The sequence below is a fragment of the Pinus tabuliformis genome, chromosome 5_2, assembly GCF_031772625.1.
Source record: "Pinus tabuliformis cultivar Carrire ecotype Pingquan chromosome 5_2, CPIR1, whole genome shotgun sequence".
NCBI classification, from domain to species: Eukaryota; Viridiplantae; Streptophyta; class Pinopsida; order Pinales; family Pinaceae; genus Pinus; species Pinus tabuliformis.
This window is the reverse complement of record NC_142306.1, coordinates 1020123042-1020195130: the sequence shown is the minus strand read 5'-3', so window position 1 is coordinate 1020195130 and position 72089 is coordinate 1020123042.

The following is a 72089-nucleotide window of genomic DNA, read 5'->3' as shown; positions in this document are numbered from 1 at the left end:
GGCATATGGAAAGAATGGGAAAAATGTTCACACTGAAGCACCTTCAATAGAAAATACCGCCCTTGACCGCATTCTGCCTTGTGTAGATGTGGCAACAGCTGAACAATCTTTAAATCAGAGCAAAATAGTGAAAATTTTGTAGAGCTTATGAGGAGGATGTTTTCTTCATTGCCAATGATTGGCATACATCTCTTCTTCCTTGTTACTTGAAGATTCTTTCACAAATGCCAAGGTTACATATTGCATACATACCTTGAAGAATGGAGTCTATATATATATACATATTCAGTTTGAAAAGCTTCAAGGCACATGAAAAGAGACATTTGAAGATAGAAAAAGGCTCAAAATGAAAAATTTTGGTTCAAAGCTGTGTTTTTGTAATTACAAAGCAGTTTCGTAGCGTGCTACGAAACTGCTGTAAGTGATGCCTAATGATCAGCAGTTTCGTAGCGTGTTACGAAACTGCTGTAGGAGCATATTATGAATTAGTGGACCAATTTTGAGAGACAAAGGGAAATATTTTCAAAGGGGAATCTCTGCAAAATATCAATTACAAAGTGTCAACATTCAGCAAGGGCAAAACAAGTAGAAGGAGGACATTTTTGTTGAATTCTAAGCTACATGTTATAAAAGTGGAAATTGTTTCATAGCTAGATGATGCTTCAGGCAGCATTAAAGGAGCTATTTGTCTTAATTCAAGTGTGGGATCAGATTTCATGGTTGATTTAATGCATTTCATATGATTAAAGAGACAACATGGTCAGCAGAAGGATTCGAAGAGGAGCATAAGAATGAAACTCTAAAAAGGAGGAGTTTTGTTTCCCTGTTTTTACTAGTCAACTTCTAGAAGCGTTTCTGAGCATTTGAAAGCTTATCTCTAAAATGTGAAAGAGGTTTTCATTCATAAGATACTGAAATACAAAAACCTCTTCCACTTTCTTCAAATCCATTATGATTTGAGAGAAATGAATGATCAAACTTGCGCTACGAAACTGCTGTAGGTGCAAGTTTTTCACAGGCATATTTCTCTGTTTGACACCTGTTTTTCAAAGAAATATTCTGGACGGTAGGAATGGTGTTTCAAAAAAACAAGAGAGGTTTTTGTTAAGAATGTATTGGTTCACAAAAGCCTCCTTCAGTTTTTCCAAATACATTGTTTATGAGACGTTATGAGCTCTGTCCCAAGACCTATTTTTCAGCCAGAACAGAGCAAGGGACAGTTTCCTAGTTTCTAGGAACAACAAAAGGATGAGTCATCAAGGGCCAACTGGAAGGTTATGGGCTTCATCAAATTCGACTTCATGGAGTTTTATGTGTCAAAAGGAGTGTTTAATGCTTAGATAAGGTTGTTGTAATCATGATAAGGAGTTACACTCCTAGTTGTATTAGGTCTCTACGACTGCTAGTTAGGTGTCATTTGCATTTAATAGTTAGTTTTGAGTGTCATTAGGTGTCAGGTTAGGTAGAATTCGAATTTTCCTCATCCTAGAAGAGGAATCTAAGTTGTTTAAAGAGCTCTATATATAGCAGAAGAGCTGATGTACAAGGGGTGGGAAAATTTTATGGAAAAGCTTGTATTTGGCCTATGTAAGACTCATTTTTCAGTAATACATGCTTGACTTTACTTCTTAGGATTCATGAAGGATTTTTTATGTTCAGAATATGTGATGTTTTCCTTTTCTTAATTCTTACAGTGGTATGGATGTATAATCACTCAGAATTCACTGAATGTGCTCTGACTTCCTGTATACATTTATAAACTGTGTGGTCCCATATGAGTTTATGTTCTGAATGTTTAAATGATGAATGCCCTGACTTCCATGTAGCGTTGATTTCATTGTTATATTGAGGTGTTGTTGACTCCATAAGCCCAATGGATAGTTTTGTTTAATGTGTTTCCACCATTCATATTTTTCACAGTTGTTCTATAAGAGTTAGCCATCTTATCTTTAATCAAAATCATTAATCCATCAAGAGAGAGCCCTCTCAGGTTGAGGAGGCTAAGCCTCAGCCTAAAGTAGGTTGAAATAGTTACTTAGAGTCAACCTGACCAGCAGCCTATCAGGATCTGATTTTGAGATAACATTTTGGTGCGTCTGCCGGGAGCCTGAAGTCTATTCATTCCCGAAATTAAGAGGTTGAACTTCTGAAGGTAGCAGGAGCTCAGACATCTATTTGAGGCTGCAAAACTACCTTGGCGACTCCACACATCGAATAAGAAATTGGAAGGTGACTCCACTGCTAGAAGATCAGTAGCTTGATGAAGTTTCAAGATGAATTCCATTGCAAGAATGAATGCCAGGTATGCTCCTATGAATCGGTCTCATATCACTGGTTTTCCAAATCCTATGCCAAAGGTTGATTGGTTAGAGGATCTTCCGATATTCAAAGATGAAAAGAAAGACAATGCTGCTCTTCATTTGGTTAGGTTTCATATGCATGTACGCAATCTTAAGGTTCACTTTCCTGAGGATTGTCTCATGAGGATGTTTATGACCACTTTAGAAGGAAAAGCATGGTCTTGGTATAAAAGTTTGGAAAATGGTTCATTATATTCTCTTGCTGATTTCCATGATGTGTTATATGACATGTATAAAGAGTGTCATCCCTCCTTATTGTTGGTCAAAGATTGTTGTAAACATTCTACGAGTTTTATTCAATATTTGGAGGATTGTTATGATGATGATGAATTTATGGATGAAGAAATTTTAGAGGCTCTTCATAACAATGCATTTCAACACCAAGAAGAAAGTATAACATCTCATGAAACGCAGCATGAAGATCAACAGGGGTTTACTTGTGAAAACCATGTTTCATCCTTTGATATGAATGAAAAGATGCAATAGATTTGTCATTCTTTTGATCATAAAGAATATGAAATTGATTGCAAACACCAAGAATAAATACTGGAAGAAATTTTTTATAATCCTCAAGCAGAAGAAAAGGTTGTTCATTTTTGTGATTCCTTGCAGCAACTTACATCAAAGAATGATCACAATAGTGAGGAAAATTACATTGTCTATGGGAATCATGCAGAAAGGCAGTTGGATAGCACATCAAAGGAATTTTGTGTGGCTAAGGATCAGTTGTCTAAAGAGATAGAATGTTATGATGATTATCAAAATAACCATGTTTTCTTTGACCCTATAAATGAATACATGGCAAAGTTTTGCACATCAGTGTTTCAATTTCATTTGCATTATGAAGATCATATACATTATAGGCTTATTTGGTCATCTCACTACCATGGTTATTTTGAGGTTGAATGCAGTCAAGAACCTCCAATATCAGAGAGGACAATTGATTGGCTTTATTAGAGATATCATGTTGCTTGAGCTACAAGTGGAGCTTGCAGCTGATAGGGTAGGTAGGTAGGAAAATGCAAATAAGCTCAAGGTTGACTGAGCATTTTTTTTCAGTAATGGTAGATTTGTTTCTCTCACAATGATCATCAAGTTTAAGCCCGAGGTGAAGGCCCAAGAAGTTGGAAAGGAATGCTCGTCAAGCAAATCTATGTTTTTCATAAAATGGACAAAGCACTGGACCTACGAGTTCTTAGTGTACTACAGGAGCACACTATCCCAAGTGGAGCCACTGTTATCACTTAAGAATACTAATGCCAAAATTTCTCAATTTAGTTTGATGCATTACACAGGGATTCATACAATTGCAGACAACAACACAGTGGCAATGGTTATTATCAATCCAAGCAACCCATGCGGCACTACTTTTACCCATGATCATTTGGCTAAGATTGCAGAGACAGCTAAAAGTAATTACTCTTGGGAGCATATCAAAGAAAAGGATGGTTCCTGATTGGCACAACAGATATTCCTGATTGGTGTTTTGTGGAGGCATATGGAAAGAATGGGAAAAATGTTCACACTGAAGCACCTTCAATAGAAAATACCGCCCTTGACCGCATTCTGCCTTGTGTAGATGTGGCAACAGCTGAACAATCTTTAAATCAGAGCAAAATAGTGAACATTTAGTAGACCTTATGAGGAGGATGTTGTCTTCATTTCCAATGATTGGCATACATATCTTCTTCCTTGTTACTTGAAGATTCTTTCACAAATGCCAAGGTTACATATTGCATACATACCTTGAAGAATGGGGTATATATATATATATATATATATATATATATATATATATATATATATATATATATATATTCAGTTTGAAAAGCTTCAAGGCACATGAAAAGAGACATTTGAAGATAGCAAAAGGCTCAGAATGAAAAATTTTGGTTCAAAGCTGTGTTTTTGTAATTACAAAGCAGTTTCGTAGCGTGCTACGAAACTGCTGTAAGTGATGCCTAATGATCAGCAGTTTCGTAGCGCGCTACGAAACTGCTGTAGGAGCATATTATGAATTAGTGGACCAATTTTGAGAGACAAAGGGAAATATTTTCAAAGGGGAATCTCTGCAAAAGATCAATTACAAAGTGTCAACATTCAACAAGGGCAAAACAAGTAGAAGGAGGACATTTTTGTTGAATTCTAAGCTACATGTTATAAAAGTGGAAATTGTTTCATAGCTAGATGATGCTTCAGGAAGCATTAAAGGAGCTATTTGTCTTAATTCAAGTGTGGGATCAGATTTCATGGTTGATTTAATGCATTTCATATGATTAAAGAGACAGCATGGTCAGCAGAAGGATTCGAAGAGGAGCATAAGAATGAAACTCTAAAAAGGAGGAGTTTTGTTTCCCTGTTTTTACTAGTCAACTTCTAGAAGCGTTTCTGAGCATTTGAAAGCTTATCTCTAAAATGTGAAAGAGGTTTTCATTCATAAGATATTGAAATACAAAAACATCTTCCACTTTCTTCAAATCCATTATGATTTGAGAGAAATGAATGATCAAACTTGCGCTACGAAACTGCTGTAGGTGCAAGTTTTTCACAGGCATATTTCTCTGTTTGACACCTGTTTTTCAAAGAAATATTCTGGACGGTAGGAAAGGTGTTTCAAAAAACCAAGAGAGGTTTTTGTTAAGAATGTATTGGTTCACAAAAGCCTCCTTCAGTTTTTCCAAATACATTGTTTATGAGAAGTTATGAGCTCTGTCCCAAGACCTATTTTTCAGCCAGAACAGAGCAAGGGACAGTTTCCTAGTTTCTAGGAACAACAAAAGGATGAGTCATCAAGGGCCAACTGGAAGGTTATGGGCTTCATCAAATTCGACTTCATGGAGTTTTATGTGTCAAAAGGAGTGTTTAATGCTTAGATAAGGTTGTTGTAATCATGATAAGGAGTTACACTCCTAGTTGTATTAGGTCTCTACGACTGCTAGTTAGGTGTCATTTGCATTTAATAGTTAGTTTTGAGTGTCATTAGGTGTCAGGTCAGGTAGAATTCGAATTTTCCTCATCCTAGAAGAGGAATCTAAGTTGTTTAAAGAGCTCTATATATAGCAGAAGAGCTGATGTACAAGGGGTGGGAAAATTTTATGGAAAAGCTTGTATTTGGCCTATGTAAGACTCATTTTTCATTAATACATGCTTGACTTTACTTCTCAGGATTCATGAAGGATTTTTTATGTTCAGAATATGTGATGTTGTCCTTTTCTTAATTCTTACAGTGGTATGGATGTATAATCACTCAGAATTCACTGAATGTGCTCTGACTTCCTGTATACATTTATAAATTGTGTGGTCCCATATGAGTTTATGTTCTGAATGTTTAAATGCTGAATGCCCTGACTTCCATGTAGCGTTGAGTTCATTGTTATATTGAGGTGTTGTTGACTCCATAAGCCCAATGGATATTTTTTTTTAATGTGTTTCCACCATTCATATTTTTCACAGTTGTTCTATAAGAGTTAGCCATCTTATCTTTAATCAAAATCATTAATCCATCAAGAGAGAGCCCTCTCAGGTTGAGGAGGCTAAGCCTTAGCCTAAAGTAGGTTGAAATAGTTACTTAGAGTCAACCTGTCCAGCAGCCTATCAGGATCTGATTTTGAGATAACATTTTGGTGCGTCTGCCGGGAGCCTGAAGTCTATTCATTCCCGAAATTAAAAGGTTGAACTTCTGAAGGTAGCAGGAGCTCAGACATCTATTTGAGGTTGCAAAACTACCTTGGCGACTCCACACATCGAATAAGAAATTGGAAGGTGACTCCACTGCTAGAAGATCAGTAGCTTGATGAAGTTTCAAGATGAATTCCATTGCAAGAATGAATGCCAGGTATGCTCCTATGAATCGGCCTCATATCCCTGGTTTTCCAAATCCTATGCCAAAGGTTGATTGGTTAGAGGATCTTCCGATATTCAAAGATGAAAAGAAAGACAATGCTGCTCTTCATTTGGTTAGGTTTCATATGCATGTACGCAATCTTAAGGTTCACTTTCCTGAGGATTGTCTCATGAGGATGTTTATGACCACTTTAGAAGGAAACGCATGGTCTTGGTATAAAAGTTTGGAAAATGGTTCATTATATTCTCTTGCTGATTTCCATGATGTGTTCTATGACATGTATAAAGAGTGTCATCCCTCCTTATTGTTGGTCAAAGATTGTTGTAAACATTCTACGAGTTTTATTCAATATTTGGAGGATTGTTATGATGATGATGAATTTATGGATGAAGAAATTTTAGAGGCTCTTCATAACAATGCATTTCAACACCAAGAAGAAAGTATAACATCTCATGAAACGCAGCATGAAGATCAGCAGGGGTTTACTTGTGAAAACCATGTTTCATCCTTTGATATGAATGAAAAGATGCAACAGATTTGTCATTCTTTTGATCATAAAGAATATGAAATTGATTGCAAACACCAAGAAGAAATACTGGAAGAAATTTTTTATAATCCTCAGGCAGAAGAAAAGGTTGTTCATTTTTGTGATTCCTTGCAGCAGCTTACATCAAAGAATGATCACAATAGTGAGGAAAATTACATTGTCTATGGGAATCATGCAGAAAGGTAGTTGGATATCACATCAAAGGAATTTTGTGTGGCTAAGGATCAGTTGCCTAAAGAGATAGAATGTTATGATGATTATCAAAATAACCATGTTTTCTTTGACCCTATAAATGAATACATGGCAAAGTTTTGCGCATCAGTATTTCAATTTCATTTGCATTATGAAGATCATATACATTATAGGTTGATTTGGTCATCTCACTACCATGGTTGTTTTGAGGTTGAATGCAGTCAAGAACCTCCAATATCAGAGAGGACAATTGATTGGCTTTATTGGAAATATCATGTTGCTTGAGCTACAAGTGGAGCTTGCAGCTGATAGGGTAGGTAGGTAGGAAAATGCAAATAAGCTCAAGGTTGACTGAGCATTTTTTTTCAGTAGTGGTAGATTTCTTTCTCTCACAATGATCATCAAGTTTAAGCCCGAGGTGAAGGCCCAAGAAGTTGGAAAGGAATGCTCGTCAAGCAAATCTATGTTTTTCATAAAATGGACAAAGCACTGGACCTACGAGTTCTTAGTGTACTACAGGAGCACACTATCCCAAGTGGAGCCACTGTTATCACTTAAGAATACTAATGCCAAAATTTCTCAATTTAGTTTGATGCATTACACAGGGATTCATACAATTGCAGACAACAACACAGTGGCAATGGTTATTATCAATCCAAGCAACCCATGCGGCACTACTTTTACCCATGATCATTTGGCTAAGATTGCAGAGACAGCTAAAAGTAATTACTCTTGGGAGCATATCAAAGAAAAGGATGGTTCCTGATTGGCACAACAAATATTCCTGATTGGTGTTTTGTGGAGGCATATGGAAAGAATGGGAAAAATGTTCACACTGAAGCACCTTCAATAGAAAATACCGCCCTTGACCGCATTCTGCCTTGTGTAGATGTGGCAACAGCTGAACAATCTTTAAATCAGAGCAAAATAGTGAACATTTAGTAGACCTTATGAGGAGGATGTTGTCTTCATTTCCAATGATTGGCATACATCTCTTCTTCCTTGTTACTTGAAGATTCTTTCACAAATGCCAAGGTTACATATTGCATACATACCTTGAAGAATGGGGTCTATATATATATATATATATATATATATATATATTCAGTTTGAAAAGCTTCAAGGCACATGAAAAGAGACATTTGAAGATAGCAAAAGGCTCAGAATGAAAAATTTTGTTCAAAGCTGTGTTTTTGTCAGCAGAAGGATTCGAAGAGGAGCATAAGAATGAAACTCTAAAAAGGAGGAGTTTTGTTTCCCTGTTTTTACTAGTCAACGTCTAGAAGCATTTCTGAGCATTTGAAAGCTTATCTCTAAAATGTGAAAGAGGTTTTCATTCATAAGATACTGAAATACAAAAACCTCTTCCACTTTCTTCAAATCCATTATGATTTGAGACAAATGAATGATCAAACTTGCGCTACGAAACTGCTGTAGGTGCAAGTTTTTCACAGGCATATTTCTCTGTTTGACACCTTTTTTTCAAAGAAATATTCTGGATGGTAGGAAAGGTGTTTCAAAACACAAAGAGAGGTTTTTGTTAAGAATGTATTGGTTCACAAAAGCCTCCTTCATTTTTTCCAAATACATTGTTTATGAGAAGTTATGAGCTCTGTCCCAAGACATATTTTTCAGCCAGAACAGAGCAAGGGACAGTTTCCTAGTTTCTAGGAACAACAAAAGGATGAGTCATCAAGGGCCAACTGGAAGGTTATGGGCTTCATCAAATTCAACTTCATGGAGTTTTATGTGTCAAAAAGAGTGTTTAATGCTTAGATAAGGTTGTTGTAATCATGATAAGGAGTTACACTCCTAGTTGTATTAGGTCTCTACGACTGCTAGTTAGGTGTCATTTGCATTTAATAGTTAGTTTTGAGTGTCATTAGGTGTCAGGTTAGGTAGAATTCGTATTTTCCTCATCCTAGAAGAGGAATCTAAGTTGTTTAAAGAGCTCTATATATAGCAGAAGAGCTGATGTACAAGGGGTGGAAATTTTTTATGGAAAAGCTTGTATTTGGCCTATGTAAGACTCATTTTTCAGTAATACATGATTGACTTTACTTCTCAGGATTCATGAAGGATTTTTTATGTTCAGAATATGTGATGTTGTCCTTTTCTTAATTCTTACAGTGGTATGGATGTATAATCACTCAGAATTCATTGAATGTGCTCTGACTTCCTGTATACATTTATAAACTGTGTGGTCCCATATGAGTTTATGTTCTGAATGTTTAAATGCTGAATGCCCTGACTTCCATGTAGCGTTGAGTTCATTGTTATATTGAGGTGTTGTTGACTCCATAAGCCCAATGGATAGTTTTGTTTAATGTGTTTCCACCATTCATATTTTTCACAGTTGTTCTATAAGAGTTAGCCATCTTATCTTTAATCAAAATCATTAATCCATCAAGAGAGAGCCCTCTCAGGTTGAGGAGGCTAAGCCTCAGCCTAAAGTAGGTTGAAATAGTTACTTAGAGTCAACCTGACCAGCAGCCTATCAGGATCTGATTTTGAGATAACATTTTGGTGCGTCTGCCGGGAGCCTGAAGTCTATTCATTCCCGAAATTAAGAGGTTGAACTTCTGAAGGTAGCAGGAGCTTAGACATCTATTTGAGGCTGCAAAACTACCTTGGCGACTCCACACATCGAATAAGAAATTGGAAGGTGACTCCACTGCTAGAAGATCAGTAGCTTGATGAAGTTTCAAGATGAATTCCATTGCAAGAATGAATGCCAGGTATGCTCCTATGAATCGGTCTCATATCCCTGGTTTTCCAAATCCTATGCCAAAGGTTGATTGGTTAGAGGATCTTCCGATATTCAAAGATGAAAAGAAAGACAATGCTGCTCTTCATTTGGTTAGGTTTCATATGCATGTACGCAATCTTAAGGTTCACTTTCCTGAGGATTGTCTCATGAGGATGTTTATGACCACTTTAGAAGGAAAAGCATGGTCTTGGTATAAAAGTTTGGAAAATGGTTCATTATATTCTCTTGCTGATTTCCATGATGTGTTCTATGACATGTATAAAGAGTGTCATCCCTCCTTATTGTTGGTCAAAGATTGTTGTAAACATTCTACGAGTTTTATTCAATATTTGGAGGATTTTTATGATGATGATGAATTTATGGATGAAGAAATTTTAGAGGCTCTTCATAACAATGCATTTCAACACCAAGAAGAAAGTATAACATCTCATGAAATGCAGCATGAAGATCAGCAGGGGTTTACTTGTGAAAACCATGTTTCATCCTTTGATATGAATGAAAAGATGCAGCAGATTTGTCATTCTTTTGATCATAAAGAATATGAAATTGATTGCAAACACCAAGAAGAAATACTGGAAGAAATTTTTTATAATCCTCAGGCAGAAGAAAAGGTTGTTCATTTTTGTGATTCCTTGCAGCAGCTTACATCAAAGAATGATCACAATAGTGAGGAAAATTACATTGTCTATGGGAATCATGCAGAAAGGCAGTTGGATAGCACATCAAAGGAATTTTGTGTGGCTAAGGATCAGTTGTCTAAAGAGATAGAATGTTATGATGATTATCAAAATAACCATGTTTTCTTTGACCCTATAAATGAATACATGGCAAAGTTTTGCACATCAGTATTTCAATTTCATTTGCATTATGAAGATCATATACATTATAGGTTGATTTGGTCATCTCACTACCATGGTTATTTTGAGGTTGAATGCAGTCAAGAGCCTCCAATATCAGAGAGGACAATTGATTGGCTTTATTGGAAATATCATGTTGCTTGAGCTACAAGTGGAGCTTGCAGCTGATAGGGTAGGTAGGTAGGAAAATGCAAATAAGCTCAAGGTTGACTGAGCATTTTTTTTCAGTAGTGGTAGATTTCTTTCTCTCACAATGATCATCAAGTTTAAGCCCGAGGTGAAGGCCCAAGAAGTTGGAAAGGAATGCTCGTCAAGCAAATCTATGTTTTTCATAAAATGGACAAAGCACTGGACCTACGAGTTCTTAGTGTACTACAGGAGCACACTATCCCAAGTGGAGCCACTGTTATCACTTAAGAATACTAATGCCAAAATTTCTCAATCTAGTTTGATGCATTACACAGGGATTCATACAATTGCAGACAGCAACACAGTGGCAATGGTTATTATCAATCCAAGCAACCCATGCGGCACTACTTTTACCCATGATCATTTGGCTAAGATTGCAGAGACAGCTAAAAGTAATTACTCTTGGGAGCATATCAAAGAAAAGGATGGTTCCTGATTGGCACAACAGATATTCCTGATTGGTGTTTTGTGGAGGCATATGGAAAGAATGGGAAAAATGTTCACACTAAAGCACCTTCAATGGAAAATACCGCCCTTGACCACATTATGCCTTGTGTAGATGTGGCAACAGCTGAACAATCTTTAAATCAGAGCAAAATAGTGAACATTTAGTAGACCTTATGAGGAGGATGTTGTCTTCATTGCCAATGATTGGCATACATCTCTTCTTCCTTGTTACTTGAAGATTCTTTCACAAATGCCAAGGTTACATATTGCATACATACCTTGAAGAATGGGGTCTATATATATATATATATATATATATATATATATATATATATATATATATATATATATATATATATATATATATATATATATTCAGTTTGAAAAGCTTCAAGGCACATGAAAAGAGACATTTGAAGATAGCAAAAGGCTCAAAATGAAAAATTTTGGTTCAAAGCTGTGTTTTTGTAATTACACAGCAGTTTCGTAGCGTGCTACGAAACTGCTGTAAGTGATGCCTAATGATCAGCAGTTTCGTAGCGCGCTACGAAACTGCTGTAGGAGCATATTATGAATTAGTGGACCAATTTTGAGAGACAAAGGGAAATATTTTCAAAGGGGAATCTCTGCAAAATATCAATTACAAAGTGTCAACATTTAGCAAGGGAAAAACAAGTAGAAGGAGGACATTTTTGTTGAATTCTAAGCTACATGTTATAAAAGTGGAAAATGTTTCATAGCTAGATGATGCTTCAGGCAGCATTAAAGGAGCTATTTGTCTTAATTAAAGTGTGGGATCAGATTTCATGGTTGATTTAATGCATTTCATATGATTAAAGAGACAGCATGGTCAGCAGAAGGATTCGAAGAGGAGCATAAGAATGAAACTCTAAAAGGAGGAGTTTTGTTTCCCTGTTTTTACTAGTCAACTTCTAGAAGCGTTTCTGAGCATTTGAAAGTTTATCTCTAAAATGTGAAAGAGGTTTTCATTCATAATATACTAAAATACAAAAACCTCTTCCACTTTCTTCAAATCCATTATGATTTGAGAGAAATGAATGATCAAACTTGCGCTACGAAACTGTTGTAGGTGCAAGTTTTTCACAGGCATATTTCTCTGTTTGACACCTGTTTTTCAAAGAAATATTCTGGACGGTAGGAAAGGTGTTTCAAAACAACAAGAGAGGTTTTTGTTAAGCATGTATTGGTTCATAAAATCCTCCTTCAGTTTTTCCAAATACATTGTTTATGAGAAGTTATGAGCTCTGTCCCAAGACATATTTTTCAGCCAGAACAGAGCAAGGGACAGTTTCCTAGTTTCTAGGAACAACAAAAGGATGAGTCATCAAGGGCCAACTGGAAGGTTATGGGCTTCATCAAATTAGAATTCATGGAGTTTTATGTGTCAAAAGGAGTGTTTAATGCTTAGATAAGGTTTTTTTAATCATGATAAGGAGTTACACTCCTAGTTGTATTAGGTCTCTACGACTGCTAGTTAGGTGTCATTTGCATTTAATAGTTAGTTTTGAGTGTCATTAGGTGTCAGGTCAGGTAGAATTCGAATTTTCCTCATCCTAGAAGAGGAATCTAAGTTGTGTAAAGAGCTCTATATATAGCAGAAGAGCTGATGTACAAGGGGTGGGAAATGTTTATGGAAAAGCTTGTATTTGGCCTATGTAAGACCCATTTTTCAGTAATACATGCTTGACTTTACTTCTCAGGATTCATGAAGGATTTTTTATGTTCAGAATATGTGATGTTGTCCTTTTCTTAATTCTTACAGTGGTATGGATGTATAATCACTCAGAATTCACTGAATGTGCTCTGACTTCCTGTATACATTTATAAACTGTGTGGTCCCATATGAGTTTATGTTCTGAATGTTTAAATGCTGAATGCCCTGACTTCCATGTAGCGTTGAGTTCATTGTTATATTGAGGTGTTGTTGACTCCATAAGCCCAATGGATAGTTTTGTTTAATGTGTTTCCACCATTCATATTTTTCACAGTTGTTCTATAAGAGTTAGCCATCTTATCTTTAATCAAAATCATTAATCCATGAAGAGAGAGCCCTCTCAGGTTGAGGAGGCTAAGCCTCAGCCTAAAGTAGGCTGAAATAGTTACTTAGAGTCAACCTGACCAGCAGCCTATCAGGATCTGATTTTGAGATAACAGGCCCAATATTTGCATAAGCACATGAGTTTTGATTAGTCTTGATGAACATTTGAAAAAAAAGAACATTATAAAAACAATAAACAGAGATATGGCCAGAGATTTTTACCTATGACACCCCACTGCTCGCCAGCCGGCAGCACCAAATCTGGGTCACCTCGGAAATCCATCCCAGCATATGGATACTCAGCATAAGTCATCTGCTGACAGTTGAACCACTCGAAGAAAGCATCAGAGAATGAAACCTGCGATTGACCAACATGTCTGGCCATAAGGTCAACCCATCTCTGCATCCGTGGCTCAGTCGGTGGCGGTAGGCCAAGGGAGATGTACTGGGGCTACATCAATGGGATCCTCTCCAAGGCGAAAGCGATCAGAATAGAACCATAGCCAAAGTTCTTAGATCTTCCGGTTTTCACCTTGGTGAGCTATTCTTTGATCACTGGAAGTATTGCATCACACCAGTTGAATACCTTGGGTTCGAGACATTCCAAGGCGTACTACATATAGGACCTGTTGGCCAAGTGAAGGGCTGCGCTACCAGCCAGTCTAGAAAATGTGAACAAAATAGTCCTCAAGGACCGGTCTGTGGCATATTGGATACTGATCTTGCCATCCCTGCTCGGCTGAGATCATTCTCTACGGTATCGGCGAATATAATCCCTCGTGGATTCACCCCGTGCCTCGATAAATCGGTCAAGAAATAGATGTCCTAAACAATCATGGGGATGGATTTTCCTCTTATCTAGAACACTTGGTTGGTAGGATCCCATGCGTCGAGAAAATATTGCAACAAGTTGATTTGTTGCCTCATGCTAGACATGCGGAAGAACTTGAGCAAGCCACAGTTCCGCAATGCAATTACCGTACCCAGATCATGTAGGGAAACTATGTCCTCTTCTTCATGCTCATGTTCATGCCATGTAACAACCATTTTTTCTCTGATGAATCTCTGAAAAGCAAACAAGAGAAGAATTAGGATCCTAATTTGGCAAAAAAAAGGCAAAATTTCCATGAAAAATCAGTGCAAAAGTTTTCCTCCTTGCGCCCATCGCACCCTAGCTGTGTACTAGGTGAGATGCATCCTAAATGGCCAGTGGCGAGCCTAGGATGCATCACACCTTTCAATATATACTAGGTGCGATGGGGGTAGAGTGAAATGTTCAAACCCTAGGGGCCTAGAAAAGCAGGAAAACATGCTTAGAATTCAAAAAGGAAAGAATGCAATTGAAGAGCTCAGGTTTAGCTCCTACCTGGTCTAGACGGCGCTGAAAATCATCTAGTGAATCTCCCAGATTCAACTGATGAAAATCAAGGGGGAAAAATCTCCAAAGCTCCAACAGTCACAACTCCAAATGAAATGGTAAAATGAGGGGTAAAAAAAAACTATTTTTAAGTTACCTTTCACGTAATTTAAGTAGGGTATTAGTTTTTTAACTCATTTTTCAAGCATATGTCTTCATTTCTAATCATTTTGATGGAGAAATTGAACAGGTAGTGCGACCGTTAAAAGAACATAGTGTTAACGGTGAATCGAATATCAAGGACCATTATCACGAGCAGTTTTACACGAAGTTCAAGCTCGTTAAAAATTAAACCTAGCAATGAGCATATGTTCCACCAGAGTTTAAGCTCATTAAAAAATGAACCCACATTCGGTAAATAACCATTGTGAATGATTATCATTAGCTTTTGAGCCTTGGTCGTGTTCTTACCATCACCTCCACTCTGTTTTAGTCGATCATTCACCTCCATTTGATTGTTTACCCCTTTTGAGGAACAGCTGCGACGAGTGATCCTATTAGCCACCTTCTTTACATTACCGTGATTGAGAAAGTTCCAAACCTTACTTGGAACCAGATGTTATCTGAAAACATCACTCATTCCTCAAAAAACGAGTCTCCTTTAAGCTCTTTTCATATGACTCGTAAAATATGAAAAGATTGCCGAGCAATTGGCCTCTCCAGCTCGTTAAAGTGATCGGAAGTGCTATCCCTCCTCTAGATTTTAATCTTTTTGGACCTGAGGTATCATTACACAAAAATATCGAGCGTTTGTCTTGTTCGGCTCGTTAAAACTATCGAAAAGTCATCCTTTTCGTGTTGTTTTATACTTTTTCAGACTTAAGGGATTATATTACGAAAAAATAATATTGGAGTTTCCTTTCCGTCTCCTTTTAGACTCTCTAAAATTGAAAAGGATCGAGTTATCCTTGTCGTTAAACTCGTTAAAACAATAGCGACAAACTTGTTCATTTAGACAAGAGTGAGTTTCACTGTCGCTAGACTCGTTAAAACATAGCGACGGGTCTGCCCGAAGGGCAGATTATAGAACAAGCATATGTTATCCTCCTCAAGCTTGACAAAAATAAAGAGGTACTGGTCAGAAACGACTGGGGAAAATTGGGTAGAAAACTTGAAGAAACTTTATTGGTAGCAGGTAGCTCTTGAACATGACACTTTCACTCCATCACCTTGATTGAGTCGGGTTGGGTTATTCCCTTCACCGGTCATATCACCATTGGTCCACCATACCATCCACTTTTGGGGTTAACACTACCAATCCATTTCAGTGTCGCTGATATGTTCAAGAGAAGTCACTCAGAGAATTCACCTACCTAGATTGTGTCTCATCCGCTACAATACCCTCACGCTTCATTCTTTCATGGCTGCCACCCTGAACCTTGTATCATTAGATCGTTTTCACCTCTACAAAATCATTTGCTCCGTTCCATGTCGTAGATTTGGGATCCATTAATTCCTTCCTATGATGGGTCACTTCTTGTTGACATCAGCTCATTATCCAAGAAGCCGACCTAGGGACAACCCTTCCAGTACCTTGAAGCTTGCATGCCTCAATGGCAAGTTTCTCACTTCCAGCGACAGGTTTACATTAATGGCCTTCGACCAAAAGATTTTGCGTGGTGTTCAACATCGACTCATGTATTCACACCACGTGATTTGTACTGCAGTACCTTGAGGGTCATCATCATCATCAGTGATTCCTCTCGCATCTGTTAACAACTTACATCATTGGCTGGCAATCAGGCAATGTCCTTCCATGTTCAACATCAGAACATCTTTTCACATGGATCAACTTGTACTGTTCGGAGAAGATTGAACGAGTTTTGAAGACCCCGGATCTAGTTTCATCCATCTGGGCTACGATATATTCAGGAAAATAAAGACATCAAATGTACATCATTGTTGCACAAATAATCATCCAAACTAAGGGATGATGACTCTACCAGAATCATCAGTCTGTGCACAGACGGTTGTCTGTCCTATGTACATGAAAATGAACTTATCAAGTTGAGCATGGGAATTCCCGCCTCAGCTAGATCATGAAAATGTTATGAAGATAATATATTGTATTGTATCTCATTACAGGTCACCTTCCAGTGTGAAAAACCTTGGATCCTCATTATAAAGAATTTCACCCAACATCAAAAGATTTACGACCTCATGCTTTAGGGGGCAATTGTTATAGACATATTTGGGCACTGCAACCCCAATCACATATGTCCATAAACCAAGGGCTTCTAAGTCCCTAAAAGTGTTGTTTCATACCCTTAAGGAGCAAGGTCAGCTGATTACATCATCTCCCAAAAGTTTTCCATGAAAAACCACACAGAACTGGTCAAAGCAGGACCATACAGACTGCCCAGTGCAAAGGGTGTGATGCATCTCACCTGCCACATGCAAAAAGTGTGATGCATACTAGAAAGCCCTTATCTAGGGTGCGATGAGCGAGAGCAGACAAATGACACAAGCAGTTTGCTAGGTGGAGACCCTGAGAATCTTCTAGAAACTGCTCATTTGACACTTGCCTCCTTGAATTCACCCAAGGATGAGTAAGAGATCATGAAATCTCCAAGTGGAACCAAGAACTATCAGAGAGATGACACTAATCAAAATCCCAGAAGTTGACTCACCCCCCTACAAATATCTATAAATGGATCCCTCATCCCAGAGATCCAAAGGTTGGAATTTGGTAATTTGTAAAGAGGTGCTGCTGGTTTCTCTTTGAAGAAATTGTTGGGTGATCTTGCTTTGTGTGAGGTGAAGAGGGCTTTCAAGCTGGGAGGATGGCGCTGGGTCAAACCAAGTGGTTGTAATCCTCTCTTCTACTACTTTTACTAATAAATCCATTTGAGTATTCTTCCATATTATTGTGTATCTCTGAATATTATGTTGATATATGCAATTGTATGGTCAATATATATCTAATCCTATATTGTTTGCAGTGATAGATCTCTATGCTTTGATGGTATTATGCTGCTATGAATCTACAGGTGCTCTTTGAAGCGGGACAAGTAAGGAAGTAGTGGTGAGATTCTATCAAAGGAGAAAGGAAACAAGCAAGGAGCCAAGCAGAAGACTGAGGTTGTTACTCTCTGCTTCTTTCTCATCTCTCTCTTGTAAAGGAAAAACAAGTGACTTTAATCTGTTTGTTTCTAAGATAGCTACCCATCTTAGTGGGACTAGCATCTCTGAATAGACACTAGATTTCCCGATAACAAGAGTTGAAACATCATCTCTACGCGGCACCAGTGCTCGCATTACCAGACTTGCAACAACCATTTGAGGTCGAGACAGATGCCTCTGACTATGCTATTGGGGTAGTCCTTACTCAACATGGGCATCCAGTGGCATATAATAGTGAGACACTTTCAGATATAGTCTAGAAGTATCCCACTTATGACAAAGAGATGTATTCCATTATGACAGCCTACCGACAATGGAAGCATTACAATTTGATGAAGGAAATGGTCATCCACACAGACCACCGGCCCCTGCAGTTCATACAGATGCAAGGGAAGTTGCAGAATGATCACCAGCAAAGGTGGTCCACATACCTGCAATAGTTCCATTTGAATATCAAGTATAAGAAGGGCAACACCAATATTGTTGTAGATTTCCTCAGCTGACCACCGATCATGGAGTTAACCACCGTGCTCAACTCTTGTGGGCATGAGTCTTCTGATTGGCCACTTCTCTACAAAATCAACCGAGAATTCGACCACACATTCCAGACGCTCTTGGAGGTTCAACATGTTCCAGATTTTCACCTCCAAGATGCCCTGTTATGTCACCTGGGTCACCCTTATGTTCCTTCAAGCGAGCATGCCAAGATGATTTTGGAAGCACACTATAGTTGAGCTGCTGGGAATTTCGGGGTCGAGAAAATGGTGGTAGTACTGCAAAAGTATTTCTATTGGCCGAATCTTCGATAGGATGTCGGGAGGTACATTAGATCCTGCACTGCCTGCGCCATTGCCAAACCAACCATCAAGAAGCAAGGCCTCTATACTTCGTTGCCTACCCCTAGTCGACCTTGGGAATCCATCTCTATGGATTACATGTTGGGCCTTCCTTCTAATAAGTATGACAATGACTGTGTTTTTCTGGTCATCGACAGATTCTCGAAGATGGCCATTATGGCGGCCTGCAAGAAGAATATCATAGCAGAAGCCACTGTTAAACTCTTCTTTGAATGAGTGTGGGTACACTTTGGGATCCCACAATCTATCATCTCAGATCAGGACAACAGGTTCCTCAGTGCATTTTGGTCCAGTCTCTAGTTAATGCTGGACACCAAGCTCACTAAGTCCACAACTTTCCATCCCCAAACTGATGGCCAGATAGAGGTCGTGAACAGGATGATCATACACATTCTACACAAGTACAACTCAAAGCATCCATGTACATGGGATGAGATCCTCGACTATGTCTAGCATAGCTATAAGTGGGCTCTCCACAGATCGATTGGCCACAACCCCTTTCAGGCGGGCTTGGGATTCTAGCCACTATGTCCCATTGATGTGGCCATGCCATTTGCAACTACTCAGGTAGATTCGGCTCATGTCCAGTCCAAAAATGATAAGGCAAACAACATCATTGAGTACATCCAACATATCCACCAGTAGGTACACGACATTCTTGAGAAATCAAATGCCAAGTACAAGCAGAAACATGATCAACATCAAGCGCCACACAAGTTTGAGGTGGGTGACAAAGTCTGGTTGCATTTGTAAAAGGAACGCCTTACCAGAGCCTATCGAAAACTTAGACCACTCCAATATGGTCCTTACACCATTACCAAGGTTGTGGGAGACAATGAATTTGAGATTAGCATTCCCCCATTCCTTGGCCTGCACCCAGTGTTCAATGTGGACCACCTTTGACCATACTTCCCACCATTGCTAGACACATTAGACATTGCAGAACAACTCACACCTACAGAGTTAAATCCAGATTGCATGGAATAGGCCACAACTAATCAGATCATGGAAACATGGAGCAAGAACACGCGACAGCAAAGGATCGAACTATATCAAGTTATCAAAGCAGGCCAACTCCTTCACCAGGGCAAGTGACTCACCATGGACCAAGTTTAGCAGAAGTTTCCTCATCTCATGGAGAAACTGAACGCAATGGGGACCATTACTTCCTAAGGGGGGGGGGGGGGAATTATCTAGGTGGATATTGGTGGCCACCTACCTATTCCACTTGGACCTCCACCATTTTTTCTTTTAGTTTTTCATTTTCCTTATTTGTAGCACAATTTACTATTTTTGGCAGTTTTTCGGGTCCTAAACTTGTGGAGCTGTTTGAGGCCCTAAACGACATTTTTTTGGGAAAAATGGGAGCAACATGGGTCCATGGATTGATGTTGCTCACCCAAAATTTGTAGTCCTCGGATATATCTTTCTAATGAGGTATTGTGCGTGTCAAACAGAGATCGTATGCCAAAGTTACGACCCCGGGAAGCTTATGTACCAGTTTACCCAAAACGGGGCCCATAGTTTGGCGTTTCATCTCCTAGGGTTAGGTTTTTGGATGTTTAGGGGTTTCCATTGTTTCTTAACAATAAATAGGCCTTCAAGCCTCATTGTAAGATAGTTCAGAGGCATGTAGCTGCCACATCTCTTCTCAGAGATAATGTAGCCCGAGCTAGTTTATTTCAATTTCTTTTTGTAAGCATATTTTAGTATTTTACATCAATGAAATGAAGTATTATTTCTATTTCATCTCTGTATTTATGGTCATATCTGTAATTTTTTGCATTCCCATTTAAATTTGGATCAGTACCATATGTACGACATGTACACAACACCACCTGCAGATAACACCATATGTACAACATGTACACAACACCACTTGTACAATCATTTACACGACACCATATGTACAACATGCATGCAACACCACATGTACATAACATTGCATATCCAACATGCACATAGCATCATCTTTACACAACACTACATATCCAACATGTGCACAACACCCTATGCACAGAACACCGCATATCCAACATGTACATAGCACCATCTATGCCCAACACTGTATATACAATATTCACACAACACTATCTGTACCACCCTGTACATATCATTGCATAACAACATGTACACACACAATATATACACGACACCACATGCGCACAACATCAGAGGTGCAACATGTACAACATATACAATATATGCACAACAATAGTACCACATATCCAAAACCACATTGTCTCTACCAATCAACCTTATTTCCAATGTTTCTTTGCCATCCATGCTTATCCTAGTATGTTGTGCATCACGTTGTTTTCATTTCGTTGATGTATCTCTCAGCATTAGCCTGTCCATAACATAAACATATAAATAATATAATCACACAATATCAATTGACATCCACATGATACTAACCTCAGAGCTCTATCATGATACTCTTCCCACTTGATTCCTCATGCACCAGGAATCTCTTCATGCCATTCACCTACATAAGAAATCATTCCTCCACAAGAACGATTCTTGATGACCCTGTCAGCTAGTGACATAGATACATAGATACATACATACATATAACATTAGCACAAAAAAATCATGATCTCGTAAGAAAACAACATACCTACATACATACATGTATACATATATATACATCGACACAATCATGATCACAACATAATTACCATATATCATAAGGTCAAGGTTAAGAGAACTTCATTTATCCATGCAACAGATGTACAACATTGAGAAAAACAATTCCCAACATAGATAAGGAATCTGATTCCTCAAATATATTTACTTTACCTTTCCTGATTACTTTTCTCATGACCGTCCCTCCATCATCCATGTACACCAATGGACCCAACCAACCCAACTAGTTGTTATATGCTTGCCTTCAGTTTCCCTTATACATGCACTGAGATTCATCCAAGCCTTACATCACCTGTTTGGTTTACTTTTCTTGAGCTCCATTAACTTTCCTCTTTCCCAACCAATTCCCAAGACCCTCAAGACATAGAAGGCAAGAAAACACAAAAAAGAAGAAAACCATGGAAAACCAAGAACAATATGACACCACAACCAAAGTGGCATGGCCATGCACAAGCCACAAATAAAACCAAAATCAAGCACAAAAAATCACCAAAATACCAAAAGCACAAGATTAACAACATACACCATGACTCAATTTCCATGGTTCCTAATGCTTCCAAGGGAAAGCTCAACCTGAGCCTTCTTCAAGATTCGATGGCAATTTCTTTTCCATGCAATCCCTTGCATCATACTGCCATCAACACATAACTGTCAGTGCTCAAATATACATAGCAATACACTAGTTACCTTACCTTGTTATGCCAAGCACATTGCTTGCAACTGAACACATCCATACCATCTCTCAAGGGACTCCAGTTCCCTTGAAATATCCACATGTAACTAGAGACTAGCTAATATACCTGTCAAATCCAAGTTCATGAATCTAACACATATCCACATAATGTAAGACAAGATTAAGGTTAAGAATTCCTATATGAAAAGCACTCATTCGTTTGGAATTAGGGTTTCCAAACATAGCCAAAATAATTCATGCCCAATTCCTTTCTTTGACCTTTTCCTTGCTGCATTTGAGTGTTACTATGCACTGTCACATCACCCAACTGTTAGTTAAATAAACACATCAACTATTACCTTGTCATGCTTATACCAAGCATGTTTCTTGCACTGTTTACACATGTCAAACACATGTTACAAATAGTAAGACAATCATATCTATCAATTTGAAATTAGCCTTTACCAAGAATAAGAATCATGTCATAATTCATAGTCAACTCATAGTCATTAGACATAATACTATAACTATCACCTATTACATTCAAGTACATTTCATCTATCTCAACACATGTGTGTTAGTACAATCATATTAAAACAAGATCATTTGAACACATATTCATATTATGTAATTCATCAAACATCCAACCAACTTGCAAACATACCATGTTAAATTAATAATCTAGATGACGTAATCAAACAATCAAGCACCAAATAGATGACATAAGCAAGATCATACCTTAATGGATCTTTGGGGAGGCTATCTTGTCTGCACAATCAATCCAGATTAGAATGATATAACTTCATGACATATCAACTCAACATAAATAAGGTCATGATATCCATAACAATAACTATCTAATGTGTTCACATCATAAGCTCATAAACACTTGTCATTTATGAATAACAATCACATTTGCACAGCTAGTCTAGATTAGTATGACATAATATCACAATATGTTAACCCATACCTGGATGTCATAACCCTAACCCTCTGCATAGGCTAATCCAATTTATCATGATACATATAACATCAATTTATTAATGATATAACCCTAATCATCAAGCTAACTATCATATAACAACAACAAATTAACATATAACATACTCATAAACAACATATGACATAATCATCAAGCTATCTAACATAAAACAACAATAACAATGCATACAACCACATGTTACTATCATTCATGAATATCTGACACATGTACATATAACTACACCAATCATCTAGCATCTATCATGTATGTAACCATAACATCAATAGAATGAAAGGCATACAGATAACCATAATTCATATAACAATCCTTAACCTACATACTTGCATTCCCAACATACAAACCTGTATGACGACATGCTCTTTCCTCGAGGTCCAATGCTGCAACTTCACTTTAATGATATGAATCTCCTACTCTATCTCAACCAACATATTGGCATCATAACAACCAACAACATCATGATGACCTAATTTCATACAATGACCTTACAATGCATGTATGACCTACCATACATGCATAAAAAATTCATATACAACCATACGCTCATGACGAAACATCCCACAACAATGCCCTCAAACTTCACATAGTGACATCACTACAACCATGATCAACACGCACATGGACTACAAGTATAATCAACACATATGCAAACAACATGAATGCATAACCAACACACCACCCATCAAGTCCGAGGGGTAAGCCATGCTCTGATACCACTCCGTGGTATTATATAAGACCCAAAGAGAGTGAAAACTACTCTAATACCACTTTGTGGTATCAGATATGACCCAAAGAGAGTGCAAGTTGCTATGATACCACTCTGTAACAACCTCCTCCCATATCTACCCAAGTAACCAACCAATCGAGGCAAACATTTGATGAGAGGCTACTGTGATATGATTCAACCTCCTAGGTATCCTTAAGGAAGTGGAATCGACAGAAACCCACTAAACATACCTTCCATATCAGCAACAACACTCCCAGGATCCATCCCAACCACACAGGTATCATGCCCCTGGGTCCCACTGCATTTTTAAGCTATTAAACCTCTAGACACTCCCATGTTATGGGCATGCCAATGTCCAGAGAGATCTAGACGCTCCCACAAGCTTGCATGCTTGCGTCCAGGGACTATTTCCAACAAACCTGTGCCAGAGTCCGCGAGATTTAAGGAACTTTTCAAGCCCAGAATTTTGGCCACTTCCCAGAACTTGTTGTAACTTCCAGAATCCATTAAACACATGATGAAAAGACTAATAAACCAAAACTAACTCTAGGACTAGGCCTAACCATCCCCAACCGGGACTGACATTCTGTCAAACACTTGACATCAATGCAATCTATAGGTCTAGGATACAAGATAGAGAATGAATGACTGAAAACTCTTATGAGACATGACAAGAAGGATCACCATCTTCTCCTTTGAACTGTTATGACATCAATTAGGTCTTGCATCCATCATTTTAACAATTATAAGTAAATACGTGAAATCACCATGACAACAACCAATCATATAACCATTGTTATAACCAACATTAAATCATGGAAATAACAATGACATAATAGCCATTAAATCCACACATTAATAATACAAAATCAAGAGAACTTAGATTTTATTAAAACATAAAGGAAAATCCGACTAGGTTTGGGACTTCCACATACCACCCGATCGTAAACATGGTTGAACCAAGTCTTTGTTTCAGCCAGTCACCCTCATGCCATATTCCAAGAATGAATCTGGGATCTCATGGATAAACCAATGCAAAAACAACCAAGGGATTTCAAAGGTTAAACCACCTCCACCCTCACCATACCATTACCACACCAAAACTAGTGCTTTGATCATAAAACTGAACTGAACTTGGAATGCCATCCAAAATTTATCACTATCCTTGATGAATTTTCCATCTCCTTGTCTCTTAGGATTTACCGCAATCCAATCCTGGATCACTAGTCCCTAAATCGAGACACCTCCCTCAGGCTTTATCGTGTATCCCGCCAAAACCAGTCAAGAGATTCCTAGGCCTTTGGGAATGAACCTTGAGACCACCTCCACCCTGGATTCCGAAATCCATCATGCAATTCCAAAGCTGAAAACTGAGATCAACATCCCAACATACCATGAAATCTGGAAAAAGGAAAAGCTAGGCTGAAAACCATTGTCGTAGCCCAGCAAAACCATGCCATCGACAGTAAGAGAACCATACACCAACATGCAAAGCCATGCATGTCAAAACCATCTAGGAAATCACACATGAAATATGTTACCTGCAAGTATTCCTATTGAAGCTGCTCGACCCTTCTCTTCCTTGCTTTCCCTTTTCTTGCTTTTTCTTCCTTTCTCCAAAGCTAGAGTTCTCCAAGAAAAATCTAAGTGTCCAAGAGAGAGAGAGAGAGAGAGAGAGAGAGAGAAAATAATGGGAGAGCTCCAAAACTGAACTGACCAAGATTACATTAACCAAGCTTGCCCACTAATACTCAGAAGCCTTTTTTATCAATGAGGCCTCTATTTTCTTCATTTTCCATTGTTTTCCTTTATTTTCCTCCTTACATGAAACCTGTGAACTTTCACGTCCCTTTTGTCCTATTTTCCTTTATTTTCATAAATCAACATGCCAAAAAATCCTTTTTTCCTTTTTAGTTCCTTTTCCTTTGTCACTTTCCTTTAGCCATAAACACATCTAGTGATGCCCAATAGGATATCTTTGCCCAACATTTAGCTTGGAATAAGTGTCCCTTAACCGTGGTCTTACTTTGCCTTTATTAACTTTTATTACATGAAATTTTCACCAGGGATGTTACATGATTTTGAAAAATAGAAGAAATATTGAAAGAATATTCACCTTCCTGCTCCTCTACCTGTGTAATGTTGCTACCTTGAACCTGATTGTGATTTGGACCAGCAACTTGAAAATCAAGAGAGTGTGAAAAACTAGCTGGTGGAGTAGATTGATCAAGAAGATCATGGTACAAAGAGTCATGGCACATAGATGATAGAGGATAACATAAATCCAAATCATATTCAAGACTAGAGTTATGAGTGTTAATACCATATTGAGGAATGCAGAAATTGGTTTTCACCATAGGATCCATGAGCCCTTCCAGAATTTCTTCTATTGAATTTGAATCATGAAAATAAAAAGGAGGATGAGAAGATGGATTAGGAATTTGATGTGTAGATTTCCAAACTTTATTATCATCACATGGAGGCACCCTCATTGAAACTGGAAAAGGAGGACAAGGAACAAAAGGAACAACATATTCCTCCTTTGAAATTAGGGGTGTCTCATGATTTACAAGAGTTGGGGAAGTAGAAACATCAGGAGGTTCAGATTCATTGTGCAAAGAGATGTGAACCAAACACTCAAACTTGTGCTTAAATAAATCTAAATTTGTGCCTTCTCCAGGAAATTCATAACAAAGATGAAGGAATGGATCAGAGAAATCCTCAACTAGTTCATTAGGCTTCATTCTTAGTTGATTTATTATTTTATAAACATCTCGTTAATCATATATATCAAAGGCTTGATAAATCTCCTGGAGGAAATGATGAAAATAATGGATGGAAGCAAACGGTAAGGTGAGACACCATTGATTAACACAACCTTCAAGGGTGAGGAAGAAAGCCACACAAGAAAAAATTTCATCATTGATTTTGTAATATTCACAAAATTTAAGAAAATTAGAAATGTGTTCGGTTATGGATGTTCCATCCTGACAATCAAATTTCAAATGAGACAAGTGATAAATCGGGGATTAAAATTTTACCAGGTGACAGGTTATAAAAACACCCTAGGAGTATGATTTCAGGATTAGCCATTTAAGATAAGAGATTCATAACATAATCAGCAGGCACAACTTGTCATCTGTCCCTCCCTCTACTGCCATTTGTTAATGGTGCTGGAAATCTGTTAATCAAGGGGGTATCCCTTATGTGAAATCCCAATTAGACGTCACACTATTTGGAATAGGAGCCCTGTCTAGAGTATTGGTCTGATTTCCATATGTTCTTATATATTTTCCTTGCCTTTATTTGTTTACAAGAGAGAGAAGCGTGTATGTTCCTTTGCAAAAAGCAAGTAAGTGTGCGTGGTGAATGTTAGGTTTCAGTTGTATCAAGGTTCTTCTACTATAGAGGGAGGAAAGTGAGACTCTAAGAGAGAGGTAATAGTACCACCCTAGTAGAGGTGCACACAAGCGAAAAGAGAATCACCTAACATCAAGCAGAATAGTCCACATAGATGCGATGATTGTTACAACCATTACAACACATTTTCAATTAGATAAGCACTAAAATAACTAAAATAGTTCAACTAATTTAGTACAGGTGAAAGAAAACATGAATCATAAACATTCATAGAAAAATCTTACAAATATTCACAATCCATGCATGAAAACATGTTGGCCATTAGGCTTCAAGTATTAAGTAAAAGTCACAAGATACATGAACACAACGAACATCGCTAGCTCCAATAGTGGATAACTAGTGCTACGACTTGCTCCACAAAATTACTAACTTTGTCTCTTTGATGCCTTATGGGAGAAGCCAAGGAGAAGAGTCATTTTCTTGTACAATGAGGGTGTATATATAACAAATGAGGTGCCCGTTCACCTCTCTTGTGACTCTTGGACTTCCACTTTTTCAATACATTTTCCAATGTTGAATTACATATTCCATAAAATGATGTGGCACATGATGATTGATGACATGAGATGACATGACACTGGTGAGATGGACTGCATGATGACATGGCAATGTCAAGTCACGTTTTGTTGTTGCTTTCTTTGTGTCTTCTTGAAAAGATGGTGCATGTTCTTCTTCTTCCTCCTTATGAATTGAAGATAAGGATTCTTCAATGTGGTCTTGATTTTCCATTTTCTGTTATAGTCTAGTGTTCCTTCATTTTCTTTTGTGATGATCATCTTATCTCCTCAACTCCTTAGGTGTCTTCTAGCATGTTTTGCTTCTCCATTTCCTTCTTCATCATATCTCCATAACATGATAGAGTACCTACATCTGCAATACACTCATGAAAAGTTGACATCATTATGATGAAACCCTAGTATAGGATGTTGAATGATGATCCACTAACTAAGATGGAACTAGGTGGTAGGCCGAGGGTAGTGCTCAGTGACTTCACAATTTCATAGCTCAGAAAGTCAAGGGTCAGGCTTGAGCCTTGAGACTACGCAATGCGTAGTTCAATCTTGGATGAAGAAAGAAGATTGCGTAGTTAGGCAGCTCAGGGAGCTAGGCTGAGGGCTTGATCACCTATTTTTCCCACTGCATAGTTCTCGAAGGAAGAGGAGACCAGGTGATTTTGCAAATGCATAGATCAAGAGCTCAGGGCTGAGGCTTAAGCCTTGAGACTGCATAATGCATAGTACTGACTTGGAAGGAGAGAGAAATTTCATATATTTTTGAGGTCAGAGGTTGAGTTTAAGCACTGTGATTATGCAATGGACGGTCCTAGAAGGCAGGAAATGTGCATTCATAGTTCCAAGAGATAGGTTTTAGCTTGAGGGCTAAGACTGCACAATGCACAATTAAGGAGGGATGGATGAGGCTAGGTTGTCTGGTGGGGAAGTTTTCCTAATTTGACTAAGTTTGGGATCCATGAAAGTGATGTGAATAATGACAAGACCTGATTTTGAGCATACACTTAGAAAAAATGATGACACAACATAGATGTTGGGAACTGGTTCCCCGAGTAGTCAGTTTTGGGGTAGAAAGCCCAAATTTTGTAATAAAGATGTAAAGTCTCTGCATTTTGTGGTCATAGAGCGCGGCGATGTCAAGAGTCATAAAGGGTTGTCTGCCTTTGTTTTGTAAAGTCTCATGTTAGCTATAGAAATCTACCCATGGTTTGCGGACCATGGGATTGTATAAAAATGGAGTCTTAGAAGAGTCTAAGGTAGTTAAGGAGAAGGAAGAAAGAAGAGTTTGTGGGTAAGAAGTTCTAAGTGTTATCAGGTCTTAGCGTAGGGAGAGGCTCTACAACTGAGTGCGTAGAGGCCTAGGGTGGAATTTCACAGCTAAGTGCGTGGACCCCTGCAACTATGTGCGTAGGGTGGATAGAGTCTGTACTGAACTTGAGATATCAATAAAGAGAAGTATTCTGCAAATCACCGTGTATCTTGTCTTTGGTTAATGCATCTGATTATATTATGTTATGATCTAGGTTTACATTATAATGCTTATTTGATGCGTGAATGTATTTGATTATATCTGTTAATTGAACACAATCAAGAATATAGGTTTGCGCGAAGATAGCTATAAATGCATGGTAGATTAGGTAACACTTAAGATAACTTGGGAACTTGTACAGTAACATAGCCACAGAGGCACGTAAGTGCCTGGAACTCTGGTTAGGGCTAGGCAAATATCAGCCGGATACCTTCGTAGAGGTACTGAAGGATAGAAGAGAAGGAACACTGATAAGCCCTAAAGGCCTATTGATCTACATAAAGACAGGATCAGGAAGTGTAGATCAACATCACGACCATCTCAGGGTGCGGAAACTTGGTTCATGCATCCCCCCATACTGCTTTGGGTGAGACTTCGGTCTGTGCTCCACGGGCTGATGCCGAAAGGGCTAGTAGTGTAGGGATTTTCTTGGCTGACTAACACTGAACCTGGGTTAGGGCCCATCAAGCCAAAAAATGGTTCCGTTGCCGGGACCGGGATCTGCATGAGAGATGTGTGATGTCGTATCATTGGAATCCAACTAAGAAAGAAATCGAAACCTGGTTGGATAGAAAGATCCACGAATTCGTGGCGCAAGAAAACAAGAATCCATGATTGACAAAAGAACAGTGGTTGGATAGATACCTGTACATAGAAATACATGAAATATTCTTCTGTTCCTTCCCGGTTGAGTTATACGAGTGGAGCGCAAAGTTGGCAGATGGCCAAGGAAGGTGGAGGCTTGATAAGATGATTGTTTGGATGTCGGAGCTAGTAAAGAGGTTGGAAGCTTCTGAAAAAAAGATCATGAACGTTGTTGACCATTGGCTCAACTGCATCATAGGAGGATTTGTGACAGAGTTCGTGGTAAATACCTCTGTCAGTTACAGTGAATCAGAGCACCGCTTCTTCAAAGGACCGCGGGGTGAGTATTTAAAATCACTGGATACTTGGATTAAGCTACTCTTGTGTGAACAACAGGTTATGCGGTTACCTTGATGTTTGGAGCTATGCGAAGTGGAAAACCTTTCAGGGATGGAGGAAGAAAAGGTCCTAAGTATAGCTCATTGATTGGACCTCCTTTAAGTGACTACAAAGGAACACCATAGATTTCTCCCCTGAGCACTAGTCAATTGATAAGACAAGGGTTCCCGCGAATACCTACACTGCTTCCACCCTCATCCCATCCATCCACACCACCTCCATCCTCGCCTCCATCACTCAATCCATCACCCACACCACCACCACCTCCACTATCCAATATGGCGAACTCCATAAAACTACCTATATTCAAGGGTGTATGGAATGAGGACTTGAACCAATTTTGGTTTGTCATAAAGGCTGTATGGGAAGCTTAGGGCATCACATATGATCGCATGAAGAAGGCAACATTGGTTAGTGTTTTTCAGGATTACGCGCTAACCTGGTACATCAAGTACTCTAATGATAACCAGGCAGCTACGCTAGCAGAGATCTAGACTGCGTTGAATAAAGAATTCAGTAGACCTAAATATGAAGTGCAGTCGATTGTGGGATTCAAGGAAATCAAGATGAAACTAGGTCAGACCCCTTGGGATTTGGATCAGAGATTGAAGTGTAAAATCCGCAAAGCTAATATGAATTTAATGGATGGGAAGCACCATGAATGGTTCGTGGCTTCTCTCTTGCCTCACCTAACTATTGCGTTGTCACAATAGAAGATTATGACTCAGCAAGAAGCCTTGGAGATTGCAATGAGACTGCATGAAACGCTGATGTGAGATCTGAATCTGGGGGTTCAGCAGATTCATGTGTAGTTGCAAAACCTTTGTCTTGAGATTCAAAGTTTGAAGCAGGACAGAACAGCTCAACCAGAGGCACACGAAGAAGTTTGGTGCATAAAATGCAAGGGTTAGGGGCATGACAAGGATCACTGCCCAGTCTTCGTTAACTATGTTGCAACAAAAGCACCAATGCCTCTATGACCAGAGGCCGTGGCAGGTCCAAGTGCAGGGCCTACATTATGGTGTTCTATATGTCAGGTAGCAGGGAAACATATGGCTGATAATTTCCATTTGCTACATAAATTCGTGCAGACACCACAATAACTCTTTTGCAATTTCTGTCAATCAGTAGGCCATGACGAGTGCAATTGTCAAAGTTACAGATTGATGATGGACAAGACACTTGCATATGGGGTGCAGACAAAAAAGTGGCCTCTAGACCAAGCCATTGGGGGAATGTGAGGTGAGTATCAGGGGCGCGACCGAGGCCGAGGGCAGTTGATTTGTTACAATTGCGGAGGCCCATGAAACTATGCAAGGGACTGTCTGAATCCAACATGATTTTCATGTCGTTATTGTACCCAGTTTGACCATGTGACTGAGGATTTCCCTATATTGTTAGCTAAGATTCATGAAAAGGAGGTGCATCCTCCTTAGTTGACACAGAACCTATAGATGATGAGAGATGAGCCTCATCAGGAAGACCCTAAGGTAAACATTATGCTACGAAGTAGAACCATGAATGGGGAAGATAAAGGGAAGCAAATTGCCAAAGGTGAATGGGTCCGTAAAGCACCAGAAAAGGAGACTGGGTTTGATTTGGAGCACACAAAAGAAACATTTATGGAAGCAAAGAAAAGCTTTGCTGAGGCCTCTACCTTAGGAAGTTAGGAGAAAATAGTTGAAGAAATGGACCCATCCATGATTACCACGTTCTTAGAGACTTGCTTGAAGCTGCTCCATGACAATAAGGCTGTGAAGGGCCTGTAGGAACTGATCAATCGACGCACTGGTAAGGATGGTGCTACTGGTGAACCACGCGTGGTCAGGAATCTTGGAAAACATAAGGCAAGGACCGGGTGAGAGATGAGACTCACCGCATAGATAGGGGAATATGAGATGGACCAAGTTATCCTAGATTTAGGGTCTGACGCGAATGTTTTTCCAAAACAGACTTGGGAAAGAATGGGGAGACATGCACTCCAGTGGTCCCCGATATAGTTAAGAATGGTGAATCAATAGAAAATTATCCCAATGGGGAGGCTGCAAGGGGTCACAGTTGACATCGAGGGCGCAAGCGCATTGGTGGATTTTGAGGTAATAGAGATTGTGGATGATAGTAATCCCTACCCTATACTCCTTGGAATTGATTGGGTCACTGACATGAATGGGGTAATCAACCTGAATAAGTGAAAGGTGATATTTGAAAAGAAGTCGCTTTGTGTAGTGGTGCCATTGAATCCCGCAGAGGGACCAGTTCGAGATTATGAAAGCGATGACGATCTGGACTAGATTTACAAGATAATGACGTGAGACCAGGATTGGGTGAATCAGACAGCGGACGGATGTATTGCATGGGATCGTGAATGCTTCTACACATTATATTTGGATGAAGAATTGGAGCATTGGCTGAACCAGTTGCATGAAGTATCTACAATGTGTTATAATATGATGACCAAGTCATTGCAATGTGTGTCATCCGAAGTAAGGGATTTGCCTTATTATGATGGACTAATGGATGTTGATTGATTTTTGGATGCATTTGAAAGAGAAGTGTTAGAGAAACATTGCTTCCAGGCCTTGGAGTGGGTACTGCGTGCTACACCTACAAGATGGTGGGGTACGCATAAGGATTGTTTCGGTGATTGGTGCGGCTATAGGAGGATGATGAGAATACTTTTTGGGCAACCAAAAGTGCATATGACAGATAAGTATGATGGAAGGGATGACCCACACGATCACCTGGGTAAATGGACTAAGGCTTATGGAGTGGAGCCTCAGCCTGAATGGGTGCATCTATTTTTTCATACCCTGGGTGTCATACCAATGAATTGGTACTTGGAAACCGAGCTCCACCATGGCACTGAAGAATGGGACATCTTGCACTAGGTATTTTTAATGACGTTCAGCTTTGAGGATGGGTTTGACTGTATTGACGCAGTGCTATAGGAGGTTAAAGCAACAATCTTTAGGATACCACAAGATCCTTTGGACATGATCCAACCTAATTGGACTACCCAGCTGGCCCATGTACTGGAATGCTATAACGTGACTGTTGAAGAAGAAGACTGGGATCCCCGAAAAATTAATATTCTAGAAATTCAAGTTCACAGTGAGGTTGAAGGTCCATAGATAGAAGATCCCGATATAATCATGCCACTGAAAACTAGGCAAGTCAACATTGGCAGGGAGGCAGAACCAAAATTTACAAAGATTGGGGACTACTGGGATGATGCCACAGTAGACAAGGCCGCTGAGTGTTGACTTGTGGGGGTCTAACCAGGTTCAGTGTTGATTAGCCAAACAAATCCCTACACTACTGGCCCTTTCGGCATCATCATGCAGAGCGCGGACTGAAGTCTCATCCGAAGCAGTATGGGGGGATGCTGGAACCAAGTTGTCACACCCTGAGATGGTTGTGATGCCGGTTTATTCCTTCTATTCCTGCCTTCGTGTAGGTCGATTAGTTCTAGGGTTTGCCAAACTATCCCTTTATTTCGACATTCAATACCTCCACGAAAGGGTACAATTGATCTTCGTGTAGCCCTAACCTATGGCTGAGGTACTTTCGCGCTACTATGGCAGCGTACCGTGTAGATTCCCAAACTAGTCTAAGTGTCTTACTTATCATATTAAACAATCATAGTTAGCACATCGTAAACAAATGTTCTTAATTGTGTTCACTTAACCAACGTAATTACATACATTTGCACATCATATAAGAATTATAAATGAAATTCATACATAACATGTCAAGATGCATTAACAAGAACAAAGAAATAGAATTTGTAGAATACTTCTCTCTATTGATATCTTTCAAGTGATTACAATCTCTATCTACCCTGCGCACATAGCTGCAGGGATCTGCGCACTTAGCTATGGACTTCTACCCTAGTCCTCTGTGCACTCAGCTACAGAGCCTCTACCTATGCTACAACCCAAAACTTAGACTTCTTACTTGAGAGCTATAACTATCTTCTTCATGACATGACTCTAGAAACACTTAGAGCTTAGCTCTTTTTATACAATCCCATGGTCCGCAGACCATGGGTAGATATTTTATAGCTGACTTTACTTTACAAAACTAAAGGTAGACAACCCTTTATGACACATGACACCTTCATGCTACGTGACCACAAAATGCAGAGTATTTACAAGTTTATTACAAAATTTGACACAAAACAGGGGCTTTTAGCCCCAAAACTGTCCTTGGGGGATCCCGTTCCCAACAGCCCCCCAACAAAAACATCGTGACTCGCCCTTGAGTCACTCGACAGGTGTGGAGATCTTAGCGCGAGGCCCTTCCATCTCGACTCGTATGACTGCAACCTTAGTCGTGCACTATGAGGCTGCCTGCTTTGTGTCCTCCATCGTCTGCTCAGTCACTGCTCCTGAACTGTTGGCCTATAGCTTTTGTTGAGTCGCTTGCAAAGTCACAAGCTTGCCTTCAATAGGTCTTGTCATTGCATAAGCCTCATCCAGCCAGGGCTTTAATCATGCCTTTAGCACTGCTTCCTTGTGCAGTGCTGCATCCACTTGTTCTTTTAGCTGCTTGGCCTCCTGTAGCTTGGCTAGTCTCTGTGTCAGTGTGACGGTTTGTACTATGCCCTTAACCTCATCATAGCACTGTTGTATCTCTCGCACTTCCGTCTCTAGCCACTGAACATTATGGTCCTCCTGCAAGCTCATCAGGACCTCAAATCACTGCTCAAACAATTGTGTGCAGTCTGCTACTACACTGTCCATAGCCACTACTGCTTCTATGACAGTGGTCACTCGTTGCTCCCTCACTTCTGGCAGAGTTGAAGGCTGGTAATTCAAATTTGATTCCTTGATTTCCAAGTTCAACTCCAACTAAACCCGCGCCATCTCTGTACGAGTGTTGCGCACCCCTGTGGCCAGCTTGCGGGGGTGCACCTCGACTGGCTCCTCCTTCGGAATGGCCAACTTTGGGACCATTCGACATGCCTCCTCGATGACCTGCATAATGCACTTTCTCTGATTGGTCACCTCGGTCTTAGCGGCGATGGAAACATCTCGTTGTAGTTCCATCTGTTCGTTGTTGATCCATTGTTCATTGATCACCCGAAGGGCGTAGCGGTCACGGGCGCTCAGCTCTGCAATCACTACATTCTGCATGAGGTGGAGCACTTCATGTGGGAGCACTGCCAGATTCAACCCTACTCCCTTTAGGGCCCTGACAGTGGGCTTGCCAGCCTCATTCTCTATGGTCAGTGATCCATCAAGCAGCATCTCGGCAGCTTTTTAAGTGCCGATAGCCAGGCTAGTAGACACCGTGCTAGTTTGCGATGCGTAGGTCTGCAACTCTTGCAACCCTATCTGGATAGCCCCAAGATGATCTGCTATTGTTGCTCAAATTGTTGCTGGGCCTCTGTGGTGACATCCCTCACCGTGTCACCGATATCATGCAAGTCGTCCTCTGTTAGCGTGATAGGGTCCAATGATGTTTTGGTCGCCTTTGATTTCTTTCTAGACCCTCCCTTCTCCAGCTTCCTTTTGTGCTTGATGCGGGTGGACGTCTCCTGAGGGTCTGCGCTGTGTTGTTTTTTCTCCTCCTCTGTCTCAAGTGAAGGTGACCTTGCGCCTTTGTCAAAGCTCTGCTCTGTCCCACCTGTCTGCTTCCTTGTCTGCTGTGTGGCCTCGTGCTCCACCTGGGCCTTATCAGCGGCCTCATTTTTCCTCTTTTTGGCCAGCTGCGTCATCTTAAGCTTGGCCTCCTCCTTCTTTTTCTTTGCAGCATACTTGCTCCCTCCCACCACCAAGTCTGTTGTAGCGTGCCACTCTACCGACCATTGATCAAGCACCGCATTAATGGCGTCATCTGTTTCCAGATAAGGCATGTTGTACCATTTCTGCTCAGGGTCCTTCCGCGCCCTAACGAAGACATGATGGAAGTCTGCTTTTAATTCTGCGTAGCCATTCAAGGTGGCATACACCGTAGGCGACAACCACGGTTTGCGATTGATAGCCATGCGGATGTTCATCTCCATCAAGATCCAGAAGATCTTGTTGTCCTTAACTCACTCCGCGTCCTTGGTCGCCCACAACAAAGCGTACTTCACTACTTTTGGGAGGTCTGGTGTGACCAAAGGGAACTGGCTGTCCTCTTGGCAGCTTGCACACTACTAGCATAATTGATAGCAAGAGCCACGCGTAGTGGAATGTCTTGCTGAGCTCCTATGCTTCGCATCAGTTTGCCAGGAACTCTCCGCGAAGGTAGTTTGACCAGTTGAACTGGACTCCTTCAGCGTACTGGGCTACTAATGTAACAACAAGCGCCAACACCACATCAACACAACACTTCCTCATCACTTTCCCTGCTAGGATCTGCGTGGCTACCTTCAGAGCAGGGCCACAGATGCTGGATATAGCATATCCACGTGGATTCTTCGCTGGGGTGTGCTTGTAGTATCAAACCCAAAGTAGGTTGAGCAACCCTGCCTTGTATACTCCTCTGAGCCACCTTTGCAGCTCCATTGCAGTCATTCTAGTGTTTGTATCAATGATGTGGCGCATTAGCTGCTTAGTTGCCAAGTGTGGGAACTTCTTGTGATCGGCAAAGTCCCAGTCTTCAAGTTTGACCAGCAGCACCTATGCCAAGCGTGGTCCGTTGAAAGCAATCTCATTCAGCAGTAAAGGGGTTTGCAAGGGGGTCTTGCTCTCATCGATGTCCTTCGACACCTTGGTCTTGGGCTTGCGCAGAGGGACATACTCAAGAAACTGAGTAATAGGGTCCGCACCCTGGGATTCAACCTCCTCCACTTCAACTCCCACATCCTCATCGTCCATCGGGATGTCTTCAATGTCTTCCTCCTCCGACTCCAAATTTATGGCCTTGCCTTTCTCCTGTGTGGTGGGTTTTGGTGGGTTTCTCCTTGGCGATGCACGCACTGGTATGGCAGGCTGCTTGCCCTTTTTATCCTTCACGATATCAACTTCCAACATTGATTCCTCTACTCCGGTATCTACAACTTCTATGGGTGCCGACATAATGCTTTCTAACAGTGCTCGCGACGTCTTTGGAAAGTTTGCAAATGCTGGAGTCACTTTCAAAGCCTCGAAGAATTCTCAGTTCATGGGTGCCTGAGAGCTCAACAACTCAATTCTCAAAATGCCAAGTGTTTTTTGCTAGACAGTCACTTGTAATTTACAGGGCATTTTGAATTCAAAAGTGACTGTTCCCCCCAAATTTGGTTCATTAATGCCGGATTGGTGGCAGAGTTTCAAGGATCTGAGCCATAAATTTCATCTTAAATGTTGACCGCCCGCTCCATTTGGCCACACTTCTAACGTCAAATCATGAATAGTGACCTTAACTGTCACTTTTCGACTGACCCGCGTGATTTCTCCCTAGGTAGCGCATCTCCCTTCGCGTTATCGTGAACCTTGTGAAACTTCCTCGCTTCGCACAATCATCCACTTGCGCAGCTCCCCAACCTAGTCAGTGTAGTTTATAGTCTTGTGCTTTCTTTCCGCTGCCTGGAGCACTAAGACTATGCTGCCTACATCTAGTCACATGGCTAGATCACCGGTGTATGGCTTCAACCGACTTCCATTTACCTTTCTTGGGAAGGGCTCTCCATTCAATTTGACTAGCTGTATCGCTCCTCTATCAGTAATTTCCTTAATGACATAGGACCCTAACTAGTGCATTCTGAATTTCCTTGGAAATTTATCAAACTTACTATCATATAACAAAAATAGGTCATTTACCTTAAAGGTATGCAACTTAATGTGATGATCATGCCATGCCTTTTCGCGCTGCTTTTGGACCTGTTGGTGAAATCTACCTAGGAATCTCTCTTCCTCAAGCTCATCCAGCTGTGCGATCCTTTCCTCCAGGGCTCTGCGATCCATCATACCCGTGAGTGCCGCTATGCGCAGACTAGGCACAATCTATTATTACCGCTTCAACACCATAGACAAGCCTAAAGGGAGTTTTTCCAGTCAACTTCTTGCATGTCTGATTTTTTAGAAATATTTTTGGAAAAATCACATTAGAAAATCTTTTTCGTCGTGTTTCGAACCAACAAGTGTGGTTCATCGTCAGGACAAGTTGAAAAAATCAAATCATGGCTACATGTTAAATAGGGATGGCAGATCTTCCAATGGTTAGGTTTGACTATAAAAATGGCTATATTAGACTCGATTGGACCAAGGCCATAATTGATTAAGAAACGGCTAGATTTGGTAGGTTAAAATTATTTAATTATAATATTATTATCAATGAATTAGAGTAAAAATATTAATATTTTATAATGCCATTTAATATTTTTCTTGGTTTATCTAATGTGTTTTATAAAAAATGAGTCATATGTTATATATTAAAAGTGTGGATATAATATTATCCTTAAAATTAATAATACTAAATCTTATTAAATTATTATCATAACATTATAATAGTGGTAATATTTTTATCATTATAAATTTATTAGCCAAAACCTACTACTTAAATCTAAATAATAATCTTATAATGGGTAATATTAACCCATTTAGTTAGTTATAACAAGGGTAATCTTAATTTTAATGATATTATTAATGTATAATATTAATATTTATTTAATACGAGTCAATATTAATAGTATTGCTTTAATATAATGATACTAAGTATTATTACATTATTATAATATTATCATAGTAATAAACTTACTATTTTAAATCTAAATAATAATCTTATAATATGTAATATTGACCCATTTAGTTAGTTATGACAAGGGCAATTTTAATAATATTATCAATGTATAATAATAATATAATATTAACTAATACGAGCCAATATTAATAGTATTGCTTTAACATTATCCTTAAATTAAATATTATTAAATAATTATAAAAAGTAATATTTTATCATTAATGGTTTTGGGAAACTTTTTAATATAAATTTATTCGTTAATCTTCTAAAGAGAAACAAAACTTACTATCTAAAAAGGTGGAATATTCATCCATTCAATTAGTTATGACAAGGGTAATCTTAAAGAAAAGGAAAGGGGAAAAATTAGTTCAAGCCATTAATAAACGGGGGAGGCGATGAAGAGGGGAGATATGACTGGGAAGAAAGCACAGGGATCAACAACTACTGATCTTCCAACCGTCATCCCTATTGAGATTACTTGGCCTTTTTTCAATCTCAATAGCTTCCCTAAGGTTACGCAATTTCATCACCAGAAATTTAGGGAAGCTATTGAGATTGAAAAAAGGCCAAGTAATCTCAATAGGGATGACGGTTGGAAGATCAGTAGTTGTTGGATCCATGCCCTTTCTTCCCAGTCATATCTCCCCTCTTCATCGCCTCCCCCCTCTATTAATGGCTTGAACTAATTTTTCCCCTTTCCTTTTCTTTAAGATTACCTTTGTCATAACTAACTGAATGGATGAATATTCCCCCTTTTTGGACAGTAAGTTTTTTTTCTCTTTAGATAACTTAACAAATAAATTTATATTAAAAAGTTTCCCAAAACCATTAATGATAAAATATTACTTTTTATAATTATTTAATAATATTTAATTTAAGGATAATGTTAAAGCAATACTATTAATATTGATTCGTATTAAATAACATTATATTATTATTATACATTGATAATATTATTAAAATTGCCCTTATCATAACTAACTAAATGGGTTAATATTACATATTATAAGGTTATTATTTAGATTTAAAATAGTAAGTTTATTACTATGATAATATTATAATAATTTAATAATATTTAGTATCATTATATTAAAGCAATACTATTAATATTGACTCATATTAAATAAATATTAATATTATACATTAATAATTACATTAAAATTAAGATTACCCTTGTTATAACTAACTAAATGGGTTAATATTACCCAGTATAATATTATTATTTAGATTTAAGTAGTAGGTTTTGGATAATAAATTTATAATGATAAAAATATTACCACTATTATAATGTTATGATAATAATTTAATAAGATTTAGTATTATTAATTTTAAGGATAATATTATATCCACACTTTTAATATATAACATATGACTCATTTTTTATAAAACTCATTAGATAAACCAAGAAAAGTATTAAATGGCATTATAAAATATTAATACTTTTACTCTAATTCATTGATAATAATATTACAATTAAATAATTTTAACCTACCAAATCTAGCCATTTCTTAATAAATTATGGCCTTGGTCCAATCGAGTCTAATATAGCCATTTTTCTAGTCAAACCTAACCATTGGAAGATTTGCCATCCCTATTTAACATGTAGCCATGATTTGATTTTTTCAACTTGTCCTGACGATGAAGCACACTCGTTGGTTCAAAACGCGTCGATAAAGATTTTCTAATGTGATTTTTCTGAAAATATTTCTAAAAACTTAGATTATGGATCACATAAGCTTAAATTCAAATATCAATTCTTGCATGTCATTTGATAATCCCATAGTACTGCAGGTATGTAGGTCCCAATCAATTCGTTGAGCATTAAAAACCTTGGTCAGTGCATTCTCCAACACTTTATTGAATGCTTCGACCATCCCATTAGCTTGCGGGTGATAAGGCATGTTGTTCTGACAATATATATGAAATTCCTCTGTTAGTGCACTGATCGTCTCATTTAGAAAGTGCATACTGCAATCACTCATCAAGACCTTTGGACAACCAAATCGCATCAGCACATGCTCAAAGAGGAACTTTGCAGTAGTTGCGCCTATGCAATCCTTCATAGGCTGTGCCTCTGCCCAATGAGTCAAATACTCTGTCGCGGTGATAATGTACCTTTCTCCTGTCTTTCCTTTGGGCTGAATGGGTTTGAAAAAATCTATCGCCCATTTCTCATAGGGTTGTAATGTCATATGTGGATTTAGATGCGTCTCATCCCTTCGCGATGGCCTACCAGTCCTTTGACACACATCACATGCCTTGCAATATGCTTTTGATTCCTGATGGAGGGTTTCCCACCATAACCCTGAGTGTAGAATCTTCTGCACAGTCGCTATCCTTGCATAATGTCCTCCCGTGGCTCTCCCATGAGCATCGACGAGGATGTTGCTTCTTTCAAACTCAGGTACATATCGTCGCAATATCTCATCAGATCCCATTTTGTACAGATGCCCAGTAATGACAGAAAAATCTGTCGCGTGCACCACTAACTCATTTTTCTGCTGGACGGTGTATCCTTTTGATGCAGTTCCTGTCGTTAGGAAGTGTATTATATCCTCAAAATGTCCATCCGCGATGCGCACTGCAAATAGTTGCGTGTCAGGAAAACGTTCTTCCAAATTAGTGGGCTCTTCCCCTGTTTCGATGCGCGACAGATGGTCTGGTCCCACATTTATTCATCCAGGTTTCACAATAACTTCAAAATCATACTCCTGGAACAATAAAATCCATCTGTATATTCTCCCCCCCAACGCAAGCTTATTGATCAGGTATTCAACCATGGAGTGATCTATATACATCTTAAAATGGCCACCCAACAAGTAGTGCCTAAAATTTTGGAGCGCATATACCATGGCTAACCCTTTGCGCTCGGTAGTGGAATAGGTCTTCTCCACCTTGGATAAATTTCTGCTTGCGAATGCAATAGGATGGTCCAAGTCTCCTCTGCTAGCCTATGTCAATACTGCTCCCAGTGCTATACATGACGCATCGACATGTACATGAAACTCCTTCTTCCAATCTGGGAAGACTAGAATCGACGCGGTGACCATCTTTTCTTTCAATACATCCAAGCTCTTCTTGCAGTCCTTGTTCCAACAAAATGTGACATTCTTTTTCAAGAACTTTTCCATAGGCATGGTGATCTGGGCATAGCCTTTGATAAACTTTATGTAATATCCCGTATGTCCCAAGGTAGCGCTGTTGGGCATGGGATCCCCGGCAACAGGTTTTGGGGATTAAAGCCCGAGTTTTGGTCAATTGTATTGTAAGACTCTGCGAAGTGCAGGTGCGGAGCGCGAAAGTCTAGGATGAGTCATAGGGTTGTCTGCCCTAAGAATTATAAAATAATGTAAAGTTGTGTCAGCCTACCCATGGTCTGTGGACCATGGGATTGTATAAATAGAGTGAGGCTCTAAGTGTAAAGATAGTTTTTAATCTTAGTATAAGATAGATGGAATAGCGAAGGCATGGTTAGAGCCTAGAGTGGAATCTGAAGTGTACTGGGTGGTAGTAGTAGGAAGAGGCTGTACAGCTAAGTGCACAGAGGCCTAGTAGAGTCTGCAGCTGAGTGCACGGACCCCTGTAGCTGAATGCATCGGGCAGAGTTGGGTCTGTACTTGGGATTGAAAGATAATAAAGAGAAGTTTATTTTGTGCATCTGTTTTGGAATCGTTATGTTGATGTTATTCATTACTTTTACTCTGTTTATTTACTGCGTGCACTTGATGAATACTTGTATGAATGCTTATATGTGAATTTAACCTAAGTAATTAGCTAACAGAGACTAATTAAGGAAGACTTGGGTAAATAATATGGGTCGTGTTGTGGCTAGAACTATGCGAGGACAATATCACAGGGCACGACATGCCCGCAGGTGCATGTAGCGCAGTACGTGCAAAGGTTGGACCGCATACCAATCACCTCATATCAGACATCCCCAGGGTGCAGAAACCTGGTTCTAGCACCTTCCCATACTACTTCGGGTGAGACCTTAGTCCGCATTCCGCAGACTGTTGCCGAAAGGGCCAGTAGTATCAGGATTTGCTTGGATAAATCACTTCCGAACCTGGGTTAGGCCCCACTAAGCCAAAAAGTGCGCAACTATTTCACACTCCTTGACACTTCCAAGTTTAGTATCACCATGATCTTCGCGGGATCTACCATCAATCCTTGTCTGCAAACCACATGACCCAGCAGGGTCCCAAAAGGAACAAAAAACAAGAACTTTTTCAGATTGAGAGTGATTTGGTATCTTTGACAAGTATCCAGCATCAGGCGCAAGCTTGCTACATGGCATTTTACCACACAATTTAGCGATCAAAGTATACTTCCAGGAACTTATGAATAAATTCCTTGAAAGCTGCAATGACGATGCACGAGAAGATCGCAGGTGCATTCTTCAATCCAAATGACATTACAGTGTACTGAAAAAAAACCCCATTCACTCGCAAAGGTTGTCTTGCTCCTATCCTCCAGTGTGATTTTGATCTGGTGGCACCCCGAGAACCCATCAGTGAAGGAATATGCTTCCTAGCCACCTACATTTTCCAACACTTCATCAGTGGATAGAGTTGGGAAAGGATCGTGTACGCAAGAATCATTCAGCGTTCTGAGATCCACGCATATCCTTATTTCATCCTTCTGCTTCTTCTCCTGTACCACCATTGGGCTTACCCAGTCAGATTCTTCCATAGGCTCAATGATGCTTTCCGCAAGCATCTTGTCTAGCTCTAAGTGGACCTTTTCCTTATACTTCAGATTGAGACGATAAGGTGTTTGCTTAACCAGCTTCGTGTCAGGTTTCAATGTGATCTTCATAACACCCAGGTCCCCGATTATCCCCTTCAGATCTGTAAACTTGTTAGGGAATAAATCCTGGTATTCGCGGAGCAATTCAACGACCTTATCCATCGTCGCGTCATCCCAGTAATCTCCAATATTCACAAATTTGTGTTCTGCCTCTGTACCAATATTTACTTGTTTTGTTTTCAATGGCGTGGTTATATAAGGATTCTCATTCTATGGTCCTTCAACCTCGTGGTGGCCTTCTGTTTCAGGGATGTTAATATTTCATGGATCCTCATCCTCCTCTTCAGTGGTTACATCATAGCATTCTAGCGTGTGACTCAGCTGAGTAGCCCACTTAGGCTGAATCAGGTCCAAAGGATCCTACGGTATCTTTAAGATTTATGCTTTCACTTCTTGTAGCACCTCATTGATACAGTCAAACCTGTCTTTAAAACTAAATGTCATTATGAATCCTTCACGGAAAATATCCCATTCACCTATACCCTGGCGAATCTTTGTTTCTACGTACCAATTCATCGGGACGACATCCAGGGTGTGACAGAACAAGTGCACCCATTTAGGTTGGGGCTTCTCTCCATAAGCCTGAGCCCATTTGGCCAAATGCGCGCATGGATCATCCTACCCATCATACTTGTCTATCTTTCACACCTTCGGCTTCCCAAAGTGTGTTCTCATCATCCTCCTACATTCGTGCCAATTATCAAAGCTTCCCTTGTGCATACCCCACCACGTTGCGGGCGTAGCGCGCAATGCCCAGTCCAATACCTGGAAGCACTGCTTTTCTGGTACTTCCCTCTCAAATGCATCCAAAAAGATATCTACATCATTCATGCCATCATAAGTAGGTAGATTTCTTACCTCTGATGACACACAGTACAACGACCGGGTCATCATGTTACAACTCAGTGTAGTTACCTCATGTAACCGATTCTGCCAGCGCTCTAACCCTTCATCAGAGTTCGAGGTGTAGGAACTCTCGTGATCCCATGTAATTCGTCCATCCACTATTGGATTCACCCACTCTTGGTCTCGCGCTGTTATCTTATAGATACAGTCCAGATCGTCATCGCTCTCATACTCGCGGACTGGTTCAGTATATCGTGATCCTTCAGTAGGATCTAGGGGTACTATTACGCAGAGAAATTTCTTCTCTAATATTATCTTTCACTTCTTTAAATTGATTACCCCATTCATATCAGTAGCCCAATCAATTCCCAGGAGCATAGGATAGGGGTTGCTTTCATCCACAATTTCTATTACTTCAAAGTCAGCCAACGTGCTCGCACCTTCAATATCTACAGTCACCCCCTGCAGCCGCCCCATGAGGATGATATTCTGTTGATTTTCCATCCTTGGCTAAATCAGAGACCATTATAGTGCGGGTCTCCCCATCCATTCCCAAGTCTATTTTGGTAGGACATTCGCATCTGAGCCCAAGTCCAAAATAACCTAATCCATTTCATACTCTCCTATTTGCGCGGTCAGTCTCATCTCTTGTCTCATCCTTGTTTTATGCTTACCAATATTTCGTACTACGCGCAGCTCACCTGGAGTGTTTCTGGTGCATCTGTTTATAAGCTCTTGTAACCCCTTCACAGCCTTGCTATCACGCAATAACTTCATACAAGTCTCCAGGAAGGTTGTAAGCATAGAAGGGTCCATCTCCTGATTAGGCTTATCCTTGCTCCCTGAGGTGGAGGCCTTAGCGAAGCTCTTCTTCACTTCCATGAAGGTTTCACGTGCATGCTCCAAATCGAACTCAGCCTCCTTCACCAGAGCTTTGCGAACACATATACTGTCTTCTGGCTGTTTCCCTTTGTCATCTCCTGTTGTGATTCCACTTCGAAGAAGTGTATTCATGTTCGGATCCTCTTCGCGTGGCTCAGACCTCATCATCTACAGGTTCTGAGTCAGGGAAGGTGGTAGCACCCCCTTGTCACGTATCCTTGCTATCAGCGTAGGACAGTCTTTTGTTTCATGATCAAACAGAGTGGAATACTTTCATGACAGACGTGTTAGGTTTTTGAAATAGCGGGCATAGTGTCCTAGTCCTCCGCAATTGTAGCAGATCAATTGTCCCTGACCTCTTCCAGGTCCTCCACCACCTCAGCCTCGTTTGCGCCCCTGAAAGCCTGTCCGCACCATTCCCGTGCTCTGGTCAGGGAGCTGCATTTTTGCCTAAACCCTATAGGCGAGAGTTCTATCCATCATCAATTCATAGCTTTTGTAATTACACTCATCATGTCCTACCGACCTACAGAAGTTGTAGAACAGTTGTTGTGTCAGTTGTACAAACTTCTATAGTAAATGACAGTTATCTATGGCATGTTTTTCGGCTACCTGACATATAGCACACCACAATACAGGCACCACGCTTGGTCCTGCTTGAGATTCTAGACTCAAAGGCATTGGTCCTCCTCCTGCAATATAGTTTGCAAAGACCAGGCAATGGTCCTTGTCATGGCCTTGACCCTTTCAATTCACGCACCATACCTCTTTGCACACCTTTGGTTGAACTGCTCTATCTTGTTTTAAGCTTTGCATCTCAAGGCAAAGATTTTTCAACTACGCATGAATCTGCTGAACCCAAAATTTGGATCTTCCATTGGTGTTTCATGTAGTCAAATTGCAATCTCCAAGGCCTCTGCTTGAGTCATTATCTTCTGTTGTGATAGCGCAACCCTTAAGTGTGGCAAAAGTGAAGCCACAAATTATTCGCAATGCTGTCCGTTTGTTAAGTTCATATTAGCTTCGCGGATTTTACACTTCAACCTCTGATCTAGTTCCCAAGGCATTTCGCCTAGTTGCATTATGATTTCTTTGAACCCCACAATAGACTGTGCCTTATATTTAGGCCTACTAAATTCCTTATTTAGTGTGGTTTGGATGTCTACCACTCCAACATTCAGGTTATCATTAGAGTACTTGATATACCAAGTTAGTGTGTGATCCTCCAGAGCACTAACCAATGTCGCCTTCTTCATGTGATCATCTGTAATTCCCTGAGCTTCCCATACAGCTATCACAATGAACCAAAACTGGTCCGGGTCCTCATTTCCCAAGCCTTTCAACAAAGGTAGCTTTACCGAGTTTTCCATACTAAACTGTGGTGGTGGTGGAGATGGTACAAGTGAAGTCACAGGTGATGGTGGTGAAGTTGGAGGTGGTGTGGGTGGAGGTGGAAGTCGTGGGAATCCTTGCCTTATTAACTGAATAGCACTCCATGGAGGAGCCTACACTATCCCATCTTTGTCACCTCGTGGAGGCAAAATCAATGGAATATATTCAGGACCCCTTTTCCTTCATTTCTATAAGCTTTTCCACTTCATGTAGCCCCAAACATCAAGGTAGCTGCATAACCCGTTTTTTGCACAATAACATTTTAATCCAGGTTTTCAAAGATTTCAAGTACTTACCGCGTGGTCCTTTGAAAAAGCACCACTCTGCCTCACTGTAGCTGACTGAAGTATTGACCGTGAATTCAATCACGAATCCTCCTATGACACGATCGAGCCAATGATAAAAAACACGAGTGATATTATCCTCAGATGCTTCCAATTTCTGTACCAACTCCAGGGTCCAAACAATAGGACGTCAAGTTTCCATGTTCCTTGGCTATCTACTAGCTTCGTGATCCACTCATATAGCTCAACCAGAAAGGAACAGAAAAAGATCTCATGGATCTATGTATATAGGTACCTGTCCAATCACTGTTCCTTTGTCAGTCACGGGTTTTTGTTCTCCTGTGTCGCGAATTCGTGGATCTTCCTATCCAACTAGTCTCCAATCTCTTTCTTATTTGGATTCCAGTGATACAACATCACACGTCTCTTATGCAGATTCCAGTCTTGGTAACAGAACCATTTGTTGGCTTATGGGGGCTTGACCCAGGTTCAACATTAATTAGCCAAACAAATCCCTACACTACTAGCCCTTTCAGCGTCAGCACGCGGAACACAGACCGAATTCTCACCCAAAGTAGTATGGGGGGGATGCTAGAACCAAGTTTCCACACCCTAAGATGGTTTTGATGTTGGTTTATTCCTTCTATTCCTGCCTTCATGCAGGTCACTCAGTTCTAGGGCTTGCCAGACTAGCCCTTTATTCCGACCTTCAATACCTCCGCGAAAGGGTACGATTGGCCTTCATGTAGCCCTAACTTGTGGCTCAGGTACTTTCACGCTGCTATGGTAGCGTACCGTGAAGATTCCCAAACTAGTCTAAGTGTCTTACTTATCGTATTAAACAATCATAGTTAGCATTGCGTAAACAGATGTTCTTAGTTGCATTCACTTAACCAACGTAATTAAATACATTCGCACATCATATAAGCATTATAAATGAAATTCATACATAACATGTCAAGATGCATTAACAAGAACAAAGACATAGAATTTGAATAATACTTCTCCCTATTGATATCTTTCAAGTGATTATAGACTCTATCGAACCTGCGCACACGGCTGCAGGGGTCCGCGCACTCAGCTGCAGACTTCCACTCTAGGCCTCTGCGCACTCAGCTAAAAAGCCTATACCTATGCTACAACCTGAAACTTAGACTTCTTACTTCATATCTATAACTATCTTCTTCATGACATGACTCTAAAACTACTTAGAGCTTAGCTCTTTTTATACAATCCCATGGTCCGCGGACCATGGGTAGATCTTTTACAACCGACTTTACTTTACAAAACTAAGGTCGGACAACCCTTTATGACACATGACACCTTTGCACCACGACCAAAAAATGTGGAGTCTTTACAAGTTTATTACAAAATTTGACCCAAAACAAAGGCTTTTAGCCCCAAAACTATCCTTGGGGGATCCCGTTCCCAACACTGATCTCCTTCGTGAATATCAGGATTTGTTCCCCATGAAGTTTTTTGATTTAAAAGGGATAATAGGAGACTTGGGTGTAATGAAGATCAACCTGAAACCAGACACGAAGTCTGTAAAGAAAGACCTTACAGCCTTAATCCTAAGTATAAGGAAAGGGTTCGCGTTGAGTTACATAAAATGCTCGCGGCAGGAATTATCGAACCAGTTGAGGAATCCGATTGGGTAAGCCCAATAGTGATTCAGGAAAGGAAACAAAAAGAATAAATAAGGATATGTGTGGATCTTCAAAAGCTGAATGATGCTTGCGTGCATGACCCCTTCCCGACCCCGTTCATTGATGAAGTCCTGGATAATGTAGGCGGCCAAGAAGCATACTCTTTCGCTGATGGGTTCTCTAGGTATCATCAGTTCCCCCATTGAAGGCAAGCTGGCTAGTCTGCAGGAGACTCAACAGAAGCTTTAGGTTGATAATGCAGGGCCAACAACAGAGCAGTTGGTTGAGGAGATAAAGCAAGCAGCCGCGCAGTGCACCACCGAGGTAGCAGTCGTACAGGTCGAGCTTGGGGGTCTTCACGCCAAGATCTCCGCACCCACAGAGTGACTCGAGGGCGAGTCACCATGTTTGTGTTGGGGTCCTGTTGGGAACGAGTTCCCCCAAGAGTTAGTTTTGGGGCTAAAAGCCCAAATTTTGTAATAAAGATGCAAATTCTCCACATTTTTTGGTTGCGGAGCACGAAGATGTCAAGAGTCGTAAAGGGTTGCCTGCCCTTGTTTTGTAAAGTCTCATGTCAGTTGTAGAAATCTACCCATGGTCCACATACCATGGGATTGTATAAAAAGGGAGTCGTAGAAGAGTCTAAAGTAGTTAAGGAGAAGGAATAAAGAAGAGTTTGTGGGTAAGAATTTCTAAGTGTTCTCGGGTCTTAGCATAGGGAGAGGCTCTGCAGCTGAGTGCACAGAGGCCTAGGGTGGAAGTTCGCAGCTGAGTGCACGGACCCCTGTAGCTGTGTGTGCAGGGTGGATAGAGTCTGTACTAAACTTGAGATATCAATAAAGAGAAGTATTCTGTAAATCACTGTGTATCTTGTCTCTGTTTAATGCATCTGATTATATTATGTTACGATCTGGGTTTACATTATAATGCTTATTTGATGCGTGAATGTATTTGATTATATTTGTTAATTGAACACAAGCAAGAATATAGGTTTACACGAAGATAATTATAAATGCATGGTAGATTAGGTAACACTTAAGATAACTTGGGAACTTATACAGTAACGTAGCCACAGAGGTGCGTAAGTGCCTGGACCTCTGGTTAGGGCTGCGCAAAGATTAGTTGGATACCTTCACGGAGGTACTGAAGGACAGAAGAGAAGGAACATTGATAAGCCCTAAAGGCTTATCGATCTACACAAATACAGGATCAGGAAGTGTAGATCAACATCACGACCATCTCAGGGTGTGGAAACTTGGTTCCTGCATCCCCCCATACTGCTTCGAGTGAGACTTCGGTCCACGCTCTGTGGGCTGATGATGAAAGGGCCAAGAGTGTAGGGATTTTCTTGATTGAATAACTTTGAAATTGAGTCAAGGCCCATCAATCCAGCAATAGATCATCTAGAACACATGAGCAACATACTTCCATTAGTGTGACAACTTTGCGACAACTTACGACAAATACTACACCAAAGATACACTTTGCGATGACTGTGACGACACTTGTGTGACGATGCTTGAAACTTTGGGAATGAGTGTGATACATGTTTACATGGTAAGTAAAACTTATTTACAAAAATATTACCCCTTGAAACATAATAAAACTAGCTTTCATGCATTATGTGACACTCCACATGCCAAAAGATGACATTTACTATATGAAGAGAAAAGGGTAAATGAAACTTGCGATACATGAATTACAGTGAAAGAAACACATGCCAGAGTGAAGATAACATGAAAAAAACACTAATTAAAGTGAAATAAAGAAAACATGAAAGTTGAAAGAATGAAAATGAAACTCGTGAAAGCAAAGGTGTGCAAAAGTGACAGTTTGAAAAACTCACTAAAATAGAAGTACAAACACAGCCAAAAGTGAGGGACTATCAATAACAATGTGCAATGGCTGTTGACATGGGTTGAAAATTTCATAAACACTGTCTTGATGGAATGTGCTATGCTTTTTCAAGCTTGCGTAAAATAATGCACTCATGAACTTGTTGCAAACTAAGCATGTGTGAGCAAGTGACTTCGACCGTTCAAGAAGTGACCATGGAATGATTGATCGCAAGATCCATGGTAGGCTCCAAAATTCAAGTGTATGTAAAATTTTGGAGGGTATTTGTTGAAATGAAAACAATGTGTATAAATCCTAAATTGATAAATTAAATTTGGCAGTCCTAGGAGTTGCAACATCCTTGTTGTAATACCAGAGCTGATCACTTTTTGGGACCGTTGTCGGGGAGGTGTCAAATTAGGTGTTAATTTTTCTTTGAGTTTCTTTCCCAATTTATTTCCTAAAAAAATAAAATTTCCTTGCATTAGTTTCTTGTATATCAGGAAACATCCACATAAAAAGAGGAAAATGCACAAAAGAAAACATTTTTTTCATGGCTTGTAGGGTTAGGGAGAACCTAGGGAAATTTCTGCCAAAAACCCCCATTCTTACAAGCAGTCAACAATCACTATTTTTTTGTGACTATGGACCTCCTACTCTGACCATATAGGAATTAGAGAAACCTTTAAGTGAGCAGCCATTAATATTTGAAGAACCTATAGGGGATGAAGAACGTACATCACCTACCCAGAAAATGGATGAAAATAGGCAGCCTGAGTTATTTCTTATTAGAGAAACTAATGGGGAATCCATAATGAAGAACATAAGCCCCACTAGTCTCCCACACTTCCATGGCCTAACTTCTGAGGACTTTGATACATTCATGTTTGAGTTTTTTGTGGTTTATAGAACCTATGGTTACACTTATGATGAGTAGAATCTAAAGTTGTTTCCTTCCACTCTCAAGGATGCAACCTTCTGCTGGTTCATGAGATTGGAAGGAGGAAACATCACCACTTGGGCTCAAATGCAACAATATTTCAATCATAAATACATATATTATTGTAGATTAATGGACATAAAAGAGGATATATTCAGGATCACCCTAGGACTAGATGAATCCTTAGAGGACTATAAAGAAAAGTTTCAACTTAGTTATAGAAGAGCTAACTACACCCTTGACCCAAAATCACTAAAGTTTTTACTTCTCCAAGGGACCAGAGAAGATTTTTTGGAGTCCCTTAATATGCTATATGGTGGATACATTTACCAGCTGACTTATGAAGACATCAAGACAATATTTAAGAATCATTCTAGGGCTACAAGGAAGAGAGGTCTGTCTAGTCAAGGTCTGGAAAATTCTTCTCCCTCTACCTCAGCTATCAAACATGAAATAGGGATATGCTAGAAGATTTTAAGAGTGAAATGTTGGATAATTTTTCTTTACAAATGAACACCATGTTGATTAAGAAGAAACAAGAGGAGGAAGAAAGGTCACTTGCCATATTTTTCCCTAGATGCACCAAATGGCACCCTAGAAATGAGTGCCTACTAAATGTAATAGAAATTTACTTGGTTTATGAAGAGAATGATGCAATTGAAAAATGCTCCTCTCTTCCAAGTAAGAAGGTTGTACATGAAGGGGAAAAAGGTGGCTTGGAGAAACTTTTTTTTGTTAATAAAATAAGGCCAGAAGGCTTTCAACCATATCAGCAAGGCATGTAATGTGTGCACTTCCTCCCTTTTAATCCAAATCAGAATGCATATTTTTAGCCTTGGTATCCTCCAACCACTCACCTTGGACCATCCATTCCCCTTGGTCCTATCCTCCTCACTATCCTCCTTAGTCTGTTAATCCATCCTTCTAGCCATATCAATCCCAACATCCTCAATGGGGCAACCCTCATTAAGGATGGAGTCCTTAGGAAGCCCAACCACCTACCTTAATGCCTCCTGCTCCTCCTCAACCACAACCACCCCACAATAATCCACTCAAGCAACCTCAGATGCCTACAAAATCGAATCTAAACCTAAACAAAAAGCAAGCCCAATAGGTCTGTAATGGGGAAACAATATCCTATCCTACTTATGTTGTGGAAATTGGGAAATCAACTTTAGGTCTGGGAAGGCACTTCCATATGCTCACCCACCTTATCCATATGAATATCTTGAGGAATAGAAGGAAGAAATTACCCCTCAAGCCAATAGACCTCCCTATCCTGAAAGGTTGGTCTAAACTAAGAAACACACCCCGTAATGGGTTGAAATTATGGGAGAATTGAATAAGCTATGTGTTAAGATACCCCTTCTCTAGGCCATGAAAGATGTCCCCATCTATAACAATCTTATCAGGGAAGAATGTTTCAATATTCCTAGAAGGAGGAAAAGAGATGCCCTAGCTATCAATGTTGTTAGGTAGCTGGTTGATCTAATGCTTGGGAAGGTCATCTACCCAAAGTATCTAGATCCTAGTAGCCCGGTAGTGGATGCACACATTAAAAATATTGTAGTTCCTAACACACTATTTGACCTTGGGGTTGCAATCAATGTCATGATCAAGGAAACTATGTTGAAGATCAACCTCTAAGGAGCCTTACCATAGTGTTACAGTTTGCAGAAAGATCCAAAATAGCCCATCAGTGTGTTATTAAGGATGTCATGGTTTCCATCGATTCTTGGAAATACCCCACAAATTTCCTTATACTCCAACCCAAAACCAAGTTCAATGGGTATTGTTACACAGTAATTTGTCACCGTCCCTGTTTCCCCTATCCCGTACATTGGAGGACTCATTCCGGGACTTGTGAGAAGTGAAATAACCTGAAACCACTTTCATTATATTCCTCTAAGTGTGAGCTTCATATGCCGTGAAGACATCTCCTGCAGAATACCCAAAAAAAGACCTCTTTTTGCATTGGCACGGTTCCACAGTGTACTGCTCGCGCCAATGGGGGAAATCCTCTAAATAAGGCACGCCAGTTGGCACTCTGTCTCAGAGTCGCACTCGCGCCAACCCAGTTGGGTAAAGTTTTTAACAAACAAACTTCCGAAGGTTCTCCTTAACCCATTCACCAACTGATTCTGTATTGAGTTAGGATGGTTTGGCTTCGAATCTCCATAGAAGGGAAGTGGTTTGCCACCTTTCATGGAAGCTTCTAAGTGATAAAGCCAATCCCATGGAAATTTTGATTGATCTTATCTCCTTCCCCTCTATCTATAAAAGCTTGTCTCTATGCCTTGGGCAAGCTAGTGCTAGTGATAGTAAGAGTTTCAGGAATTCAAGAGATTGAAGTTGCAAGAGCCTTCTTTGCATCCATAAGGCCAAATCTAAGTGAGGAGATTCTTGTCACCAAAGAGAGAGAGGCTTGTTTCCCATCCCAACAAGCTTTGCAAGACTTGTGTAGCTGATTACCCAACCAAAGGAGGATTTGACGTCAGAACTATGGTTGTATTCTTCTTTGTTATTTATCAATAATAGATGACTATCATTATGGTTCCACTCTCATTGTCCTTTGTAATGATTGATGTTGAGTTATATCTTTTCTGACTGATATATAACTGCATCTATTGGATTTTATACTTGTATTTGTGTTGTTCTTTGCATGTGCAGGTGTCCAATCACGGAGATCGTGGGGATCATGACCAGCCAAAGTAAAGGAACGAGAGCGACGTCTCTTCTACGAATATTAGCGTTGGAATCCAAGTAGGTTCTCATCATCCACTTTTAATTTGCAATTAGGAACTTGCGTGATAGCATTGTTTGATTGTTGCTAGACCCGGTCTGGGCTAGTAGGGATCGCCTCTGTCCACAGAGGGGATTTACCTCCACAACAATTTGGCGACTCCGCTGGGGAGTTAGCTTGTTGTTTGATTTGTAAACTTTAGACGGAGCCTGAAGTACGGCCAGATAGCCTTCGAAATGCTATTGCTTTGCATTAGCGAAGTAGATCAATGCCACTTCAGTCAATCTCCGGTTTGGTTTATGGACTAAACAACTTGGAGTTGTCTTGTCTCTTTGGTTTTCTCTTGTTTGGATTGCTTAGATAGCTTTCTGGGTTGGATTTCTTGCTGTCTCTTGCTTCCTGGTCTGCCTGGATACTGTTAACCAAGCCTTGGACTGCTTGTTTTTATTTTTGACCTAGCAAGCTTGATTAGCGCGCCCTTTTGCCCGACAGTTGTGCCAGTTGGCACATGTTGCTCAAAGACAACCCGCGCCAATCCCTTAAAAGCGCGATTTACAGCCTGACAGTCGTGCCAGGCCTGTCAACTTTTCCAGTTTGCTTGTTTGCAAGCCTTCTGAGCTTGGATTTGTATCTTGCCACATCTTTTTCAATTACTGGTGTGTGTTTGATCCTTGTTTGATTGGTTTTCAACCTCCATCCTTCGGGTGTTTGCCTCTTTCCATCGATTTCACATTTCAGCCCTAGGGCATCTAGTGGCTTTGTGCATCGAGCCTTCCGTAGGGGTCTTGGGTTCTTTGATCGTCCAATAAACTTTGTGATTACTCTTTTGCACTTGCTCAGTGGTTATCAAAGCTTTTTATTGTTATTCAAGTGATTTGTTTCTTTTCCGCTTGGCTTTTGCTTGGCTTCGTTTGGGCTTAGATCACATAGCTCATAGAGGTCTTTGTGTTTTCTTTTTGGTTTGAAGGACTGCCTTGGTGTTTTGGGGACTTGATTGCATTCTCATTGAGTGAAATTTGTCTCTTTTACTCGGTGTTATTATCTCTCAAAATTTGTTTAGCGCACTTTGACATTGAAAAGAAAATGAACAGTCTCTTTTGCGTTGAATTAGTTAATGGAAATTAGAGCTTTTCATTGATTGGTGACTTTAAAGAAAAGTTTCGTTTATTGCCATTAGCTGCATTAGAGTGGTTCTTGATTTTTTCTGGTCATTTTGTTTGATTGAAAAGTTCTCAACTCTCTCGTAGTTAGTGTTCATCGAACGAAATGATACTTTTTGGCATATAGCTTGCATTTAGGGAATTGTGAGAGATTACATACGATAGGACCTGGAAATCGAAACCTAATCAAAGATCAACCATAAAATGAACTGAATGAACTTAAAAACGCATTGGAACATAACGCTCACTGTTTAGAGGTCTAGGCTAGAGACGTGCTCCGACGTCGTTAAACCTAGTCACTTTTGTTTCACTTAAGGTTGGGTGATTCCTCCTTCCGTGACGCAACAAGTGGTCTAGCACGGACTTGAGCTCCCACGTACCGTCGAGTATATGGGGAGACCCCACTAGGTTATCATCCTTTATCCACAAGAATCCGTGTCTACCGCCTTACAAGACGTAACGCACCAAACACAACATTCGGGAAGATTGACTGCCGTACGGGAAGTCCTTGGTTTTCATATGACTGCCAAGGTGTATATGCAGCTTTACGTATTTGTTTGGTAAACCTTTTTGCCTAGCTCTCCAGAGTAGTCACTTTTGATCCTTTTCAGACTCCTTAAACGAAAAGGCTCATCTGAGCATTTATCACTTCGGGCTCACTAAACATTCGAAGGAGACTAGAGTCATCTTTTTGTCCTTTTCTTGACTCTTAAAACCTCAAGTTGTGTCCTTGCATCTTAAAATTTATTTGGCCACGATTAACATTACCTGGTTAGATCTTGTTTGCGTTAGCTTGAGTAGGTTTTTTTTTGTTCTCGATGGCAAATTTTCTGGGGTTCACCAACCCAGGGATCCCCTCTGACGGGAACCCTGGTCATTTCGCCCCTTTTGGAAATGTTGGTGCTCCTTATATGGCGACATTGTCCCTCCCAGGGTTAACTGTTGGGTTGCCGGTTTGGTTGTTCTCAACCTCTTTGGTCCCTGCCGTCTCACCGTCTAGTCAATCCATCCCTCCACCTGAACAACATCATGTTGATTCTAAGGTGGATCTCTCCCCTTCTATGCCCACTTCTACGTCCTCATCTTCTACTTCACCCAGTGAAAGTCTAGATTCGAGTAACCAGGTGGCTAAGAAGAAGAAGAAGAAGATGAAGAAGAAGAAGGCTCCTAAGGGAGAGGTTCCAAGTGCAGCTACCCCCTCAAGTACACCTGAAGTCGGACCCCCTTCCGCTCCTCCACGGAAGGTCAAGTTTCCTTGTTGATTATGCAAGGAGGACCATCTTCTTCGCGATTGTCCTGGCATTCCCAGGGTACTAGAAGTATGGTCTCGTGATCCGACCCACCCCTCATCATCCTCTGAAGCTCATAGCGATGCTACCTTATCAGTTGGGAATGGTAAGGGAAAAGGGAAGATTCGAATCCCCTGTAGACTTTATTAAGGCAATCATCCCCTTCACCTTTGTCCACTCATGGATAAAGCCTCCATTGTCTTGGAAAGTCTTACAGCTCCTTCACCCCAACTTTCCAATGGTTATCGATGTCTCTCTGTAGCTGCAGATCGTTCCCCTGCTGACAAAGAGATTGATTCATATTCTTCTCTTGTCCAGCCTCCTCTTCCCGAACCTGGCTGTGCCCAGCCTGTTCCAGACCAACCATTGGTCAGAAAGAGTGTCGACTTGAGTTCACCACCCGTCGATCACTCTGTTTCGGAAGAGCATCACTCCCATGTTCTTCTCGTCTCCTCAGATTCTCCTGAGTCTGGAAATGACTCTCCTATCCTAGCTGCTCCCGAGAGTCCTGCTCCAGTTCCTTTAGAGCAGGGGGGCAATCATATGATTCCCCCCACCAAGTAGTTTAGTCGTTTCCTTCGACTGGAGTCGTTTGACTACCTCCCCCCTTCCATCCCATGTGCCTTTCTGGGTCACGGTACATGCCTATAATAAGGTGCTACCTGGCACTGTGTTGGATGAGGGAGCATCGATTAGTCTTATGCCTGCCACTACTTGGCAAGCCTTGGGTTCCCCACAGCTTGTGCCCACCGCACCGAATCTGACGGCTTTTGACGGAGGAACTAGTCAACCATTAGGGATCCTTCCATAATTCCCTGTTACTTTGGGAGGCAAGACCGTCTATATAGACGTATCGGTTACCCAAGGTGATTTAGACTTCAGTCTTCTCCTTGGCCGTGACTATGTTTATGCCATGGGGGCCCTGGTCTCTTCACTTTTCCGGGTGGTTTGCTTTCCACACGATGGAAGAATAGTGACGATAGATCAATTATCATTCATCCATCCCCGGGTGCCTCCTGCGCAATTGTCATCCCCTCCTGGTTTTCATCCACCAGTTGCATCTGCCCCATCATAGATCAACTACGTGTCCACCTATCCCATGCCTAGATCCAGTGATGCTGCCGTCGTGCATAGTGTCCTGGAGGCATTGGGCCCTGACTTCCAAGATGTTGGCCTTCCATCGGGAGTGGCACTCTTGGGAGCCTCAACTTCCTATTCATTATGGTGAAGTTCCAATGGAGCATAGTTCGTTTCCCTGAGTCAAGCTCCTTAAACAATGAAACTAGGTGTCGGAGCACAGTTCCTTGTCTTGTGTCAAGCTCGTTAAAAAATGAAACAAAGTGTCCCGAGCATAGTTCTTGATCTTGTGTCAAGCTCATTAAAAAATGAAACAATTCCCCCTTTCCAATTGCGTCTTTCACTTAAGATCTTGTAAAGCTTCATTCCATCCACTTTGTTGAATGCAATGAAGCTTGGGGGGCATGTACCTCATCCTGCACCATTGCACTGGGGGCTGTAGAGCTATAAAAAGGGTCTCTTTCACCTCTAATTACCTCACATTAATATGTCAATCCGGGAACATTTGGTTATTTCAAAGAGTGACTCAATCCGAGGCTATTTGTCAGAGTAATGCAAGTAGTACAACGTCCTACAAAATACAAGAGTAAACTGATGCTTGTCTATAACTAAGTTCCTTCAAATGACTAAAGCACACACTCTCAAAATATCAGTCAAGGGTCCGACAGCAATAGTCCATCCCTTTGGAAACTGATGGAAAAGGAAACTAGAGCATGGATCACGGGTCTGGGAGCAGGGCAGTAAATGCAGAGGCTTACTACAGCCACAGATCGTCTCTCACACCAAATGCTAGTAAATGAAACAGAAGATAGAAATGGAATGGAAAATAGGAAATTAAACAGTAAATCTAGAAAGGAACAACAATGCTTAAAATGGAACAACAATTCTGAAATGGAACAACAATCACTAAAACTAAACCTCGCGAGTAACAATCACACTTTATACTATCAACTCAAAAGCTCTTATCGTAATCAAAACTCCAATCTTTCATTCTCAAAGAAAATCACACAATCCACTAAAGGAACAACAATAATTCTCAATTATGGAACAACATGTGAAAGTCATACACACAACATTCTAAGAAAGTAATCTGAATTTAATCCCAATCATCAACAGGAATTATAACTGTGTTTCCAAATGGAACAGCATGAACTCTGAATCATAAAGAACACTCCTTTCAGATAATTACCTTAACACACATACTTAGCATAGAAGATTCAAAACACAAGGATAACACTGTTTAGTTGAATCCAATAAGATTTCATCCACTCTGAAAGTATTGATAATATAATGCAGAGTCAATGGAAAGAACATTAATGAACGAATCTTGGCAGAGCATGTAATGTAACTTATAAAGCATATCAAATTACCAACTAGTGATGATAAGCAAACCATGCAGAAATCAAATCGTAGTGATACAGAAGCAAGTGTCCTCCGGGGTCGGGCCCTTAGCCTCAAGGGTACACTGCTTTAAGCTAATCCAGATGCGAAGATGAGATAATCACCAAGTTTATATTAATGCATAAAACAGAAAGTACAATGAGACAAGTTCAACGAAACTCGATGATCAAAGTTAAGTCTTTGACAAAAAGTTACATAAAATCCTCCTCCCAGACTAACAGTGCCGCCCCTTTATATAAGGATAACGGCGGAGATGTCTAAGTGGTAAGATAAATAAAGCAGCGATCCCTCAGGATCGAAGATCCTGAGGGATTCGCAAAACTGTTAATCCCTAATCACTTCTTTCTCTTTCGCCGAGCTGGTGCCTTTTCCTCCTTTTCCAGACCGGTTTGCTTCAGCTTGCTTTGCCTTGTCTGCACTCGGTCCTTCGTCAAAGGGACAACAGTTACCCTGTTCTTATCTTCTTCTTTGGAACAGCAGCTCCTTGTTTCTACCCTTTCCTGCACAGGAAAATGACAATTATCAGCGGATAAGTCTTTGCATACTAATTCCACGTATTCTACCACAATTCACTATTGTTTTCCTCATTCATGATGTGAAAGATTCATAAGTCCTATTGAAAAGCCACTAAAATGATCATTAAAAACATACCTTTTTAGTACTCCACAGGGGCATGCGCATTTCCAACAAGCAGAGTCCTTCTTGGTTCAAGCTTGTATCCCGAGGATAGTTTTGATCTTGTAATGACCTCGTTAAAAAACGAAACAAAGTGTTATGAGGATAGTTCTTTTACCTGTGTCAACCTCGTTAAAATAATGAAACAAGAGCTCATGAAATTCGAGCGCAGTAACGGTAATGTCAACCTTCACTCCATTTTCAATGGACGGAAGCTTGGGGGGCATGTACCTCGAATTGAGACACCATGCTTGGGGCCACGCCCGTTCCTTTATTTTCAAGCATAGTTTGCATGTGTGTGAGTGCTTTTAAGCTCTCATAAAAAATAAAATCATCTCCAAGCATAGTTTGCATATGTGATTATCATGTGTGTTTTCAAGCTTGTGTAAAAATAAAATATGCGTGTGTGTAAATACATCTCACAATGGGTCGTTTGTTACGCAACTGATACATTAGATTACATTTTTTTGTCAGATATTCGCATAGCATATAACACATCATCACATGTGAAAGATCCATCTAGAAATAGGCATATGTGTATATATATATATATATGTATGTATCTAGCAATGTTTGCACCACGTGCATTATATAGTTCAAAAAAAATACATGTTCATCCTGATACATCCAGAGACGACATGTCTCTCAAAAAATATGCATAAAAGAAGCCTAGAAGTCTAATCGCGGTGGTGCTCATGATAGCACGTCACCGCGTGCACCAATCATCTCAACAGACGATGGATACGACTCGGCACCCCCACTGTGTGCCTCTGGTATGCAAAGGGCACATCCGCCAGTCTAGCGTAACCCGGAATCCCTCGAGTGAGTCCCTCGAGATTCTGAACTAGCTCTCCCCCCACGACACCCTCTACTTGAGGGTCAGCTGCAGGCTGGACCCTCCACGCTACGAGAGACAAGCCAGTTGGTCGCTCTGGGCCAACATCTGCATATACATACAACTGTCATCAGAACATGCATGTATTGACAAAAACAAAAAATACATAAAACATCAAAAAACAAAGAGATCATACCCAGCTCATCGTCCCACTCCTCTCCCTCTGGCAGTGGGAGGTCTAGATCCTCGGTGAAATCAGTCCCCGCGTATGGCCAATCCTCCACCATAATCAGCTGACGGCGGAGCCATATAAAGAACTCGGGCCGCCAGGACATCTGCTTGCCCCCTCCTCCTCTGGGCATCAGTGCTACCCAGTGAGCCATCCTAGGCTCTTGTGGCAATGGATCAGCCACTATAGCTCCCTGAATCTGAAAAATGGGTAATCGTTCCAAGAAGAATGACACCACAATTGAGCCATAACCGAACTGTTTCACTCCTCCTCGCTTACACTTTGTAAGCTGCCTTTTGATATTGGTGGTCACCACTGTAGCCCAGTCAAAAATGGTGGGGTTGAGGCATTCGGTTGCTAGTAGCAGATGATTCTTTCTCACCTCATGGGGCGCCTGTACCCCGGCTGCATGAGTGATGGTGAACAATATCACCTTGAGAACCAAGTCCCGAACGGTGGCAATATCCACCTTGGCACTGTTTTTCCCAAATTGTGCCCTTGGACACATTCGGTCCATCACTTCACTCATCTTCTCCCCGGAAGGTCTACTTCTGGTCAAGATGGGCCTCACCCCTCTCCGTGACAACCTAGTGATGAAATACACATCAGACACATCTAGCTCTAATGCTTGGTCCCGTAAGCGGAATACTTGGTCATCAACATCCCAAGCGTCAACTATAAACTGCAATAGCTCGGGCTGAGCTCGCAGGTAAGATGTGAGGAAGAATTTCCTGAGACCACAGTCCCTTAAGGCGTTCATTCATCCCTCGTCCTCTATAGCCAAGGCATCTACAGCATCATGTTCCCTTTCTTTCCATTCCACCACCATTTTGCCTATTTTCCTACACCCACAAGGATGAATAAACCATTATTGGAACATTAGTAAGCTTACAATCCAGACAAATTTAAAATGCAATGGGAAATTTGAAAGGAAAAATTAGGTTGCGCGGTTGGCGTGGCTGTTTCCAAAACAGTCGCGCCAATGGCGCGACCCCTTTAGAAAAATCGCCCCATTAGCGCGGGTCCGTGCTGGATACCCGCGCCAATGAGCACGACCCTAAATTTTGAAATCCTCCTTGGAGAGGCTCAATCAGGGAACAAAAAGCATGAAAAAGGTATGGAAATGGAGCTAAGGGAAGCGCCTCTTACCTGGAACTGACGAAATCCCGAATGGTTGCACGGATTGGCTGTAATCACCGTCTGAAGTTCACTCCCCAAACATACCACTACTGCTATTCAGAGAGGTAAAAAGTAAAAGTAATTCTATTTTTTACCATTTTCACCATATTTATAAACGTTTTGACTTATACTTAGGTTTAAAAAGTTATTTTTGAATATTTTAATATATTTTTGGTCGAAAATGGATTTTACGCTTGCTTCTTGTGCAGCGACGGGTCTTTTACACAACTTCGATGGTGAAACGAGTTGTATTTTATACTTTTTTGGACTCGGTAAATACACGAAAAAGTCACTGTGGAGTCATCCTTCAGCTCTTTTCTGACTCGCTAAACATGAAAAGATCATCGAGTTATCCCTCTTGTCTCGTTAAAAGTAAATAAGAGGCGGTCGTCTTTAAACTCTTTTCCGACCGTGTAAAAAATGAAAAGATCTTCGGACCCTTGTCGTTTCAGGTTCATTAACGGTTACGAAGCGACGTGGTTTTGATCGCTTTTTTACTTTTTCAGGTCAAAATCACTACTCATGAAAAGTACTCCTCGATCGTAATGGTCGGGCGGTTCTTTCGAGCAGTGTTTTATACTTTTTTGAGCTCGAGAGACACAGCTTTACGAAAAAGGACCCCCCCAGAGTTCACTTTTCTGCAGTCTTTTCAGACTCTCTAAACAAGAAAAGACGCCGAGTTCTTCCTTTGTCAGACTCGTTAAAACTTAATGACATCAGATTCTGTCGTAATGATGCCTCACAAGCATATGCTATCCCCGTCAAGCTTGTCATCAAAAAATAATCCGGGTACTCGCCAGAAATGGTGGGGAAAACGGAACCATAATCATTATTGTGTTGGCAGTATGTCGCTCTTGAACATGGCACTTGTCTGCATTCGTGTCTGGGTGGGAACCTCTCATCTTGATTTACACTAGCCTCCGTGGGTTTGGGTTATCCTGTTTGACCTCTCATCTGCTCATTGCCTTGTCACCATGACCCTTGATCATTTAATGTCAAATACTGCCAAGTCCACTATCGTGCCGCCGATATGTTCAAGAGAAGTTGACCTCTGCAGAATTACAACCTCCCTCTGATACCTCACATAATTCTGATTCACCACAACATTCTTCCTCTATCTTGTGTCAATGATGTGGGAAACACTATGTCCCACCTTTGATCAAGGTCACTTCCTGTTGACTTCAGCTCATTATCCAGGAAGCTGATCTAGAGACTCCCTTCCGGTGCCTTGGAGCCTGCATGCCTCAATGGCAGGTTCTTCGTGTTCGACGCGAGGTTTTCATCATTGGCCTTCGATCGAATGATTCTGCGGGTGTTCGACACCAGTTCATTGATTCACACGCTGTAGATTGTACCTATAGTACCTTGAGGACCATTGTCATTATTGGTGGTACCTCTCGCATCTGTTAACAGTTTTCACTATTGACTGGTAATCAGACGATGTTCATGCATGTTCGACTCCAACTCATGTATTCACATGCCTGAACTTGTACTCTGTTCGGGTCGAGATGGAGCGCAAGACCCTGGATTTTGTTTGTTGGAATCCAGGCTGCGATTTGTGGCTCATTATGATCATTACATGACTCATTCACTGGATGGCTGCGACCATGCCTGAGTCTATTTATCGATCCTCACTGGATGGTTGCGCCCATACCTTGGATCTAGATTCTTGTGTGCTCTGTTATGGATGGCTGTGCCCATACCACATATATCATGTACTTGAGATATCAGTTGTACTTCTTTACGCAGGTTCTCCGGTGGCAGTGTTTTCAGTTACGCATGTTCTTGTAAAAGCATTTCACCCCTCTCTCTCCCTCGGGCCTCATGCTTTAGGGGGCATCTGTTACACAGTAATTTGTCACCGTTTATCACCGTCCCTGTTTCCCCTCTCCCATACATTGGAGGACTCATTCCGGGACTTGTGAGAAGTGACATAACCTAAAACCACTTGCATTATATTCCTCTAAGTGTGAGCTTCATATGCCCTGAAGAAATCTCCTGTAGAATACCCATAAAAAGACCTCTTTTTGCATTGGCGCGGTTCCACAGTGTATTGCTCACGCTAATGGGGGAAATCCTCTAAAGAAGGCACGCCAGTTGGCGCTCTGTCTAAGAGTCGCACTCGCGCCAACCCAGTTGGGTAAAGTTTTTAACAAACAAACTTCTGAAGGTTCTCCTTAACCCATTCACCAACTGAATCCGTATTGAGTTAGGATGGTTTGGCTTCGAATCTCCATAGAAGGGAAGTGGTTTGCCACCTTTCATGGAAGCTTCTAAGTGATAAAGCCAATCCCATGGAAATTGTGATTGATCTTATCTCCTTCCCCTCTATCTATAAAAGCTTGTCTCTATGCCTTAGGCAAGCTAGTGCTAGTGATAGTAAGAGTTTCAGGAATTCAAGAGATTAAAGTTGCAAGAGCCTTCTTTGCATCCATAAGGCCAAATCTAAGTGAGGAGATTCTTGTCACCAAAGAGAGAGAGGCTTGTTTCCCATCCCAACGAGCTTTGCAAGACTTGTGTAGCTAATTACCCAGCCAAAGGAGGATTTGACGTCAGAACTATGGTTGTATTCTTCTTTGTTATTTATCAATAATAGATGACTATCATTATGGTTCCACTCTCATTGTCCTTTGTAATGATTGATGTTGAGTTATATCTTTTCTGACTGATATATAACTGCATCTATTGGATTTTATGCTTGTATTTGTGTTGTTCTTTGCATGTGTAGGTGTCCAATCACGGAGATCGTGGGGATCGTGACTGGCCGAAGCAAAGGAATGAGAGCGATGTCTCTTCTACGAATATTAGCGTTGGAATCCAAGTAGGTTCTCATCATCCACTTTTAATTTGCAATTAGGAACTTGCGTGATAGCATTGTTTGATTGTTGCTAGACCCGGTCTGGGCTAGTAGGGATCGCCTCTGTCCGCAGAGGGGATTTACCTCCACAACAGGTATCCTCTCCATTTAGGGAGACCTTGAGTTACTATTGAAGCTTATATCAATTGTAGGGCTAGAAACATGACAATTAAAAATGGGCATCTCACTGAGAAAATTGTATTATACCCTCCTACTCAACCTCTTATTTAACATGATTTACCTATGTGGGTAGAGAAAGAAGAAGAAGAATATTTCTATTAGTCATCCCCCTACCCAATCTGAACATTAGAAACCACTGCAGTAAGCAAGCAACTAGATGAGGATGATCTTATTAGCAATTTTATGAAAACCCAACATCCTTCTACTATGCACATTGATGAATTAGTATATGAATCTTTAGGGAAACCTGAGAACAACACATGGGAAGAACTATTCACTACTAGTTCTGATCAATATCATGTTAATATTGTGGAAATCAGTCCATCTAAAATCTTGAAAATTAGTCCTTCCCTCTCAGCAAAGTAAGAAGAGCAATTTCTCATTGTGTTGAGACAACATCCTAATGCCTTTGCTTGGGACTATAAAGAGATGAAAGGAGTGAATCAGTCATTTTTTACACATCAAATCTACATTAAATAGGGATGTAAACTTGTGCACCAACCCCAAAGGAGAATGAACCCCGCCGTTAAAGACATTGTGAAAGAAAAACTACAAAAGTTACTAGATGCATGATTCATTTACCCTATTTCAGATAGTGAGTGGGTGTCTCCTCTTGTTATAGTACCCAAGAAGAATGGGAAGTGGAGAACTTGTGTTGACTATTGCTAACTTAACAAGGCTACAAAGAAAGATCATTTTCCTTTACCTTTTATTAATCAAGTTTTGGATGGTCTTGCAGGGAAAAAGTTCTTTTCATTCTTGGATGGTTTCAACTGGTATAATTAGATCCATATCATCCCTGAGGATTAGGATACGACCACCTTAACATGTCCATGGGTGACCTTTGTCTATAGGGTCCTTCCCTTTGGCTTGTGCAATGGTCTTGCTGCCTTCCAAAGGGTAGTGTTGAGTATTTTTTTTGATCTTGTTCATGATACAGTTGAAATTTATATGGATGACTTCACTCCTTATGGGGATGACTTCTAGGAGGCACTGTCCAACCTTTGTAAAGTTTTAAAGAAGTGAATTGAAATGAATCTCTCACTAAGAAGAAAATAGTGTGAAGTTTTTATGAATGCATATATTTCCCTAGGTCACTTCCTCCCAAAGGAAGGGATCCAAGCTAACCCCAACAAGATTGTCATTATCAAAAGGGTCATTGTCCCTTCAAAAGAAAGAGATGTTATAGTTTCTTAGGAGTAGCTAGATATTACAAGAGATTTATTAAGGATTTTAGTAAGATGGCCTCACCTTTGTTTGTATTGTTAACTAAGGATTTATATTTTTGTTGGACAGATAAGTGTCAAGAAGCATTTGAAGAGTTAAAGGAGAAATTGACCACTACACCAATTCTTAGGGGTCCAAATTGGGCCTTTCCTTTTCACATCCACACAAATGCATTTGACAAGGTTGTAGGGGTATCTCCAGGACAAGTGGAAGGTAATTTTCCCTATGCCATATATTTTATTAGTAAGAATCTATCTAAGGCTAAAATCAACTACACAGTTACTGAAAAAGAGCTCTTATCTGTTGTACACTCCTTGAACAAGTTTAGACATTACATCATAGGGTACCAAGTTTTTGTACATACTGATTATGAAACTATTAAGTATTTAATGAAAAAACTTGATGTCAATGCTAGGGTCATTATATGGTTTTCGTTGTTACAATAGTTTGATCCAATGATTGTTGACAAGCGAAGAAAGGAAAATGTGGTTACAGATTTTTTGTCTAGACTAACATTGCCTGCAAAAAATAAAGAGATGATGGATGATCAACTCCCTTATGAGAACCTCTTTTCCATTTCATTGCTATCTCCTTGGTTTGTTGACATAACAAACTTCTCGGTTGCTGGGTTATTTCCTCCTATCCTATCCTCCAAGGAAAAGAGCAAAATATTTAGAAAAAGTACCCCCTACACTTGGATTGGGGGCAACCTTTTGAGATTGGGACTAGACCGGATTTTGAGGTGTGTAAGGGAAGATGCGGTCTTTGAATTCTTCTCAACATTCCATGATGGAACCAGTGGGGGACATTTTTCTTCCAAGAGGAAAACTTTCAAAATTTTCCAAGCAGGATACTATTGGCCTACCCTACATCAAGATGTTAGGAGATCCACTTCCAGATGTGATGAATGCCAAAGGATGGGAAAGCCTACACCAAAGGATGAAATTCCACTATAACCCCAAGTGACTCTTGAGCCATTTGATAAGTGGGGCATGGATTTCATTGGACAATTAACCCCCCATTCGGAAAAAAGAGGTACATCATTGTATGCATTGATTATTTGACAAAATGGGTTGAAGTGAAGGAAGTTAAGGCATCTACTACGTAAAAGTTGGAAGCGTTTTTGAGGGAGAATATCTTCTATAAGTTTGGTTTCCCAAGAGAGATGGTCACTAATAAAGGGGATCAATTCACTTCTAATATGATTGAGGGAATCACGAAGAAACATCGCATAAGGAATAGGAAATCCACCCCCTATCATCCTCAAGAAAATGGGCAAGTTAAGGTGACAAACAAATCTTTGGAAAACATATTAAAAAAAGTTGTCAGCAACAACAAAAAGGATTGGAAAACCAAAATTGTGGAGACCACTTAGGCCTATAATACCACATGGAAAACCACTACTAAGTTCACTACCTTTGAGTTGGTTTATGGAAAAAAGGCACTGTTTTCCATTGATTTTGAGTACAACTTCCTGAGAATGAAAACACAATTAGACTTAGAAACCTCCAATTCTCAATAGGAGAGGCTACAAAAACTCAATTCTCTTGATGAACTTAAGTTGTAGGCCCTCATGCATGTTGAGGTGGTCCAATTGCAGAGGAATATTTTGCATGACAAGAACAATAGGGAAAGGACCTTCTAAGAGGGTTATTGGGCCCTTTTGTATAACTCTATATTCAAGGGCTTCAAGGGGAAGCTGATGAAAAGATGGATAGGTCCCTGCCTGATTTAAAAGTGTTATTAAAATGGATATGCCCAGATCAAAACAATTGATGAGGAGAAAGTTCCATTGTTAGTCAATGGTTATTGGTTGAAGCTTTACAAGAGACCTCTATAAAAATAGGATTTTACCAATTCAATAAGAAGAGAATTGAATGTTATTGCAAGCCTCAAATTTCCCAATCCATCCATCCTCTGATCAACAGAGAAAAAGAGAGGGAAAAGGAGAAAAATTAAAAATGAAAACTTTGGATAAAAATCCTGGGTGAAAGCCTCCATGAGGCACCTGAGGCTTAATATTGGATTGAAAACCTTCATTAGGAAATCCAAGATTTTGAAAAAAAAAATAATGAAAAGGAAGAAAATATCCCAAGTGAAAACCTCCTTTGAGGCACCTGTGGAAATCCTAGAGGTTGAAAACCTCCTTTGAGGCAGCCTATAGGTCTAAAAAAAGAAAAGAATAAAACACAAACAAAGAAAAAGAAAAAACAAAGAAGAGTAAAGAGGACCCTTAGATTATTTGTTTTCTAACAATTCTGTAGTGTTCCAATGATAGTCAAGGGAGGTCAGCAGATAGAGAATAAAATTCAAAAATCACCTCCACACCCTCCAAATTAGCTCTTTGAATGCACTACATACCTCCCTTTTTTTTTCTCCAAGTTTTCCCATCATCAAATCGCCTTTCTTACATAATTTTGCCTCAATATTGAAGTGCTACAAGATTGTGTTGTATTGCTATAGTTATGTACCAGAATTGCTATAAGATTGTGATCGGTACAAAAAGAAGGAAAACTTCATGCACTTTTCACTCAAGAACAAAAGGGGAGGACCACAATAGCCTCATCATTCATTTTCCACACCACCTGACCTATTCTCCACCTTCATTCCCACTTATGTCCATCGAAAACACTCCTTTTCACAGCTTCTTCCACATCTTCCACCATAGAAAAGGACAGTGGCCATTATCAACAACTTATTCATGAATTATCAATGTTTTTTGAAGCGACACCTAGAGGAAATTTTGATCCTAAAAGGGTCTATTTGACTACTATAGGAAGACACACAATCATGCAACAGTCTGCGCATACCCTACAGGAACATAGCTAGAGCACCCGATCCAAAATTCAATCGTCAAGGAAGCATTAGAGGAATACAACTTTGATCTTGAGTAGCCATAGGACCCTCTGCAAGATGTTGTAGGATCCCTGTTCACCCAACATGAAGAAACATTCGATCCACAATGGTATCTGCATCTTGAAGAACTTGGATTATAAAGATTCAATCAACAAGGAACATTAAAAAAAAACATTCCTCAACCAAAAAATGCATGGAGCAAGGAAACCAAAAAGATGACATCTCAAAAAAAATTAAAAAAAACCTCAACCATGTTAAAAAATTCCATACAAGAATCAGGTGATGGACACATCAACAGGCACCACCAGGTACACACATGTATTAAAAAATTCCTAACCTCTCCCCTTGATCTCTTCATAGTCTAAAAAATGTTGTCAATGCATGAGAGATGAGGTTTTATAGGCTAGATGTGGTTCAACAGTCTCAACCACCTCAAACAATTAACTAGAGTTATCTTTCTCTCTCATCACACGTGTAGAAAATGACAAAAATAAAATGGTGATGATTACGAGGAGTGGGCCAATGTGCCTAAGGTGGAATTTCGAAGGTGGTAGGTGGGGGCTAGCTCATATAACACACTCAACCCATCACCCAGCCACTGATGGCATAAAAGTGGCCCTGAGCCTCATTTGGCACAAAATGTTCATACATAAAAAGACAAGGAGGCCCATTACCATCATTGGAAGTTGAGCTACCTACACCAAGGGTTTCATAGGCTGTTACAGAAAAAGCTACAGGGCTGGGAGACAACTTCTACATGATACAAACTATGTGCTACAAGATATAGGTTGTAGGCTATACGATTGGTCTAAGGTGCTACAAGATTGTCTTGATAGGTGCAAAATAGCTCGATATTGCATAATGTTTCCCACAAAACCCTAGAGTTAAGAAGGGACCTCCAAGGGAAGGGTAAGTACCTAGTTTTTCTCACCTCTTGTGAACAAGAAGTCTGTGAAATTGTTCAAGTTTTTCCACAGAGCATCTTGTAGAAGAATTTTAAAAATGGAAGGAAGATGAAATGAGAATTGAGTATAATAGTAGGGGAATGAGCTTGTTTTGAGTTAGGAATGAATTTTTTTTCCTTTCCTTAACCAACAAAAACAAACTACTCCTTGTTACTCCTATTCTGAAACCCTAGTTATTGTGAAATTAAATCCCCTCTGTGGATAGAGGTGATCCCTCTAGCCCAATGAGTGGGTCTAGAAACAAACTAAATAAACTAACATACACTTACCTAGCTTATTTTTAACAAATGCATAGAGAGAGAGTGGCCTACCTCACTCTGATGCTAATCACTTAATCCTTTGAAGATGACTTTGATTCCTTTGCTTCCAGGCTAGCTCTATACTTGTTCTTCACGTCCGAGTACCTACAAGAAAGATGAAAGAGAAATGCAAGATAAAAGAGCATATATGGCATACATCAAACATAAACTACTTAAAATATCAAGGAGTACTAAGCTAAAAGCATAAACATTTACACAATTATGGAAAGTGAATATCAGATGTATATATTAATAAGATAAAAAGGGAAGACACAACCTGTGCCTTGATGTTGGAGGCCTCCTTTTGGTGGATGTCCAAGTCCAAGAAAAGACTCTTCAAGCACTCTTTCTCCAAGTTAGAATGGGAAACATGTAAGCATAATCTCAGTATAGGAATGAAACAATCAATGACCAACCATTTGGGGATGGAAGGGAGTTGATTTATAGGAAGGGAGAGGGAGTTACAAATCCATAAAAGAGGGAGGAAGGTCCACATATCAAGGGGAAAGACAATAATTATAAGATCAAGAAGTCCAAATGGGAGAGCTTGACCATATAAACAACAACCAATATCTAGCTTGATGTTCTCAAAGTTTCTAGTGCATGAAGCTTCTCCTCCATTTTGGGAAAAACTGCCAGAAGAGGTTCATCGCAGGTTTCATATAAAAATCCATGCTGATGGCACTATGGTAAAGCAGAGGAACCTTCCATCATCATGAACAAGCAATGGAGAAAAACACATTGGCCCTAAAATTAGGGGTTTAGTTAACCTTCTTCATAATTAACTCAAGGAAGTTTTCCTTTGGTTCTTCAGGGAGGTTTTGGTCTGTATATCATGATGGATATGTTGCACAGTTTTCAATGTTTTGGAACTTCGAGATATTGAATAGGAAGTTAATAGGAGGTGTGACAAAATACTGTGTAACATATGCCCCCTAAAGCATGAAGGCAAAATAGGGAGTGATGGTTGAGATGATTTACAAGTCAGTGCAAGGACTAGAACAACACTATCAGAAGACCTGCAAATCAATAATATACATATACATATACATATCTGACATCTCTGATGATCATACCTGATGATACATGAATAGGCATCGAATAATACATGAATCCACAGTACGGACGCAACAATCCGAATAGAAGGGATCATGCGTATGGATCCACGATATGGTCACAGCCATCCGAATAAAGAGCACCATATATATGGACCCATGGTATGGTCGTGGCCATCCGTTTAGAGGAAACATGTATAAAATCATGAATAACTCATAACTCCATGCAACTTGGATTTTATCAGATAGAATCCAGGGTCTTGCACTCCATCTCGACCCAATCAATGTACAATTTCTAACATGTGAATAGATGTGTCAAAGTCGAACATGGTAGAAAACCACCAGTTTACTGGTCAATGATGTAAACTGTTAACAGGAATGAGAGAAACCACTAATAATGAAAATGGCTCTCAAGGTATAATCAACACAACCCACGAATGCTGTAATAACTCAAGCTGAGATCTAATCCCAAGAATCCTGAAGAAATTGAGCAACCCACGTGCTCGTTTGGAATTAACACAATTTGGATCATAAACTGCTTGATGGTCTTCAGCTTCATGTCCTCGTTCTTTCCATTCAACCACCATTTTGGACTGATTATCCTATGGAAAATCAAC